This window comes from Diadema antillarum, unplaced genomic scaffold, assembly GCF_040938485.1.
Source record: "Diadema antillarum isolate AM-2024a unplaced genomic scaffold, OU_Dant_1.0 seq00000490_RagTag, whole genome shotgun sequence".
Lineage (NCBI taxonomy): Eukaryota > Metazoa > Echinodermata > Echinoidea > Diadematoida > Diadematidae > Diadema > Diadema antillarum.
In genome coordinates this window covers 43,294-104,241 of record NW_027271451.1, presented here as the reverse complement: position 1 = coordinate 104,241, position 60,948 = coordinate 43,294, and the positions used below count along the sequence as shown (strand labels likewise).

The window sequence follows — 60,948 nt, the reverse complement described above, 5'->3', positions numbered from 1 at the left end:
AAAAATCAAACATCCATCAAATTTATCAAAATGAAAGACTACAATGCATCATGGATACTACAACACACATAAATCACTGAATAACCAACTGCTGGCACGTGAGCAATAGAAGGGGTGATACCTAAAATTCAGAAATTGCTGTCTTTTGATGTTTTTTGTGTCCTGTGTTTTTGTTGTTCTGTACCACCTCTGCTTGCTTGTGCTAAAGTGACAGAGATGTTTAACACTAAGGTGACCAACAGAGAGCACAAGTGCTTGCACCTGTGAACTCTAAATACAAGTTTAAGGGTGGTTCAACCCTCCTTGTGGCTCAACTCTCCTCCATCTCCACTAATATAAGAATAATTTTATTGCTCGAACAATGTGATTGCTCTTTATCTTTTAATGAATACATTTCAGACGAATGGCAAAGTGAGAGTGGCTCGTTCGCTCTGCCTGTACTAATATAGTGAAATGAAGTTTGCATAAGTTTAGACAGAAAGATCCGTCTTTTATTTTTTTGACGTTATCGCTCTCCTCCGTAGACAGGGGATCCGTGAAGCCAGACGCAGTCTCCGCGGTAGTCTGAGAGCTGGCTGCTGGTCAATTTACCCCATCAAGCCCAAAAGGTTTGACCCCTCAGAGTTGCTGGGGCCACCCTTCTCATTAAAAAAATGCCCGTCAGCCTGGTCCCTGAGGGCGGGTTCGGCCCCCAGGGACCCCCCGAAAAGGCCCTCCGGCGGGTGTAATTTACCCCATGGAGCCCATGGACCAAACTTGGCCTATATGAATGTCCTATGGGTGTACATAATCAAAATATAAAAACTGACAAAATATCTGGTCGGGAAAGGGGTTGCCAGACCGCTTGTTTGCAGGCATAAAACCTTGTTTTTGGTCAAGGTGTCTGCGCCAAGACTACACTGTCCCATAGGCCCTGTACTGTAGCGTCTCCCTACAGGCTGACGGACAGTGCCGGTTAGTGCATGTAGTAGTCTTGGCGCAGACTCCTTTACGCGCAACAAGGGTTTGTGCCTGCAAACTACCCGTTATACAATGGGACCCAGGGTAGTTTGCATGAATAAATTGACCACACACACACATCCACACACCCCCCCCCCCCGACACACAGACATACACACACACACACACACACACACATTATGTTGACACCTGACTCTATGTACAACTGTATAGGCCTATACCATAACACTAAACATGTTACAATTAATAGATTTCTCATTAATGCAGCCATAATACATTGCATATAATGAATGTCAAACCTATAAGATGTTCATACCTTTTGAACGTTTTTCATGGATACTACCAATATGCCTTTAAGGAACACTGAAGAAATTTGAAATTTGTGTGAATTGTATTAGGTTTTATTGGCCACACAGCCTACTCTTTCTGTATGATGTATTCACCTTATGAGACTCAAATAGAGCTTTTCAGAAAATGCTGAAATAAAACGTTTGTTGTGAGTAAACTTCAGTTTAAGACCAACCTTACAGCCCTAAAGGCTAGTTGTATAACACATTTAAGTAAACATTTTCATCAACCGTGCATTAAACATAACTTTAATATAGTTTATGTCAACAAGTGATATGCAGCTCACTTCTTTTTCTCCTGCTTGATATCCTCTTTTATATACAAATACTATTAACAAGTCTCAATCCTAATATAAGATTCTTTTGAAAACCTCAAACTAATAACTTTTTGTGTTTTTGGCTGATAAAACCACTCTTTGATGTATAAAATAGGCAAGGATTACAGCATCCATGCCAACATTTCCTTTATTTCGCTCTAATAAATTCCAAATCATAATAAACTGCATAACATAAGGAAGGAGCTTAATGGTTTTTGAAATGATATTGATCCATTTTCATACTCAGTAGTGCATGTCACCTCATAGTTTTGGGCAAATATCTGCATATCTATAATACTAATGAACATGTTATTATGGTGTTCTATATATACATACATGTATTTCTTCCTTGGAACCTCAAATAACAAGCTTCACAATAGAATGCTAACTTTCTGTAATGAAAATACACAGGCCAAGAGCATTTACTTTGATCTTGTGTTCTCTTCATCTCTTCAGCGCTTTTTTTTTTTGTCATCTTCTTATTTCTGGAGATATATTTTATTTATAATACTCTGTAGTTCCCAGCCCCACACAAATGGTGTCACATACTGCAAACACTGCCAATGACCGTGACCAGTACACACCAAGTTGAAACATGATAGCTCTCTTTTTATATAGCATATAGGCTGAAAGTACTAACTTGGTCTTGTGGTCTCTTTATATCAGCAGTTTTGTCAACTCCTTATTTCTAGAGATACACTGTACTTCATCTTCAGTTCCCCAGCCCCACACAAACAAAACTCAACCTTGTATATGGTGTCACACACTGCAAAGAGCGTATCATGATTGCCGTTAACCCGGGACATATACACACAACGTGAAACATAAAATTACCAGCTGAATGAAATGTTAGCTTATTTTTTTTTAGATAAAAAAAATATGGCATGCACGTTGAGAGCATTTACATGTTGTGTTCTCTTTTGTATCAGAATTTTTGTCAACTCCTCATTGAGATACTTTGTCTACCCCCCCCCCCCCAAAAAAAAGATAATACTTCCAGGGTGTCACATACAGTTACAATGCAGGTCCTAGTTCATATTTATAATTTAGTTGCCATTCAAAACCATGGCAATTACACATCAAACCATGCATCATACTCTATGGAAGACTAAAGCTTACATAAATTATGTATAATGTAGGCCCATAATAAGCATTGCACATGTTTCAGTTGCAGTCTTATGATTCCTGAACTGACCAGTATTTGGCATGAATTTATTTCATATAATATCAAACATAATTTCACATTTTAGTCTATCATACAGTATAATGCATGATTTGAGAAACTGAAGTCTACTCACAACAAAGGGTTTATTTCAGCATATTCCAAAAATATGTGTATATATATAATATATACATGTTTGTCTTGTATGGTGGATACATAATAAAGGGTAAGCAGGTTGTGTGGCCATTAAAACACAATACAATTTCACACAAATTTCAAAATCTCTTCAGTGTTCCTGCTTGAAGGTTCACTGATAGTATCGATGTAAAACATTCAAAAGTTATGAACATAATAATTATAGGTCTGACATTTAATATGTGCAAGGTATCATTGCTGTATGGAGAAACCACTGAACATGTTTTGTGTTACGGTATACTTAGTATACATAGAGTCATGTGTGAATGTGTGTGTGTGTGCGTGTGTGTGTGTGTGTGTGTGTGTGTGTGTGTGTGTGTGTGTGTGGTTAATTTGTGCATGCAAACAACCCTGGGTCCAAGGGTATAACGGGTAGTTTGCAGGCACAAACCCTTGTTCGCGTAAAGGAGTCTGCGCCAAGACTACTACATGCACTAACTGGCACTGTCCGTCAGCCTGTAGGGAGACGCTACAGTGCAGGGCCTATGGGACAGTGTAGTCTTGGCACAGACTCCTTGACCAAAATCAAAGTTTTATGCCTGCAAACAAGCGGTCTGGCAACCCCTTTCCCGACCAGATATTTTGTCAGTTTTTATATTTTGATTATGTACACCCATAGGACATTCATATAGGCCAAGTTTGGTCCATGGGCTCCATGGGGTAAATTACACCCGCCGGAGTGCCTTTTCGGGGGGTCCCTGGGGGCCGAACCCGCCCTCAGGGACCAGGCTGACGGGCATTTTTTCAATGAGGAAGGTGGCCCCAGCAACTCTGAGGGGTCAAACCTTTTGGGCTTGATGGGGTAAATTGACCAGCAGCCAGCTCTCAGACGACGGAACATTTCCCCGACGACCCAGATACAGACCGATCTTTCGGTCAAGCATAATAGTTAAAGTTATGATCATAGTCCTTCGCAGTGATTTTTGTTTTACTATGTTTAATTCAAGTACGCTTTTTTTTTCTTGTTTGTTTTTTTGCTTGTCAGCTGAAGTAACCCTGAAGTGGAATAAGAAAGTTCGCACTAAAACCTTTTTTTTTTTTTTTGTCTTCTTGTTAGGTAATGACACCCAGAAGTTATGCAGGAAAAGTCGACAGTCGACGAGATGATCGTGGTACGACAATCGTAGACTAGACTATACTAGTACAGTAATCATCTGTAAATAGACCGATGACGCAATGGAGCTACCATTGACTCGCTGGTACGGTCTGCTGCTGCTCGCCTGAGACGCTCCGAGGGAAGTTCCAGTCAAAGTCGTCTTTAACAATGTAACTTATCTGATTTTTCTCAGAAGCAGTGCCGTGAAATGTACAGCGTAAACCGTTTGGCCGCACAATTTAACAGACGTCACTCACTTTAGGATACGATTATTAATAGCGGTCTGTGATTGATGACCGACACTAAGTGACAGGAAGAAATTTATACAGTCCCATATATTCAATTTTCAGTGTGGTAGCCTTCGCCTAGAAAGAAGTTTTTTGTTTTGATCAGCGCATATTCTATATAGGCCTACTTTAGGCTGATAGCAGATAGGTAACCCCGTACATGTACATGTACGTGTTAGGGTCGCTGGTGCGATTAATTTTGAGAAGACTAAGGGCTCGAGACTAATGTGAGTTTAAAGGGATAGTACAGTATTGGTAGAGATGAGAATTGGGCTTTTAACTTTTTCTGAGATACCAAGAAAACACTTATGAAATAGTACAGAGCTTACCATTTTAAGAGGAATTCAAAGTTTATTTGATGAAAATTGGGTTTGGAATGACTGAAACATCCATAAACAAAGTAAAACAAAGCGATCGTAATGAGATGTGGGTCCCACACTTTATTGAATCGCTCTGTTTTGGATATTTCAGCCATTTTAAAACCAATTTTCATCAAATAAACATTGAATTCCTCATGGACTTACACGCTTTTTCATATTTCATAAGAGGTTTCTCATTATCTCACCAAAAAATGTTAGAAACCTGAAATTAGGTCTCAACCAAAACTATACGATCCCTTTAAACTGTAAGCTGCTGAGGGTATTTTTGGCATTTTTACTATATTTTAGTTGTGGAACCGCACAAAAAAATGTTTGGGAAATTAAATTAAAACGTTAAATATTGTGGAAATTACAGAATACTGGTTTGCAAATCTAGTAGGCCTACTAGTTTACGTAGAAATGGCTCTTCTCTATGTGAGTAGAGTCTACTAGGAATTTTGTCTTAGTTGTTGATGATGGAACTGTAAATTAACCAATTATGGAGTTAAGATTGATTCTTACGACACTTCTCAGCCAGTGCCCATGCCCTTGTTTGCCCAGTACCAAAAAATCTGATTATGACTCTGTCTACTCTTGTCTAGAGTATTTTACTCCAGCAAAAGCTTAGTAACAAGGCTTGGTAAGACAAAATAAGACAAACGAGTGAACGACAAAATGATTCATGATTAGATCACTGTACTCTCTGTAGTTTAAAATGTAAAAGTGACATTTTTTGCACTCGGTGAGATGGATTTCATGTGTTTTTAACTCTGCAGAATCAGGACATTAACTTTGTAACTGGAACATCCTGGCATGCAAAAAAAAAATTTGTGTGCTTTCATTTTTGTGCTAGCATCTGGTTGCCCGAAATGTGCGAAAAATTTCCACTTTTTCACTGTATTAGTAATAATCTGCCATGATCAAGTAGATCTAGCATCTAAACAAAGGGTGTATACATATTCCAGCTTAAAAGATAGTTTGTCTTCTGCACTTTACTCGGTAGGAAACATGAATTTGACAATCATGCAAGTGAGAATAATGTGAATGTTTTATACATTGTATATTATATAGGGCCTAATGCCTGAAGAGATCCTTGTCATTTGATCGGTTATTTGACATTGATCATTCGGCCCATTTCACTATATGACGTCATCATCCGTGCAATTGGGCTCCATTTACCATGCAATTTTGGATCCATACCATTTGCTCCATTGCACGCTTGCTGAGAGCCTGGCACACTGCGCCTGTTAAACGTGCTTGAGTTTGCAGTGTGTGTATGCGCCAGCGCGCTAGTATAAAGCGCTCAGTGAGCACTCTTGGGAACCAAGATTCTCTCTTGTTTCAAAATTAACATTAAATAAAACATCAAATGACAAGGATTTATTTTAGGCGTTATATAAAACAAATAATAAATGTTTTCCATTTTTGCAATGGACTGAATATTTCATTCGGTGAAAGATGAAATGTTTGATCCATTCAACGAGGCAGCGCCTCGTTGAATGGATCTTTTCATCTTGCACCTCATGAAATATTCTGTCCATTGCACTCAAAAACATTAATTATTTGTATACCATTGCATTGTCTTTTAGCTGTAGCAAACTCAACCTTCCTTCTGTTTTGTTTTAACTGCAAACACAGTAATCTACAAGACACGATAATGGCTGCCCAGAACCAGAGACTTCCTCTAGTGTTTGACAATGGCAGTGCACTGTTCAAGGCAGGCTTCGCTGGTGAGGAGGAGCCAAAGGTCATCTTTCCATCCATCGTGGGAAAACCCCGCCACGCCAATTTAAAAGAGTTTCAGGTGAAAAATTGCTGCAACCAAATTTCTACCTTGTTAGCCTCTGTCAAAAGCCTTCACTCATTGTACTGACAGTCCTGAACAAAGAGATCAGAGGCTGAGCACAATAGTACAAGGGCATTGCAAAATCTGCAAAGGTTGCTAGGATTTGTGTGGTAGTGAAGAAAAGCCTAGCCTGTTCACTTCTCCTTCTGAATAATCAGCACAGAATACAGTCTTCTTCTTCTTCTCCTCCTTCTCCTCCTCCTCCTTCTCCTTCTTCTTCTTCTTCACCTTGTCCTTCTCCTTCTTCTTCTTCTCCTTCTTCTTCTAGTTCAGTCTGCCTCTTTCAAACTTGAAAATTCCTGCAGTTAGCTCTGTGTGAGTTGATCTTGATTTGAATGAGGAAAACGCATTGACTTTGATGATCAAACTTGTGCATGTACAGTGTACAGAAGAATAACTCTCATGAGTCTATGAATGTCTAAATGGGACTTTTTATTTTCAAGCACTTGGCCGATGATATGACTTTCATGCGAAATCGACTAACACCAATTAGTATGTAGTTTTTGTAGTCACTTTGACCAATGAAATTGCTAGATTCTCCATTGAGCAGTATAATCGTAAGATAGGTATGTATTCAAGCTACTTTGGACAGAGCTTGACTGCTTGGTTGTGATTAATTTTTGCTACCAAATGGCAATGTTGGTGAAAAAAAGAAAATCAAACAAATGAACAAAGACCTGAGATGAGAGAGAAAAAATAGAAGAAGTGCAGAAATGTATTATATTCTACAAATCTCTTCAATTCTAGAAAATTGATTGATGTGGTTACAAATCAATCAATGACACCAATGAATTTTCATTCATTTTCAGTAGGTTTGGAACATTAGAAAGATTAGTTTCATATCTTGTTATCTTGTTTGACATCTTGTTTTCCACACATGCCCATCATAAATTTGTGAATTTCCCCTGCATTTATAAGGTCAGCTATGGTGATAAGAATTGCATGAATTGATTGATGGCTAATCTGACAGGTACATTAAGACAAATGGCTGCTAGTTATCATCCACAATGGTTTATTCAGAATTCACATTACCCAGCATGTGTTATGTATGGCTTTTTAGGAGGCACTTGCCAAAATGAAGAAGCACTATGTTGGCCATGAAGCAGTGCAGAAGAGGGGAATTCTCTGTCTGAGGTACCCCATAGAGGGCGGTGTTATCAATAAGTGGGAAGATATGGAGGCACTGTGGCAGCATGCCTTTGACAATGAGCTGCAAGTCAAGCCTGAGGAACACCCCATCCTGCTCACAGAGTCTCCAATGAACACCAAGGAAAATAGGACCAAGATCTTAGAGGTACAATTTATCCTTCCATTATTTCTAGCATTGACTCATTATGTTTGATTGTCATGAATTTCTTCATGCCTGGTCGAGGTGGTTATCATCATTTTGTTTCATTTCCATCCAAGAAGATGGCTTGAAAGTCCATACTCAGCTGCACCAGCTGGTTTTCCAATTGATGCAGTTAGATGTGAGGTAGCCTTCCAACAATTTAAATGTCTTTGTTAATTTAGTTTGGACTATTGAGACACTGTTATGTAGTTTCTGCCTTTTCCAAGAATTCTGAATGTAAAGTTTTTGATTGAGAATAAATAGTAATGTTTGTGAATGCTCGGCAGGTTGCATTTTTCTTTTTTATCAACATCATGCATCAAATGCATGAGTAGCAGCAAAATTAATGATTAGGGTCTATATTTTATCTTCTTGCAGAGTTCTCCTGCTACCATAAACAGGATTACAGCAAAATTCTAACACAACGAAATAAAGATTCAAGTCCAAAAATTATTTTCATTATATTCTATGATGCAAATTCCCTTCATTTTTCATGGAATTTCGATAAAAGGAGAGAAAACTGCTCGTCCAGAAAAACTTCTCTATAATTGGTCACGGGTGCATAACAGATAGCCTCAATAATTTAAAACAGAGATATTTTACTTACCTTGGTACATGCTATTTGTTATTCTCTCTTTATCCAGATCATGTTTGAAAAGTTTAACATACCATCAGTCTTCATGGCAAATCCTGCCGTCATGTCCCTTTATGCCTCCGGCCAAACCAATGGTCTCGTTGTTGATATCGGCGCGGGTGCAGCTCACATCGTACCTGTCCATAAAGGATATGCAGTCTCAGACGCTACTCAGCACTTTGATGTGTGTGGCAGGGAGCTCACAGACTACATGATGAAAATACTTATAGAGAGGGACATTGAATTTTGCAATGCAGGTGAGCTTCAGTTCTTAATGTACAAACTAAGTATGTTTTGCCAACTTATACATGTGTTGTATTGTTTGACTGAAGTTTTCCTATTTATCTGGAGCTATTTATGTTGAGATATTCTCATATAAATGCACATATTGGCTGAAAGAATATTGTAGATATGGAAATTGGGGATTTTGTGGCCGTCTTACTGTCTTGCCCTCTCTCAATTATTCACATCATCACCCTGAACCCATGATAGTCACCAGGTAAGGTTTTGAATTCAGTTGAGATTTAGAAAGGGCAGTTTCACAGTCTGAAATTTTCATATAAGCTGTCAAGAGTGGCTGTATCTATTCAACAGCAACAACAACAAAAATGAGATGGATAATTCTGCATAGAGGAACATTACCTTTGAGAGAGCAAAAAAATATATGTTAATCGTCTCTAAAAGCATCCTGACTTACATGTTCTCCCTATTCTTTGTCACTGTATGGAATACATGGGAATTTAAAACCCTTAGTTAATGCTTTGAAGGTATTGTAAGGTGCAGCCAGAAACTGGATATGCTCTGTGTGCACATTGTAATTGTGATCATTTGAAGGAATTAATGATAATGTTTTGTGTTTCTGTACTGTATTTTTCTTTCTCTGTTTATGTACAATGTTGTAGGTTTTTTCCTCACACGCTTACCTGCCTCATTAAGGGAAAATAGAGAAACCAACGTTGAATAAAGAAATATGGTGTACATGTATAACAACAGAGCCAAAATGCTGAAGCACTTTCTCTACTTAGCTTTTGATTTCCAGTTCTTAGATAATTGCCTCTTGCAGATCATAACAAAACCACAACCAACCTTCTTCACCCAAAATTTCCAGGCCAGCTTAACTAGATCTTAACCCTGGGAACTCTTTGCGGAGATATGTGATTTGCGATGCATGGTTATAAAAGTCAACGAAATGCACCAGCTGATGAGCCAGTTGGTAAATTATTTATGACGACTGTTAGGAACATCTTTTTTCCTAACTTCATAGGTGACTGGAGAACTGCTCGTGCAATCAAGGAGCAGCTAGGCTATGTCGCTTTGGACTATGACAGAGAACTGCAGTCTGATGAGGCTGAGATCAAGAAGACCTACGAGCTTCTCAATGAGGAAACAGTCACTGTTGGCAAGGAGCGATTCCGTGCTGCCGAGCCACTCTTCCAGCCATCCCTGCTGGAGAAGGGGCATCCAGGACTCCACCAGGCGATCTGGGACACTGTTCAGAGGTGCGATGAGAGCATCCGGAGTGCTGTTTTCTCTAACGTTGTGCTTGCAGGAGGATCCACGCTCTTCCCGGGGATCAAAGAGAGACTGGAGAAGGAAATCAAGCAGATAACTTCAGCAATGTTTAAGATAAGAGCCCCTGAGCACAGAGCCACCTCGGCCTGGATTGGGGGATCAATCTTCGCCTGCAACGATGCCTTCCTAGGTATGAGCATCACCAGGGAGAAGTATGAAGAGACAGGCTCATCCTAAAAACAACTCTACCACTCCATCACTTCCTCATTTTTTAATTTTTATATTATATGACTGAAATAACTAGAAAAGCACTCAGAGAGCACAGATCTCTTCCAAAGCAACTCAGTTTTACCCATACACACATGCTGAAATTTGTCCTGCATATTTCCCAGTGACAAAGAAGCCTTTTTAGTGTCTCAGGGCCTACCTCAGCTTCCTGCTGCTGTGCCTATCAAACTTTTAATAATTAGTCTCTTGTGTCATTATCAACTTTTCCTGTAAGATTCAACCAACTTTATTCACAACTTTTTTGAGTTACAGTATTTGCAAACCAGGAGACAGACAGACAAACAAACCAATGCCAGCAAAAAACATAACCTTCTGGAAAGAGGTAATAATACCACATAAGAGAGGATCAGCAGATAAAACTGTATTTTTTTATACCTTACCATGCTTCATTTGCTGATTGGCACATCCACACCAGTGTTTTCTTCACAGAGTAACACAGATGTCTGCAAACTGTATTTTACCAGTGAATAGAGACTCAAAAAAAAAAAAAAAAAGCCTTATCCCTCTTGTGTCACCATGATTTCCTGTTGGACTGACATATCGCTGTGATGAGCAGACTGTTTGACCTTTTGTAAGGTCAAGCTTAGAAGATCAATAAAAAGAAACACTGCTTTGGAAATATAGAAAAGAAAAAGAATGGCTAGCTGTAGGTCTGCACCTTTTCATATCAGAGTTAAGAAAACTTATGTAGACTTTCCTGCCTTTATCTTGCAATGTCAAAGTGCTTGTAGATCTAGAGTTCTTGCCATGTGGATTTATTTTTATATTTATCATGTATGTAATGTATACAAATACTTTCTTTCTTGGTATATGAATTGTAATGATAAATGTATGCTAAAATGCTTAGACAATTTATTATAAAGTTGCTGAAATTAAATATGTATATAAGTATAAACTCTGTATAGATGCATGCAAATTATGTAATCACAATATAATGGAGAGAGGGAGATAGACAGAGACAGAGAGAAAAAAAGAGTGATAAAGAGAAGCACACTGATAAAATGGTTTTATGGAAAATATGAAATACTGCAGTAATTCATTATCATTAAAGACACAAACAAATGGGATGAATTATATAATCGAGTTCAAAGTCGTGACTATTTTTTTTTTTTGGGGGGGGGGGGTCCTCAGTAAATCAATCATGTAAGACTATCAGTCGTGCATATGATGATTAGAACTGTTTTTAAAATGAACTGATGGAATTCAATGTAATGCCCATAGGTTGACATTTTTGCCAATGTTTGGGACAATTGTTTACAACAAGGAAGGAGGAAATCTTGAGATTGAGTGAAACTCGACCTATCAACGAAATGAGTTGCATTTATTTTGCGTGTGAAATTTGATGTGGCCAGATATATGACTTGGGCACTGCTGTCATAATTCTACCCAGACAGCCTCTATGCCATTTAACTCTTCTGTGATAGAAATATTAGACCCTCTGGCTGAAAGTAATACTCGTTTATCTCATGTTTTGTATACATGTATTAGTTCATCATGGGGTGCCTACTGGTATTGTGCTCATGATCACATTACTCCACCCTACCCCCCCCCCCCCCCCTTTGTGACACTTTCTGTGACTTGTAGGTATTACTTCATTACTTCAATGACAATAGTAATACTCTTCATGGTGCCTGTAGTTTTCAAGTAGTTTTCAGTTTTCAGTATATTCATGTAAAAGTGTATACCAGGGCATTACAAAATATATTTATTAATACATTTTTGTCAGAATGGGAATTAAGGCAAGAGCCCAGAACTTTTGGCAGCCAAGTGCCTATACATTTTAATTTTCCGACAATGAGTTTTATAAGCCCTGGGCAATAAAGAAGGCATGCTCGTGATAATAAATCTGTCACACCTTAATATCAGTCTGTATGCATTGTACTGTACCCTCCTTATCATTTACACCACAGCACATAAAGAGGTAAAGACCCAGTAGGTAGTATGAGGATTCATGGGAGTGGGGAGGCTGGCGCTGTTTGGATATATTTGGGAATCCCCGTAATGAATCATGTAGAGCTTTATCACTATTCTCTATGTAAGCATGGAGCTGCAATAGCTCCATGATGTAAGTACACACACAGAGCTACCAAGTCTCACGCATTGTGAGTGAGACTCAAGCATTTAGGGTCTGTCTCACAATCTCACGCATGACACCCATTTCTCTCACGCATTGGCAAAATTGGGAGCATAACTTAAAGGATTAAAGTAAGAGTTGCAATTGAGGGCATATTTCCCTTTTGTCTTTCAAAATATGTAAAAAATAGTCACTTAAGTATGCACTGCAGCTTGCACCATTAAGAGCTAAAAATCGAAAAAGCTCCAAACCATGGGAGGGGGGACACCCCCCTCCCACACCCATCCCCTCGCTCAGTCGCTTCGCTCCCTCGCTCATGCGCATGCGCGCGCGCCAAGATGCCAAGTCATGAAAATCTCACTCATAAGAATTGTTTGAACTTGGCATCTATGACACACACAACTGGAGAATCTCAACTAGAGTCAACTTTTACCATCATACAGTGGACTCCCGTTATAACGAAGTCCTCCACCGGCACTTTCCTTTCATTTCCTTTCAAAATTTTGTTTTATCTGAAAAAATAAACAATAAAAAGATATTGAGCTGGTAATGTTACTGTCTTGATTTTTACTTCGTTCTGACCAATATTTCATTATAACCGTGTTTGTTAATAACGGGAGTGCACTGTATTCACTGACAGGTGTTATTCAGGGTTTCCAAATGTACTCTGGTGGGCAGTAAATGAATTGGGTCACCCATGGGTCCCCATGCTTTCTGGTCTTAAAAATACATTTTTTAACTTGTATTCTTCTGTTGGATCTGTACTATGCATGAAATAATTGTTGACCATTTCATCCCTTGTGTGACAAGTATCATCAGTCGCCATCTATTAAAATAAACCCTCATAATTCAGTTTTGAATATCAGAACAAAAGATGATTCTGAGTTGTAAAACAAAACAGTAGTATGGTATGTAAGCGAAAACATTGTTTCTGCATTATTCACAGTTTGTTGGTAAGAATGTATAATGTAGTGTGTGTATAAATACAAAAGGTATATTAAAGTGCTTTTGAACAGAGTTTACTGAAATATTTTGTAGCAATTATTGTATATTTAATGTTATACTAAGTATAGTGTGCTCTTCATATCTTACAAAGTTGACACTACCAGTACATTGATAAGGGTGTAAATTGTAGATGTATGTGTTATGTCAGGGTGTACTGCATGTGTAGACACAAAGTTTACACTATGGTACCTGCTATTTAGTCTTTCAGTTGTGCATGTTTCTAGAATGAAATATTTTTCTGCCATTATTTTGATTGTAAGAGTGGAAAAGGTTATGATAAAGTCTGTATATCTTGCATGTTACAGAATATTTTCAAATGAGCATGTTGTTTTAAAATCATCAGATAATGTAGAATAAATTCTATTTTATATACTCTATAAATATTTTGTTCTTGGGTTATCTAAAAAGGAAGAATGACATTATTATTGGTTACAATTTGAACATTGTGGTGGATGTTTGTGTATTCACAGAGGTTTGTGAAAACTGGGCGTGTGCAGGGGGACGGGTATGTGGCTTTATGTACAGTATGTTCGTGTTTGTTTATGTTCATGTATGCTTGTATGCATGAATGAATGAAACTGTTTATGTGTGATCATATATATACAAAAATGTAATGTATGCTTGGGCTACATTTAGCATATACTGTTAGCATGTTTTTATTATGTTTTGATTTGAGGTTTTTAATTTTCGTTTTTGTTTTTGTTTTTGCCTAAACCTTTTTCTGAAATCTTTTGATGTGAATTGAATGTGTGCAGCCATGTTAAATGAAGTGTGTCTGTGTGTGTAATTATATGGCACAAGCATATATGTGCTTTAAATAAAAGAAAAAAAAACCTTACTTTATCAATCAGCCTAAATAACATTTTTGGATGAATATGAGACGTTACAACTGTAATTGAAATTTGATACATGAATTAGTTGAGTTTCACACTAAGACTAAGGATGGAAGGTACACAGCAATTGATAATTTAGACACAACTCAAGAAAGAATTTAACAAAGAAATTAAAGAGACCTTGCTCAATTCTTTGACATATCCCAGTGCAGTGCATTATATGGTGAAATTGCAAAGAGACAGATGTGATTGATTACTGTGTTGACAATATTTTTATAACGTGTATATCCAGCCTTGTACTATTGTATCATCCGAACCATCCAAACCATGTCTCTGTGGAGGCGTTTTTTGATACTAGTAGAAAGTACTAGTACAAGTAGTTGAGTTGCAATAGATAACAAATATCTACGTTTTAACCTTTTTTATAACAAATCTTTTGAGTGATTGATAGCTCAATTGCAACATGCAACCTATTGCAATCATTTTGTAAGTTTTTGTGGCAGTTATATGCCTGCAATCAATTTTTTATTGTGAAATAACTTTACACTATTATTGTTGGATCGCAGTTGATAGCATCTTTCTTGTAACAGAATAGATGGTAATTTGCAAAATTGAGGGATTTTCAATTGATAAAACAGCCACAAAGACAGGCTTAATGAAAGGTACTCTGATTGCAATTTTCTATAATATACACCAGAGATAATTTTAGCCGAGTCCAGCTGACGATTGTGCAGGGGACCATCAATTATAATGTATATAAGGCTATCATGTTGGTCTTAATAAATTGTTTAAAGACATGGAAAACAAAATGATTTATTTGCATGGAATCAACAAAATGATTTATTTGCATGGAATCAATAAAAATTTCTGAATAAGGAGTTATCGGAAATATTACTTCTTCCTTTTTTTTTGGGGGGGGGGAGGATGATATACATCAAAAACAGCAGCTGCAACAAAAACTACAATAACGGGGACGACGACGACGAGGACGACGACGACGGCGACGGGGTTTGATTGATTCGGAGACCGGCCCGTACCCGGGCGCGTTACCCGGGCCCCTGGCTGGCTCTGGCTGGGCGTGGCTTCTTGTAAGCCCTTCTTCGTCACCCCGCGTCATTACGCAATTAGTCTGGTTTCCAGACCCTTTGCCAACTGGACTCCGCGGCGACGAAGTCGCCGCCCCGCGACGAAGTCGCCGCCTTTGCCGAAGGCAAAGGGTCTGGGCACATTCGCTTCAAGTGGGAGGAGCCTAAATTTACCCCCAGTGAGCGAGGGCGATCATTCTGTCATTACGTAATAAGGAAGAGGTCACGTTAGTGACCCCTGCATCCTCACCCAGAGGTCCCAAGGACACTCTCCATATACATTACATGCATGCATCCACTGTCCGTGGAGTATTTCCATGCACTGTTTACTGCATGGAAAGGTTTTCTGGTGCGATAATCCTGTTTCTGATAGGGCCTATTTAGTCACTATATCCACACTATGCACGGAGCTATACACCATGCCCAAGACACATGGCATCCAAAGAGCGAAAAATGAAGTCGAAAAAAGAAAGTGCAGCGGAGTATTGTGCAAAATTTTTTGTAAAAACTTTGTATGTGGAGATGAGTTGTGGGTGGGCGGCCCATGTGATATATAATGTATTATTCTATGTACATGTATTTTTTATGTTCGTGTTTGCTGATGAATACGTTCAGTTGCATGAGACCCTTCTTTCTATAACTTGATGGCAGCTAGTGAATAAAAAAGAAACAGATGATTAGCAACGTGCTCTTCCGATCAGTTCTTGTCTTCATAATATCGTGTCCCTCTCGTGGAAACATTGCGGCAACTGACTTAACTTAAAAATATTCTACGATATTGTTTATTTCTTCATCTCACACATATGATAATCACCAAAATAATAACATCGGGATATGTATGAACCCACACAAGAAAAATGAAGTACACTTGCATGTATAGGTGAGCTGGGGTATTGTGGCCCCTCAACATAAGATGTCTTCATACACCATCTTCTATCCCTTGAAATAGCCCGCTTGATAGCCGTACAAGGTCACTTCTTACCACTATATGCTCCAACATCCATTCATTTAGCAATTATAGCATCTATAGGGGGACCAGTTTTTAAAAGAACGCGCGATAAGAGCCACATCTATTCATTTTCAATTTATTTTTCATAAAGTCACTTGATGATAAAAACCTTGTCTGAAGTGGTTATATATAATGAAACAAATAATTAAAAAGATATTTCTTTGACAGAAGGCCATTGTTTGAAGCATGATGCGCTTCGGGGCAATTATGCCCCCCCCCCCCTTAAAAAGCCTTGTTTTGCTAAGAACATCCATGGGTATATATGCAAGAAAGAATACTAATTATTTAGTTTAAGTCGCAATTAACATGGTTCATTGCTGGCATATATCAAGTGGACGTATACAGTGCAATCATAATGAATTATCATTGCAGCTTTGTTTTGGATATTTTCAGCTGAAAGACTTCATTTCCCAAGGTCATCATGCAAAAACAATTAACGGCCAAACGTTACAAACAATAATAGACTCTGACTTACAGTTTTTGTATTCACATAATTAAGATATGACAAGCTCTAGCATTCGATATAGCTTTGTCCATGTAACTCATATATTTTTTCAGCTTATTGCAGATTTTCACGTGTATATAGGAAAGTATCAGTTTTGTGGAATATTTTGCCTCAATTCAAATTCTCAAAAGATGCTCATGTACTTTTTTTTATTGTTTTTCATATGCTCAGAGACCCGTCCATATTAGTTAATCATAATAAACTGTCTATAAAAGAAACAGGTGCCAAGTTTATGACAAATGATATGTTTAGAGACAATTATCACCCCATCGTAAGACTATTAATTGTTTTTTTTATTTCTATATATAAGAAGCAACGCAAGTTGGCTGCTTTTATTACCTCATTCAATGCAAAATGAAAATTGAGTGTAGATAAGTAGAGAACAGAAATAAGTTCGATACTATATGGCACACCACAACCAATTATTAATTTTGGTCTCCATCCTGTAATTTTTGCTTTTTGATCCCTCGACGACAAACTTCTCCATTTCACCATATGCATGTCTTTAGTTGATATGCTCCTTGGACCTTATAGGATGTAAGCATGTAGGCCATATAGGTGGTATAACCAGGGAGGTGGGAAAACCGAGCACTTGTGTGTGACCTTTTGTAAATATTGATGTTGTTACATTCCTGATTCCGATTTATTGAATGGTGAATGTGGTAAAGAATGGTTCATCCCGATGACGATGTTGGCTATAGAGTATATGGGAAAGGTGGGATACGGAGGAAGAAGAGGAAATATTCGTTTTCTATCAATAATGCAATCCAAAATTCCAATTGTATTCCAGCGCTCTTCCCTTAAATTTCATTACGTAATATTCTATATCTTACCAATAACAACACCGCATTTCGCTGAAAAATAAAACATATTTTATTTTCGGAATTACGAATCCTATTTCATCACCAGATTGACGCGCCTTTGGAATAACGACCCTTCATTCATTTTGGGATAAACGAAACTTTGGAATAAAGAACCCAATTAAGTTTTTCGGAATAAGGAACATTATTCAATATCATCTGATGATATTGAATAATGTTCGTCATTCCGAAAAACATGATCTGATCAACAAACCTTCTGAAGAATTACGACTCTGCATTCATTTTGGGATTAATCATAAATTTTTGATTCACGAAACTTATTACATTTTAGCACTGACAAACTTTCGGAATAATGAACTTAATCATTCGCATTAGCGAACTTTGTTCGGAACGTAACGAATTATAACAATGAGAATTATACGTATGAAAGCATTGACAAAAATTTAAAGAATATTATGTCCAATTCAGATACTTTTAGCTTGAATAATTTTTTTAAATATTTTTCCCGTGCACAGGTCATATTGAATCATAGCTCTTCTCCGAATATTAGCCTGCCTTATGCAATAGCTTGTCATCAACATATTTTACAGAGCATGTGGAAGCACTATGCTTTTCAGATGGAGAAATTGTGAGTGTTTTTGTAATGTATCTCATCGTTCTGACTCTTAAGTATGAGTTTAACGTTATACGAAGAAATACAGCGGAAGGCGTTGTGCATCAATCAATATCGCCACAATCAAGTCTATTATACTTGCAAGGTTTTGTTGTTGTTGTTGTTGTTGTTGCTGTTTTGCTTTTTTAGAGGGCCTAGTCAATTTTTTCATCCACAAAGATGCCTGATTTTGAAACTCACAATTCCGGATACCTGATTTGGGAAACCTCTTTAGAGTTTTCATTATTCGTCGAAAATGATCATTGATATCATGAGAACAATAATTATATCTCTCTAAGATTTATAATGTTTGTTTTTTGTTAAGTGCTGTCTGGGGCAAATTATTTGTATAGGGCCCCATTTTCTCTCTCTCTTCTTTCGTTCTTTAAAACAACAACAACAACAACAATAATGTCTACATGAATTGTTAACTTGTTTCTCTCTGAAAAAACCCAAACCATCCCCCTTCCCCCCCCCAAAAAAAGCAACAAATTAAAATACTTCACTGTTGATGCTGTTCATTTGGATATTTGAGCACCAATTCGCACATTGATGAATGTCGGGAAGATTTGGGACCTCAGATAATGTTCATTTACATTGAGCTGATGATTGCATTCCACGTCTATAGCACCTATAAAGGGACTGTACTGTACTGGTTGAGGTGGGCATTCATCTTTTGAACATTCCTAAGCGAGATAATGAAAAGCCTCTTATGAAATATGAAAGAGCATGTAATTTTAAGAAGGATTCAATGTTTATTTGATGAAAATTGGTTTTCAAATGGCTGAGATATCCAAAAAAAAAAAAGTGCTAATAATAAAAGGCGACATGCCACAACTTTATTAGGATCTCTTTGTTTCACCTTGTTTTTGGTTATCTCGGCCATTTCAAAACCGATTTTCATCGAATAAACTTTTGATACCCATTATAGAACTTAGAAGGTTTCTGAATATCTCGCAAAACGTTCAGAGCTATATCCTCACCACGACCTGAACTGTACACACCCTTTAAGATTAAATCATTGAAGTGAACTCAATATCACATATAGAAAAAAAAATGTGTATCTGAAATTGCCAGTTTCTATCAAAATATGCATCCATTTTGTGTTTTTTCATTGGTCAAAGATCCGTGAATTTTGCTTTATTAGTAGGATTCAGTATACTAGTAGTCAAATTAGACCGGTTTTTACATTCATACTCATAAGGCCTACTAAAAAAAAAAAGGTAAAAAAAAAATGTTGCTGGTTTTCCCCAAGTCGAGCCTACAAAAGAAATCCATTAGACAACATAGTTAGTGGAAACGAGAAAACGACCCAGATGGTTATGCATTAAAATACTGTGATTGAGATACTTTGCAAAGGAAGGAAGGGAAATGTGGTTCGCATTTACTGATTGTATTGCACTATAGGCCCTACATTAGTTGAAAAAAAAACCCAGCACAAATGAAGAAACAAAAAAAAAAACTTCCTTGGACACCTATTCCTTATTGAGCTTATAACATAAGTAACAAGGATATGTGATTTTTGATTTCGTCGATAGACACAATGACACAAAATGGTCTGCTTTAATTTTATTGGAAACATAGTTCACTTGACCATTGTGCGCATCTATAGTAGTAAACAGGAAAAAACGTGAGTAACAATCAAAAACATAGCAAACTTTTAGGAATACACATCATGGAGTACACACTGTCTACGATTGCCGATTCTTCCATCCGACCTTACTTTAGATCTTAGAAAAGTCCGAATGTTCGTGTGCAGGGAGGTAGAATATACGCCTCCCTGAATGTACCTGTATACCATCACCCTCATCCTGCATACTACAGTATACAGCATCCACACCATTGGTACACACACGCCGCAATGCCAACACACAGGTAGTAGGGAGAGTCCTCCCACCACCCGGCTCTGATAACACGCTGAGCAGGATAATTCGAATTTCGCGCTTCAGAGGACGGGAGCGCTGACAGATTTATGGATTCCGCCCAAAATCGGGCGGAATCCATTAACTCCAAGACGAATGCTTCCAGACCCTCTGCGCGAGAAAATCAACTTAAACTATACTAGTTTTCGACGTTGAGGGCGTCAATATCATGGATAGCGAAATAGTATGGGCAGAGGGTCTGGAAGCCAGACTATTACGCAATCGATTCTTTGCCTGTAAGTTGTGCAGGGGTCGCCGCGGCGCTTTGTGTTCGATCTTCGCTCGCCTACTTATAGCAAGCGTTTGTCTTTGCGTAGTCGATCGAGTGCCTGAGCTGAGTGGTGTGTCTGCTGCTCCACAGAGGACAGAGGAAAATATAAAATGTACGTACACCTGTACCTGTGAATATTTTGTCGTCGGATTGGATAGTATGCTGTATGTGTGCATGTGTTTCATAGATGGTCGGTATCATGTCGAAATGTGTGGGTGAGGAGAAACTGTGCCCGAAAAACGAGACCTCTATCGTGTCCTCATTGTCGGCCAAATAACATTTGTATATGTAGTCCGACGTATTGATATTCGCGTTTCTCTCACGGCCGTCGGCAATTGCATTGATTCGTGTAGGCCTAACCTCAGTTCGGGAAACCCACTCACAAGGGGGGCCTCTCCTTATAAGTAACCCGTCCCCCTTATAAGTAACCCCGTCCCCCTTATAAGTAACCCCGGGGGCACCCCTTATAAGGAGTCTCCACGCTTTTTTGCAATGCAACGCGAAAATGAAAGGACTGCGGCAATTCGCTTGATTATGTCCATAAAGCTTCACAAGTTTCCTAGTTACTCACGAAATTTGAGCAAAATCGGTTTGAGGCATCATATCTAAAATCATGGATTTAAATGCGATGTCAAACGACCCATGCGAATGCTGAAATGCGAGCGATTACTGGCGTGAGTGTCGCCAGGCGCGGCGGCGCGGCAATGCTTGAGTGCAGACGTGGCGACTGAGTACGAACAGCCACGTCTGCACTCAAGCTGACTTTAAACCTGTCCTGGTTCTTTTTGAGAATGGGGACAAGTATAGAAAAACTCCATTGTTTAGGGATTTTACAGTTTCTCCAGATTCTATTCAATAGTTTTAACAGTATCCTCTTGGCTGATGAGGAAAGGTTGGAGATCATAGACAGGCTAATTCCATCATTTCCCGGGGTAGAGTCTTTTGACTTTTTAATTGCTGTTTGTAGTTCACTGAACTCAAAGTTTTTATCAATGTCATTTTCTTTCATAAGAAGTTCTTGCGAACACTTTGTTACTAACTTATTCTTAATTTTGTTCCTTTCTTTTACTGCATTCTTGCATGCTTGATTCCACCAGGGTACTGGATTTTTTCCCGTATGTGCGTGCGGGCCTTGCCTAGCTTTGGGTAGGCATAATTTGACTGTCTCGTATATTTTCGCTGTGAGTTTGTCATACGAGCCCTGGATATCCGTCTCTAGGATATTTTCAGTGATATACTTTGTCGAATATGCTTCATATTCTCTTTTATTCGCTTTATTAAAAAGTAGATGTATTCTGCTTGTGCCCTCATCTGCTTTGGCCTGTTTCATATAATTTCCTACTTGGATGTTTATCATAAGATGATCACTTCCAAAGTTATTTTTTGTTACCTCCCATGTGCACTTTAACGCCAGATGGGGGGTGGCTAGGGTTAAATCGAGACAAGAAAACTTTCCCGAAGAGGGGTCAATTCTTGTAAATTCTCCATTGTTAAGAAGAACTAAATTTGCCTTGTCAAGAAATTCTTCTATTAATCTCCCATTTTTATCTGTTTTAGCACTACCCCATAAAACATTGTGGCTATTAAAATCTCCGCAGATTATTGTATTCTCCTCAATGTTGGCAGCAATATATTCCATTGTTTTTTTTGTGAATATTTTACAGGGGTTGTACAGATTAATATTAACACATATCTTTACTCCATTAATAATACATTTAATTTTTTGAATATCAGTTTCTATACCATCATAGGTTATTGTTTCATAGGTTGTTACTAAGATATTTTCTTCAACGTAAATTGCAATTCCCCCCCTTTGTCCCTTTTCCCTGTTCTTAGGGTAGCATTTAAAACTCATAATGTTCATCTCTTTGTCGTTTGAGAACCAGCTTTCTTGAACACATATAATTGAGGGCTTTTGTCTTAAATCAAATAGCATTTTTTCAAATTCATTTCCGTGACTTTTTAATCCTTGTGCATTCCATTGTAGGATATTGAAACCTACATGTGGTTTTGAGCCATTATGTTATGGGGTTGGCCCCTTTATCCAGTAGCTCTATCAACTGACTTTTGTTCAGTTGGCAATTCAGGAATAGTTTACTGGCCTGGATTATCACATCAAGTATCATGTCATTTTTTCCAGAGATGATAGTTTGTAATGTTTTGACGAGAAATGCTACAAAATTGGCCAGTCCATCGTTCGTGCTTGGGGGGAAGGTATTTGTGTTTGCGGCTTCAGCACTTTTGTCTTGTAATTCCTTCGTGGTTTCGGCCGTCTTTTTACTTTCTGTTGCTTTGATTTCTTGTTTCTGCTCTTTGATTTCTTTTCCTGTCTCGTTTTCGCAGCTTTTTGGGGGAATGTGTCGAGCGTTTGCCGTTTGTTTAGTTTGCACGTGCTTGACTGCGTCTGCGAAAGAGATTTTCTTCTCGCTTTGAACTTTCAGTATTTCTTTTCTTTCTGAGTACTTTGGGCAACCTTTATATGCCGCTGAGTGGGACCCTCCACAGTTTGCACATTTTGGCATTTCGTTTTTCTTGTTGCATTCTTGGAATGTATGTTCCTCACTGCAGCGGGGGCATCGAACTTTCGTCGATTTGCAGTATTTGGCAACATGGCCAAAAATTTGACACTTGAAGCAGCGTACTACCTGTTCGTTGTATGGCCTGACTTGTATCTGGTCATATCCAAGTTTTATCGATTCTGGCATTGTTTTTGTCCTAAAGATGAGCAATACTGCCCTTGTAGGTACTAAGTTTCCGTCTTTATCTCTTCTCTTCAATCTCTTACAGAGAGTTACTCCTTGCCTTCTCGTACTCTCTTGTATTTCTTCTAACATCTTTTCATCATTTTCTGCATCTACTGGTATGCCGCTTATGACCCCTTTGTGTTCGGGGTCTGGCGTGTTTCTGACTGTTACTGTTTTCTTACAGAACTCTGTGATGCCGAGGAATGCCTTTGCCTGTCTGAAAGTGTAGCAGTTTACGATTAGCTCTGTGCCTTCTCGGCCTAGGGATCTTATGGTAGAGGAACCAGTGATCTTTCCTATTTCTTTTGCTATTTCTAGCGGGCCTAGTTTGGTTATGTTGAAACCAACTCCTCTTATTCTAACAGTAAGTGGGTTATGGGACGAGTCGTTGCTGGTGCTAGGTTGGTCTGTTTGTTCTGATGTGCTACTTGAACTCTGTTTCTTTCTTTTGGCTGCTCGACTAGTAACTGCGGTGAAGTCCATAGGACTGCTAAAGACCTCTTCTGTTTCGTTTTCGTGACCTTCCATATTCCCTAAGCTTTCAGCCATAGGGCTGGCCGGTGTGGCTTACCTGTATCCGAAATCTGTCTAAGGTATCCCGGTTTATTTCCAGTGGTATATTCCTGAGGTTAATAAAATGTAGTAGAAGAAAATTCGCGCGCAAAAGAGCGAGACGTAACTATGGTCGGGCGTCCGCCCGGGCGTCCCCGCCCCTGTCCTGTCAATCACGTCCTACGTCCTGTCAATCACGTCGCCAGTCGCACGTCCTGTCAATCAATCACGTCCTGTCAAACACGTCCGTCCGTCAGCGCAACCCAAAAAAAAATTGACTAACTGACTAAAATTTACGAAGTGGCCTGTTATATAGTCTAGTTTACTTTAAAATGAAAGAAGAAGAAACAGGACCGAATCTGAGAGAGACTTCTGACTTTCAGGTAGAATAAATAGATCTAGGCCTAGATCTCTTTCTATGGACGTAACTCGGACCGTACCTGAACACGAAGCTGACACTAGTAATCATGTTAAAGGGACTGGGGAGGAGTGTTCGGTTGTGCAAAACATGCGAAAGAGAAGGTGTTTTGCGTATCAAATGAAAGGTAGATATGTAACTTAACATGTGTCAAAATATCTTGGAAATCGGAATCTTCTCAAATGTTTTAAAAAGCGAAAAACAAAACATACTTTTCTGGAAAAAGATCCTTCGATACGATGGCGATACGTATTTGAATTGCGGAATACTGCTTGTTGACTGCGAACATCAAGCCAACTTACAGCGAAATCAAGCCAACATGCCGAGTGCAGTGAGCTGCGGAACTACTAGTACTAACAATAGTAACATACACGTTACGTTAGTTAGAGCAAGCTAGCTCTGACGGCTGGCTGTGCCTATGGGCGCGGCGGCGAGCGCTGGCCGCACTTCACTTGCCATAACTCGCATCATACACAGTGTGCAGTGCTTCTAAGCTCGAGCTGTACGATCTTGCATGCTGTGTACGATCTTATGAGTGTATGATAAGTTCGCGTTGTGTTTTCATTCGATGAGAGCGCTAACCTAAAATCAAAGGACTCCTAGATCCTCCGATTCTGATTCACATGTCCTTCTTCCAAGATACTATGAGAGATAGTTCTATCGTCGGAAGACTCGGTAGGCTACGTATCCTAAAAGCCATCAAACTCCATTACAAGATTCTTCATTGAGAAGTAACGAAAGCGGGATAGGTGAACGCGGTACAGTACTACGTAGCCCGACCAGACGCCGGGCTATTTATACCGCGACTGGGCTGTGCCTGTAGCTGTACGTAGAAACTTTTCCGGGTAAGGACACAGCCCAGTACGCAGTAGCTGCCGTGCTTTGCACGGCGTCTGGTCAGGCTACGTAGAAAAAAAAACATCAACGAAATCTCAATTATTGATTACAATTACATGAAACACAAACGGGTTGTGTTATTACAACATGTACATGTAATTCAATACATATCTTAAACTTTTCATGCACATTGTCAAGAAATGCAATCTTCATGGCAAACATATATTTTTTTTCTAGTTCTTCAAAGATTTGAAACACAAGTAGGCTAGAGAAGTACCAGGGCCCTGTTTCATAAAGCTATTCATAAAGTTACAAACAACTTACGAGCGACTGGTGATCAGTTCTTGTGCTGACTTATGGAAATTCTGATAAGTATAGCACATAAAAACTGATCACCAGTCGCTCGTAACTTGTTCGTAAAGTTACGAACAGCTTTATGAACACCCCCCAGGTACCATGTTATAAATCTAAGCTTGCATTGGATCTAACCAATAGTTCATTTTTATTACCGGTACAACTTGTCATGTATTCGTAATTTCAAATGTGACTTAGTTGTAACATTTATTGTGGATGATTTTCTTCACAACTGACACATGCACTGAATAGGTTAGAAAATTGGTCATTGGTATGGCTTAGGCCTACCTTTTTTCTGTACGAATAGGGTTAATTGGAATTATTTCACAGATACACACAAAAATGTTGGGAATCAGATCATTTTCAGTCTTCTAGACTGAATAATGTGACACCTGTAATAGTCTAATAACTAATCCAACGATTTCTGAGGCTATCTTACACATTTTCTTATTCATCATGCAATGCAACCATGATGCAATATGTCTTGTTCACCTACAAGGAGAAAAGACACAAGAAATAATCTGTTCAAGTCAATTATTTCCACATCGATAGGCCAACAACATTCACTCAGTTTTATCTAGAACCCTGATTAGGTTTTTATCATCAGAACACATTTTTTTCTCAGGGGTAAATTGATGCTTAACAATTAGGCCTACACAGGTATAAATATCTTGTTCTGATATTTCAGTGAATAAAAATCTAACACATAGTAGGGCTCGGGTTCGCTTAGCTCTCTAGCACTCATCACACTTAAAGCAAACTAGGGCAGCACACATGTGTTACTTGGAAGGAGTCCCCCGGCTAAATAACTTGTAGCCAGTTTATTCTACACATAATTTGGCATGGGTTTACATGTAAATGTGGGTTGTAACAAATATTCATACACAAAATCAACATAACAAAACATGCAAATAAGGAAACAAAGGTTAAAACTAAACATTCATAATATGTAAATGGTGTGTAGGCGTGGGTGATTTAGGCATGATTTCAGTATTACAGGGAACAATGGGTGAGAAGTGAAAGTGTGGAAAATGTCATGTGATATGTGGTGTGTCTGTGATAGGTGGGATGCGTGGATGAATGTGGATGTGAATACTACTGTATGTGTGGGTTGACGTATTTATGTGTAGAGGGGTGGTACCTGTTATAACAGAAGGGGGGATACACTTATGGTTCAAAGTAAATCCCTACACTTACGTTATACTACCATGCATACATATACAAATTTCATGTGTACATATAAATTGCGTGTACATGGGACCTACATTAGAAGTTGTGTGTACCAGGGTACACTGACCTTACATTTTCTTTTACTTTTGCATGTACCTTATATTTGCATTTGGTGTTGCATCATGAGCACAGGTTCTAATTGCAAATGTGCTACATGTATTTAGAAACTGCTCTCACAGTAATGTGATGTGATATACAATGTAGAGATAACAAATCTGTGCTGACGACTTGCATGTAGGCCTATATCTTTTAAATATGAAATGTCATAATAGAAATAGTTGTATAGCAAAGATTGCCAATTTACACAGGTAAGGTAGTCACTTGCAAAAAAAAAAAAAAAAAAAAAAAAAAAAAAAAACTGCTCAGCATTCTGTCATTAGTCAATTTTGGCATCTACACATTATACTCCTATCATATTGAACAATTATGATAACAATAATATAACATGTAAATTAAAAAAAACCTAACAAATGCAACCACTTTCAAATAACTTGCACATTTGCAGGGAAAAAAAAATTAAGTGAAAGTCCAAGAATCAATGTCACATGGTTTAATGACTTCAAGTACAAAGAACACTATACTATTTCAGTGTGGAGACCTTCTACATATTGCATTGTCAAAACACATTCAGTTTAGGGTTTTAGCGTATACAATTATATCAGTAGAACATCATGTAGGGACCTACCAAAATGTATATTACAATGTATTTTTATATCTATGTGAATGAAAACTGAACATCTCATTTGAAGTACTTCCAACACATTTGTTTATCAAAATTCATACCTTTTTTTTGGCTATAAAATATAGATGCAATGAATATTACAAGGGCACAAACTCCATTTACCACAAAAATATTGTCCTCATAATAATGTGATTTGATAGAGTTATCACAAAATTATGTGCTGAAAAAGTGTCTTCCAAAATGCTGATGGACAATGCTACTGTGTAGGACCTGCTGTGCCACTTGAATGTACTGTAACACATGGCATGATATCAGTGATCACATAAATGATGATGAGAATAATCATTATGAAGATGATGATAGTAACAAAAACATTAGCAACAACAACAATAATAGTAATAATAGTAATAATAATAATAATGATAATAATAATAACAATTAGAGCAATAATGAAATGTGTGAAAGGCCCTTTCAGTGATGTAGGCCTACATTGCTGTGCAAGACAGCCCTGCTTAAAGGGTGTGTACAGTTCTGGTCGAGGTGAAGATTTAGCGTGTAACATTTTGCGAGATATTCAGAAACCACTCTCGGGGGATGTCAAAGAGCATGCAATTCTAAAGGGTATGAAAAGTTTATTTGATGAAAATCGATTTTGAAATGGCTGAGATATCCAAAAACAAAGTGAAACAAAGAGATACTAGTAAAGTTGGGGCATGTCGCCTTTTATTATTAGCACTTTTTTGGATATCTCAGCCATTTGAAAACCAATTTTCATCAAATTAACGTTGAATCCTTCTTAAATTTACATGCTCTTGCATATTTCATAAGAGGCTTTTCATTATCTCACTTAGGAATGTTCAAAACATGAATCCCTACCTCAACCAGTACTGTACAGTCCCTTAAGTTCACTTTATAACATCGATGCAATATTTTATCATAACGGAGTAATTGTAGCTTTTCACCACTGAAACACCTGGGAAACAAAGGGGGGAAAAAGACCAAATGAGAAAAAAAAAAGGACAAAACACTTTGTGCCTGGATATTGCAGCCCTTTCAGTTTCCAGTAACAGTTTAAGCACATGCAGTTTAGGAGTTTCCAGGATTTATATTCCCTACTTGCCACATGGGGCAAGAACAAATTTTCTAGGCAATCAATTCACTGTTTCATTCTGATTCACACATTTGAGTACTAACATGTTTGTTGTTACCTCACAGAAAAGACAGAAATAGAGAGTTCAGAGATATAAATGTAGTGTCATATCAGTTATCATTGCCATCACATTAATGTAGTCTATGATTGGAATTGACGTTATTCATGTTCAATGTGCATTTATCAGAATCCCCAACAATCCTGGTACAAAGGTGCAGCTTTTTCATTACTAACATGTCTTTTGCTATTATACACAATGAAGGCATAAATTGACAGTAGGCCTACAGGAAGAGCTGGTGTCAGAGCTTTTATCATTGCCATCACTTGGATGCACTCAACATAATTATGATATCGAAGTCATCCAAGTTCAGTTTTCAAACATTTGCCAGCCACAAAGAAGAACATGAGAGGGATGTCACTGGCTTCATGGAGCTAAGTAGCTGGGAGGGCTGGTTCTGATTGATGAGAGGGGATGTCACTGGATTCACTGAGCTTGGTGGCAGAGAGGGCTGGTCTCCACTGGCGAGATGGATGTCACAGGTCTCACCGAGGTGCGTAGCCTAGAAGAGGCAGTCTTATTTGGCGAGAGGGGGTGTCACTGGCTTCAACAACCTGGATATCTGGGATCAGGGGTGTATCCAGGATTTTTTCTGGGGGGGTCGTAATCAAAATTTTTGGACCTTTGCCTTTGCGAGGGAGCGGAGCGACCGAGTGGGGGGAGGGTGTGGGAGGGGGGTGTCCCGCCCTCCCACGGTAGGGAGTTTTTGAATTTTGTATCTTAAAATGGGGCCATTTGGTGCATACAAAAGTGACTTTTTCGGCATGGCAGTGCGGCTTAGAAATAAGGTAAATTATGGCATATTAAAACTAAGTTACGAAATTTACGAGGTTTTTGACAATTTGCTGGAACACCGGTCACTTTTTTTTCCCTGTTGTAGGCCTATATAGAGTAAAAAGCCCTCAAAAAACAAAAATGTCTTTTACAAAAAGTGGACCTTTTGAAAATTTGGGGGGGTCGTACGACCCTCCCGACCCCCCCTTGCATACACCCATGGGGATTGCACTTGGATGTGATGCTAGCTGTTCCACTGCAATAGAGGCCAACAAGCACATTCTATTGCTCTCTCATCTAATGACTGAATGTTGGTAGTAACTACTACACACTTGCAATGAAAAATTATTTTACTACACCTTGAAATTTGTACTCATATAGACTCAATTAACTATTCAGTATTACACATAGTAAATATTCTCTTTAAAGACTATCATTCAAGCAATGACAAGTTTAGTACTGATGAAAGTAATTATGTTAGATGCTGAAAGTCCAATGAAAATAGCCCACTTTATTTATGATATTTACATAAAAATTCCCAAATATGCATGCCAAAAGGACATCTTCATCATCTAACCTGTTGTCTTCTAACATCTGCCCAGGCTCTGATAAAATCAATATCTGTCAGCACTCTCACCAGGTTTTGATCCACTTCAACTTGACCCAAGTCCTTTCCTCGGAGTAGCATTTTCCTCCACAACTAATTGGAGAAGGCAACAGCATTCACGAACATGTCCTTTTCCCATTTCACAGGGGCATCTGGACTGGAGTTCATCTGTATATCAGACACAACGAAAGGCATTAACACTGACTTACAATTAGGATAGTCCCATTAGTTCTTCACCAATCTGTAAATTTAGTCTCAGAACTTGCTATCCCATTTATATCAGTGTAGAGTCTACCAGGTAGCTATATCTTGTAGTGCTCACATATATGCAACAGCGAAAACTCCATGAAATATGTTAGAAATAGACTGTCTACTGTAGAAGTTAAATAGCAAAAAGGAAAATAAGACCTACAGACCCTAGCCAAATTTTTGATGAGTTGACACTGCACATGACGTCGGGATGACCTCAGCCTCTCATTGTGCATCTACAAAGTAGGCCCTATTTATTTATGTGTTGTGTATACATACAACCTCACATAGGGCCTATGTCTTTAAATCCAGCCACATGCATCGGATTTGGGGGTCTGTAATTCCATATACAATCATATAGTAGGCCTACATGTGGCTGCAATGTACAAACTATGTAACTTGTAACCCTAAAAGTAATGATCAAGACAACCATAATCTTATTAACCACTACCACAGCTATGGGTTCCAAAAAAAAAAAATTGTTACCAGTTATTACAGCAAGAATAATAACAGCATCGTTTGAGAACACAGAGTTAAATCGAACAATTTATTGATGTTTTGTTTACTAAATATCAACATTAATTTTCATTTGCAGGTTCAAAACAGTTGTTGGATCTAGGTGTATTAAAACAAATATAGTACCAGGTAATAAAAGTTAGTTTGTACAAACCTTTTGTACCAGTGCAAGGGCTGGTCTCAATGGGCAAGAGGGGATGTCACTGGCGTCACCAAGCTGGGTAGCTGGGAGGGCTGGTCTCGACTGATGAGAGGGGAAGTTATCACTGGCTTCACCAAGCTGGGTATAGCTGGTCGAAACTGACGAGAGGGAATGTCACTGGCTTCATCAAGCTGGTTAGCTAGGAGGGCTGGTCTCAATTGATGAGAGGGGATGTCACTGGCATCACCGAGCTGGGTAGCTGGTCGAAACTGACGAGAGGGAATTTCACTGGCTTCATCAAGCTGGGTGGCTGGGAGGGCTGGTCTCAACTAACGAGAGGGGATGTCACTGGCTTCACTGAGCTGCCTAGTCAGGATGGTCCTTGAATGCGATGCTGGCTGTTGCCCTACAAAAGATACCCACAATAATATAGACAATGCATAATACGCCATTAGCCATATGTATCTTGGGCTTGCTTTTCGCCGAGGAGAAGGCAATACATCAACGCTGTGCCAAAATCGGACAAAAGAGGGAGGCAAAAACAACACTTGAAAGGAGAGCCTCTAAGCCGACCCCCTGTGATTTTGACAAGCGTTACATGTAACGCTCTTCACAAAATCATAGATATCTTCATAATGCCGTATTTTTCATCGATTCTTTTTCATTGCTTAGTCCTTTCATAGGCATTGGCCCTTGTTTTTGCCTGTTTCACTTCATGAAATAGTACTTTTGCATTTTGGGTTCCAACACTCCTCCCCAGTCCCTTTAATTAAAGATGGGCGATGGGCTGGCTGTATTGCCAAATGATACACACGCATGACAATGATACAATATAGACAGATATCTAGGCTGCTTCTCCCTTATCTCATGGCACTGAAAAATCTTTATAAATTCTAGAGCTAAGCCTCACCTATCCTGCATTGTCCTTTTTAGCTCACCTGAGCCAAAGGCTCAAGTGAGCTATTGCGATCGCCCTTCGTCCGGCGTCCGTCGTGCGTCGTGCGTCGTGCGTCGTGCGTCGTCCGTCGTCCGTCGTCCGTCGTCCGTCGTGCGTCGTCCGTCGTGCGTCGTGCGTAAACTTTTTACATTTTCATCTTCTTCTTGAAAACCCCAAGACCGATTTTCATCAAACTTGGCAGGTAGCATCCCTAGGGGGTTAGGAACTCAATTTGTTAAAATGGGCACCATGCCCCACCCAGGGGGCCCCCAGGGGGGCCCAAACCCCCCAAAATTAAGGAATCTGTAAAAATCTTCTTCTCTAGAACCAGAAGTGATAGAGCTAAGTTAATACTATGAGTTAGTACATTGATGACTGTAGTTTCAAGTTTGTTCATGGCAGAATCAGGGGTGCCCCCCTTGGGACCCAGGGGAGGGGGGTGGGGAAGGGTTCTAATGGGGCCTAAATTGTACATTTTCATCTTCTTCTTGAGAACCCCATGACCCATTTTCACCAAACTTGGCAGGTAGCATCCCTAGGGGGTTAGGAACTCAATTTGTTAAAATGGGCACCATGCCCCTCCTAGGGGGCCCCCAGGGGGCCCAAACCCCCCAAAATTAAGGAATCCGCAAAAATCTTCTTCTCTAGAACCAGAAGTGATAGAGCTAAGTTAATACTATGAGTTAGTACATTGATGACTGTAGTTTCAAGTTTGTTCATGGCAGAATCAGGGGTGCCCCCCTTGGGACCCAGGGGAGGGGGTGAGGAGGGGTCCTAATGGGGCCTAAATTGTACATTTTTATCTTCTTCTTGAAAACCCCATGACCCATTTTCACCAAACTTGGCAGGTAGCATCCTTAGGGGGTTAGGATCTCAATTTGTTAAAATGGGCACCATGCCCAACCCAGGGGGCCCCCAGGGGTCCCAAACCCCCCAAATGAAGGAATCTTTATAAATCTCTAGAATCAGAAGTTATAGAGCTGAGATAATATCATGAGTGAGTACATTAATGACTGTAGTTTCAAGTTTGTTCATAGGAGATCCAGGGGTGCCCCTCTTGGGTAGGGGGGGGGGGGGTGGTTGGAAGGGTCCAAATGGGGGCCTGAATTGTACATTTTCATCTTCTTCCTGAAAACCTCATGATGGATTTTTGTCAAACTTGGCAGGTAGCATCCCTAGGGGGTCAGGATCTCAATTTATCAAAATGGGCACCATGCCCCACCCAGAGGGCCCCAGGGGGCCCCAATCCCCCCAAATTAAGGAATCTTAAAAAAATTGGGCCCTTATTGTACATTTTCATCTTCTACTTGAGAATGCCTGGTCAAATTTTAATTTAGATTAGTGACTTCGTGAAAGGTGAACTTGCGATACTCAGGTGAGCGCTAGACCCGCGGGTCTCTTGTTTTCTTTTCTTTTTTGTCTGCACACTTAATTTTCTTTTTTAATCTCTACATACACTGTACCTATATGAACAGATTGCATACGATTGGTGTTTTTTACTAAGGGTCAAATCAGCCATGTACAGTCCACTGTCGAGTGTATAGTAGTCGAGCTCTTTGGCAGACCTGTTTTGGTGCACATTATGTATGTATGTGTTAATATAATTTTGTATGTAGGGCCTATGCAGTTACTTTTTATGCCTCCGCCATGAAGTGGTGCCAGAGGCATTATGTTTTTGGGTTGTCCTTCCGTCCATCCGTCCATCCGTAATGAATTTTGTGGACAGCGTAACTAAAAAACCTTTTTAGGTATCCTAATGAAACTTGGCATGTATGTGTATTAGGGGGTGAAGTTGTGCCCATCAACTTTTGGGTGCACATGCTCAAGGTTAAAGGTCAAGGTCAAATGCTTAAAATTTCACTATTTCTCCCATATCTATGCAATGCCTAAAGATATTTTCTTGAAACTTACTGTATACATGTATTACCCAATTAAGATTCTCTGGTGAAAGTTTGGGGTCATGAGGTCAAAAGGTCAAAGGTCAAAAGCTCAAGTAAAATGTTAAAATTTCACTTTTTTCTCTGTATCTTGGAAATTGTTCAAGGTATCTTCATGGAACATAGTTTATCCCAGTTCATGCATGTACTGACTGGCAGTGGTTATCTAGGGAATTTTGGGTTCGTGGGGTCAAAGGTCAGGGGTCAAAGGTCAAGGGCAATACTTCAAAATTTTACTTTTTTCCTTATATTTATGCAATGCCAGCAGGAAGCAGGATTATTTTTTTTAGCTTGATGTATGCATGTATAACCCAGTAGAGATTCTCTGGGATTTTTTTTTTTTTTGCCAAGAAGGTCAAAGATCAAGTGAAAGTGCTGAAATTACTTCTTTCTCCATATCTCGGAAGTGGCTCAAGTTACACTGTATCTTGAAACTTAGTACACATCTATAATAAAATCTGCCTGACAGTGATTCTCTTAAATCAAAGGCCAGATGAAAATGATAACAATTTACTGTTCAATACAGAAATTGCACTTTTTCTCCATACCTTGAAAATTACTCGGTGCATAAACTTATGAAAGGGTCAAAGTCAAGTTAAAGTTCTTGAATCCCCAAATACATGCTGTCCTATTCATCCAATTAAACATTGGTCAAGGAAGGTGAACATTCAATACATTTGTGCAAACATGTCATTTTAATATTTTGCAAATTTTTTGAAAATGTAATCACACATTGTCCACATGTACTATAGACCTATAAGGAGAATCATGCATTATGGCGGAGGCATTCCAGTCGCCATAGCGACATTTCTAGTTTTGTTATACCCCCGCCAAACGAAGTGTGAAGGGGGTATATAGGAATCAGCGGACGGGCGGTCGGTCGGGCGGTCGGTTGGGCGGTCGGTCGGGCGGTCGGTCCGTTGCAAATCTTGCGTCGCAAACTACTTCCTCAGTTTTCAACCGATTCCCATAAAACTTGGCACAGATGTGTGCCTTGAGTTGTAAATGTGCAAGACGTATTTTTTGACAGTACCCAAAAGTACGTTGCCATGGTAACGGCATATTATGGGCAAAAATGGGTACAAATCTTGCGTCGCGAACTACTTCCTCAGTTTTCAACCGATTCCCATAAAACTTGGCACAGATGTGTGCCTTGGGTTGTAGATGTGCAAGACGTATTTTTTGACAGTACCCAAAAGTACGTTGCCATGGTAACGGCATATTATGGGCAAAAATGGGTACAAATCTTGCGTCGCGAACTCCTCCCACAGTTTTTGATCATTTTTTATGAAATTAGGTACAGATGTTCATCTGAATATGTTAATGTGCAAGACACATATTTCCGCAGTGGCAAAAAGTGCGTTGCCATGGTAACGGCATGTTATTGGTAAAATATAGGGCAAAATGCTTCATGGCAAAACTGCTTCATCAGTGTTCTTCCAATTCTCATGGAATTCATATTGAATGTTTGTCTTAGGATATAGGTCAGCATGACACATTTCTTGACAGTGACAAAAAGTATGTTGTCATGGTAACAGCTCACATATTATGAGCCAAAATGATGGAAAATTTTGTGTTGCAAACTACTTCCTCAGTTTTTGCCCAATTTCCATGAAACTTGGTACAGATGTGTGCCTTTGGTTGTAGATGTGCAAGACGCATTTTTTGACAGTACCCGAAAGTACGTTGCCATGGTAACGGCATATTAATGGCAGAAGATCAAGGAAAGATCTTGCGGATTTAACTACTTCCTCAGTTTTTTGACCAAAGCTTATGAAATGTTGATTGCCGGGGGTATAACCAGTCGCTATAGCGACATTTCTAGTTTTTTTTTTTGTATCTATAGAACACAGTGACTCTCAACATGACAAGTCAAGCTTTCATTAAGAAGACTGCAATCTGATACTCTGAGCTCTTATCAAGAAGGCTAGCCTATATAATAATTAGACTAATATTGTAGAATGAATATTTTCATGTGAGTGATTTTGCATGCTCACTCAGATATTCAGATGAATTTCGTACACATTTTTAATTCCACAGAATCAAGACGATAATTTGCCTTGATTTGTAGTGGAGCATCTGGCAAAGTAAGCATTTTTTTTTTATTTTGTGCTAGTTTTGTGGTTGCAGGAAATGCATGAACATTTCCACCTTTACAGTAACTATGAAATATGATACATAATTTATAATTTACTGTTTGATGGTGGTAGCTAACAGGAAGAGGAAGAAGGAGCCAAAGCCTTTATAGATAGATCAAGTGACAGATCAGACCTAGACTGTTTCTATGTGAAATTACACTCTGTAATAGTTACCAATAAATAATTTAATTAAATGGAATTTTACATTGTCAGATTTTTCTTCCAATCAGAGAGATTCTGTTCACTGCAATAATCTAAAGAAAGAGTGAAGACTCAGAAAAACACAATTACTCTGTCAGTACCTATCATTCAATAGCCTATAATATATCGGTATGATTAGCTTTTTTTTGACATCATTTTGTAATCTATTTTCTTATGATATTGTTTCAGCTACATATAATATAGAAAAATATGTTAATTTTTCTCAGAATGTTGAAAAGTGGTCTTAAGATCTGATAAAAAGGAGACAAATAATAAATGTAATATATGTTTGCATCTTCTCCTTGTTCTCATGGTGTAGTAGAATAGAATGCTCCAACTGAGAAGGCAGTGGAGGAAAGTACCCAGTCTATGCTGTCCATGAAGGGGAGAAGCTGCAGACAAGGGAAGGCATGGAGGTGCAGGAAGTGCAGATTAAAAGAGAGATGGATGCAGAGGAAGGATGGATGGAGATGGGAATTCAAGTAAAGCAGGAGGATGAGGGGGAAGAGGAGCTGAGAATGAGAAATATGTTGATAGGACAGGAAGAACATGCAGGGAGGGAGATGGAGAGTGATAACACAGAGGAGCAGATAAGAGTGAAGATGGAGGAGGATGAGGATGATGAAATCCAGAGACACCAGCAGGAGTCAAGGTCAGTCTATTGGGAGTGTCCCACTGTAGTTGCCATGGAGAAACTATGACACCTTTATTGCACTCATCAATGTACCATGATGAGGAGGAGTAGGGTCATGATAGTAAAATTGTGTCCTTTGATTTTGCATTTCCACAAGCCTGCATTCATCTAGATAAGTGACTGTATAGCACGATATATTCGTGGCATGAAAATTTGGCGAATTGGAGCTGACAGGCTTTCTTGGAGCTGACGGGCTTTCTTGCAGCATACAATTTTTGCAAATTGCCAAAGACATCCAATGCATATTGTGTAGGCAAGAACTTTCTCTTGCATTTCAATTTAGCGAATGTTGGCACTCGCGAAATTCACGAAATTAAAATGCACGCGAACATTCCTTGTTTTACAGTATAGGTGTTTAAAGGGGATGGCTAGTAACTGATCAGTGGGAATCAGTGGGAATGCTTCGGGATGATTGTTCCAATCGTCTAACGATCCCCCAGACATTGTACAGGCATGCTAACCTGGAAACATTGAGAACTGCACATTACTTGAATATGAGACCATTCTGAAGCAAATGATTTTCACACAAAAATATGTAATGTACTCTTAAATTGGAACAAGGATTGGAACAATCATCCCCAGCATTCCTACTGATTCCCACTGATCAGTTGGTACTACTAGCCATCCCCTTTAAAATGCCTGTTAATCAAGTAGACCAACTAAAATATTATGTCACTCTTGTCTTTTACAGTGCACAATATGACAGACAGATAAACCAAGACTTGTTGTTTGCCAAATTTTTCACATGGTGTGTCAAGGGGATGATACTTTGAAAGTGTTCCCAACATACAGTGTATGTGGTGTTTTATTCTACACTTCTTTATCATGCGTGCAATGTGGAAGGTAGGCATCACTTTTTCAAAGCTCAAAACTGTGATGAACTGTCCCTGATATTGTATTGGACCATACATGTACCAGAACAAAGTATGAAAGTACTAAGTACTATGCTTTCATGCAATTGCTGCAAGCACAAGCACAAGCTTGTAAAGCGAAAAGTCAAGTTCAAGTAAATGCATGCAGCTGATTGTGTGCTCTCAATGGATTGTGTGCATAAAAAGTAGCAATCGCTTGTGCTAGCATTTTATCTTGAATCTGCATGCATAAAAACAATCAATCGTGAACAAAATCTTTTGCAAGCTTGCTTTTTGCATGCAATTGCTTCGAGACCAAGCATTTGCTTTTAAAGTCCTGAGCATATAATACATAAAACAGACCTCTTGCTCATTCTTACTTGCAGCTGCTTGCGTTTTTTCAAGCTCTGTAAAATGAGCTGGGAGGTTTTGCTTATGTGGGATGCTCACTTTAAAGCATCACGTTCGTGCTCATAAAATTTTTTGAAAGATTAGAATAAATCGACGCAGCAAGAATTTTCTCCAGGGATGTATCAGAAACTGTTTTGTTTCAACATTTAATGATATTCATGGGTAGCACCCAAAACATAATGAGAAACGGGTAGGATGTCTGACATGTATGGACAGCATGGAGACCTCTCTCTGCCATTTGGCAGATCCGAGTTATCAAGCAGCAGCTGGGGATGTGATTTGAATCAGCAAGTATATGTCAAGTGTGTGTGTGTTTATGTGTTTATGAGTGTGCTTTTATAGTTCTGCTGCTATTTCAAGAAATGTTTCCACACACACACACACATGTCTGTTCAAATACATCTAACCTGCCTTTGTTTTTAGTGTTCGAACCTGTAGGCAAGACATACCTTCTGTTGAAATCACGAGCTATTGCTTGTTCAGGGCAAGCAAAAGGTTATTGCTTGAGCTTGATCTTTTGCATGACAAGCTTGTTCTTGTGCTTGAAGGAATTGCAACTTATCATGCATGGACAAACAAAACAAAACAAAACAAAAACAAAAACTTTTTGCAGGTTTGAGCTATAGCCACAAAAGTTAAGTCAGATAAGGTCAAAGGTCAATTGATGTACAGTGAAAAACACTATTGTAAAACATTGTTTGGAGTTTTCTTTCTTTTACACAAAATAAATGTTTATGGTCAGGTTTTCTGCAAGGACTTGACATCAGTGATATCCTGGAGGTAAACAGAAAACAGTGTTTTACCTGAGTACATGTGCAAACCTCCTCTGTAAGTTTACTTAAATTCTACTTTGTTACATTTTTTCTGTGTTTTGGCAGAGTACGGTGGAACAACATTTATTGCTTTGTTTCTGTTCTTGATGTGTGACATTTTGCAGGCAGCTAGTTCAACAAGGGCATGAATTACTCGCAAGTTTGCAGACTCTACAACAAGGACTACGGGATCTGCAACAGCAACAACCTTGTGTAAGCTGCATGTTGATGACTTAAAGGGGACCTCCGGATGATTTTCAGATTTTTACACTTGAGCAACTATAAATTAGTTAAACTGAGTACAGAGTTTCAGAATTTATAGTGCTTGGGATGAGGAATGAGAATGTTTTCAAAATCTATAACGAATTGCAATGAACAAGGATGATGACATCGCAGCCTCACCATAAGAATGTGCGAGTTGGTGCTCAAGGAAGCAGAACAAAAGAAGAAGACATGCATAGATTTTTCACAGAACTTGTTGAGCAAGCGGTATTGTAATGGAATTACAATTCTACATTTCTGAAATATATGAGGCTCTGAAGTCAACACTGTTCAGTGTAATTTGTTTAAGATTTCCAGTTTATTGGTTTCTCTGCTCAAGGACCACAATAAATTCCACAAATCTATACTTGGATCTGTCGATTTATGTACTACATAATGTGAAATTATGAAAATCGTCCGGAATGCCCCTTTAACCCTACAATGCATTCCTTTGTGTGAGAATAATTTGACATACTTTGTTGACGTACACAATGAATAAGAGTCTAGTCAGCTTTCAGTTATCATGAGTGCCTGTGATAATAGTTACAAATTAAAAAGTAAATCACAATATTTCCAAGCAATCTGTATAATTGCATACTGTAGTGATGCTAAACATATGAAACCAAACAAATACTCAGTGTTTGACAAGACAGTTTTATTTCTTGTGACCATGCATCACAAAGCCACCAAACACAATCACACAATCTGGATTTACGTGAGGACTTTTTAAAGTATTAAAGTGAAATGAGTCAACCTTGTCAATTGTTAGTATTTTATATTTTCTGAAAGAGCAAGTCTTCTACATAATTTAAAAGTCTTGGATCATAATGAATGCTAAATTGCATTGTGTGCAGTTTTTTTTCGAGAACATATATATATATATATATATATATATATATATTTTTTTTTTTTTTTTTGTAGAGAGAGAGAATAGTGTGAATAGGTATGTGTACTGTTACAGGCCCCATTTCTTATCTTAATCCTTTGAAGACTAGTCCCGAGTATACTCGGGCAGGTGTCTGTAGGAAATGCATGTTATCAGTTCATCCTTAATGGTTTAAACACCCCTTTACACACCCTTCACTTTCAACTTTGATATCTTCTGAAAGGATGGTACTGCATTAAAACTCTTAGTCATGATTAGAATGTGCTATAATAGATTGTCAGTATGAAGCGCCATGTAAATGCAATTATTATTATTATTATCATTATTGTGAACCCTTCCTTGTGGTTGCTGTGGGGTTTTGCATCCTGTTTTTTGTTTTTCTTTTGGCCCCATTCATTTTACAGAGCACAGCTTGAAGAGATTAAGCACTTGAATGTATCACGAATTTCAAAGCCTCTTTTCTCAGTAAACGAGTTTTATGATTGTGTACCTTCTTTCTGCTTTTTAGATACTGTAAAAGTGGAAATTTTCTAGGCATTGATTTTTTTTTTTTTTTTTTGCATTTCGCGCAGCCAGAAACCAAATGGGAAAATAAAAGCATGTGAATGTTTTTCCTTGCCATATGTTCCAGCACTTGATGTCTTGAGTCCGCAGAATTAAGAACAGTATGCAAAACTCTTTTTGTCCAGCCAAGAGCAAAAAATTAGTTGAGCGAAAATATCCGCTTATACAGTAGGATAGGATTCAAGTCCATTTGTACTGAGTTTATACATAATTTTAAAGCTTTATAGAGTCTGCTCTGCCAGAATCTGCCCTTGAATAAAAATCGATGTAAGGCAACTTTTTGTTGGTTTTGTGATGCATTGTGACTTTTGATATGCACTATTGCAATTTGTGTCTCACCACAGACTTCATCAGGGGGGTCTAATGAAACACTTTTGACTGGTTTGAAAGTTACCCATCCTCCCTCCGTGGCAACGAAGAGTGATGATCTCCCTAGGCAGAACTCATCTCAGACATCAGGGCATATGGCTGCAAGCTCTCCAACTTCATATGCATCTAGTGGTAGAACCACTCGCATGATAACCAGGTCAGTGTCGAACAGAATCAAGAACCTCAAAAGTTTGAGGATAATTCCCAAATCATAAACTATGTTTGGCTTGATATTGTAACAAAATGAAAGTCACGATGGTGTGTGTATGCACGTTCGAGTATATGGATACGGACGGGGCGTGCGTGTTGTCGCGCACGTTACGGATAAAAGTCTGTATGTGTACTGAGTAAGGGGCAGTTGCATGCTAGCCACGTCTGGGGAAGGACGGGTGTGTAGGGAGCTAGTACGAGCCCCGGTTAAGGGTAGTCGGTTACAGAGTAAAAGGCTGCTGGCAACGGTGACTTCGTGGTATACTTCCCTCCATTAATTCATCAAGCTGTCAAGAGTATGTAAAGGCAAGTGAAGCACTTGTGTCATTGCTTTTCAATTACCTTTGCTATACCGGTGTAATTATTTGTACTTTCTTGTTCCATACGAATGTGGTGATGAGAGAGAATGATTCCCATGTATGCAAAGACGTGAAAGCCCTGGCATCAACACACTACGACCCAGTTGTGTTACATTTGGTGGCAGCGGTGGGATCTGTCATGCATATGAAGGATTTTGATTAAATTGGTTTCATATCATTTGCAAGACTTTCCAATCTCATTCGGACTTCATATCTCGCTTCATTTACACGACTTATTTAGATTTCATACTTACTTCATTTACACGACGCCTAAATGCGCCGTCACCGAGGTAACAATCTATTGCGTTGAGTTCAAGTCGCCGTTAAGCCCTTTCACGTACGCAGTACGCAAAGGTGTCTTAACCTCTACTGTACATTGTATTCGTCAGACGTATTTCCTTGAGGCTCGCCTAGAGTCACTTCACCTACACATCACCTGCTGGCGTCACTTCACCTACACGTCACCTGCAGGCGTCACTTCACCTACACGTTACCTGCAGGCACCACTTCATCTACACGTCACCTGCAGGTGCTACAGCTTTACCTACACATCACCTTCAGGCGCTATAGCCTCACTCATAGACCTCCTGGGCAGGAGTTAACCCTACCTACAGGGCATCCTCAGGCTCAAGGTGCCTTCGATTCAGGTGCCATCATCTCGTCGCTTGTATGCATTCCAGTTTCATTCCAGTTTCGTCAGGTTGCTTCATTCCATTTTCTGCAGGAGTTTGTACTTCTACAGTACCAAAAACAAAGCTTTTTACAATAGCGGAAAATTCAGCTCTAGACCCTAAAGAAGAACTTGACATGCTGACAGCAGAGGTGCAGCGATGTGATGAAGAACTGGAACACTCTCGAGATAAGAATCAGCTGCTACTTGACATACTTCTGTGAAGGAAGTCCAAATTCTTTTTTGCACTTGCTTCATATTACCACGGATTCATCGCAGGATTCTTGTACATGGCTCGCCCGCTACACAGATTGATGGATAAGGGTCAACCGTTTTAATACATGGTCTGAAGTTTGGGATGCTTGCTTTCACAGAGTTGAAAGAACGATTACAAGAGGCACCAATTTTGGGGTATCCTATTCCTGACTGTGAATACATCTTAGACACAGATGCTAGTAATGAAAGCATAGGAACTTTGCTATAATAGGTGATCGATGGGAAGGAAAGAGTCATTTCCTATGCTAGGGGGGCCTTTAACAAAGCCAAGAAGAACTACTGTACAACCCGTAAGGAATTACTGGCTGTCGTTGTATTCCTGTCATTTTATTCCTCAAACAGTTCCGGCCATATCTGTATGGGCAACGGACAACAGTCAGGACAGACCATGGAGCTCTCTGCTGGCTTCTGAACTTCCGAGATGTCCATGGCTAGATGGCTCCAAGTCATCTCAGAGTATGACCTTGAAATCATGCATCGTGCGGGAAGGTCACATGCGAACGCTTACGGTCTTTCCAGATGACCGTGTAGGGATTGTACTCAGTGCGATAATGTCAAAGGGGATTGTCCACAGCCAAACACAAGACATAAGGCGGACCTGATATGGAACTCGGATTTCCACCCGCAGGTAAAGGCAGTCTACATTTAACCCTCCATCACCATCTCTGATTTTAGAGTGGCACAACTTGCGGATGACACCATCAGATCGATAATTGAATGTAAAGAAAAGGATGGTATCCAACCAGACTGGTCCAATGTGGAGTCGCCAGTGAACAATGCAAAGTCGTACTGGCCTATGTGGAACCAATTGTGAATGATACGACGCGTCCTTCATCGACGTTGGGAATCTGATAGTGGAGATGTCTTAGGGCCTACAGTGGAAGATTATTCTCCCAGAGAAGTACCGGAAGCAAGAAGTGGCGGAACTGCATGCTGGTCATACAGGAGGTCATTTTGGGACTAAGAAAACAATTGCAAAAGTTCGCCTGAGGTATCACTGGCCAAAATGGATGCAGACGTAAGATCAGTCATTCGTATGTGTGATACATGTGTCGGCAAGAAGTCTCGTGGTAGAACAAGACGCGCACCTCTACAGCAACGATCAGTCGGGATGCCCATGGAACGTGTTGCCTTGATATCGTTGGCCTCTTCCCAGAGACAGAGAGAGGCAACAAATATCTGTTGGTTATAGGGGATTACTTCACAAAATGGGTAGAGGTGTATCCCATCCCTGATCAAACGGCTAAGACAGTGGCTGAGAAATTTGTCCATGAATTTGTGTGCAGATTCGGAGTGCCTCACGTATTGCACTCGGACCAAGGACGAAATTTCGAATCCCAAGTGTTTGCAGAGATGTGCTCCATCCTTGGAATCGACAAAACATGCACAATGCCATATAGCCCAAAATTTGACAGGTTCATAGAAAGGTTCAACCGCACGCTCGTATCCATGGTGTCTATGATGATCGACCCGACCAGAAGGCAACGTGACTGGGACGGGCAAGTTCCCCTGGCCTTAGTTGGCTATCGATCGTCACCCCAAGAGTCCACAGGAGAGTCACGGAATATGTTGATGTTAGGTCATGAGGTATGTCTTCCCAGTGATCTTACTATGGAAACGACTAACGAAGACGAGAAAATTGCCCCTGAAATGAAGTGTGACTATGCGTACGAGCTGAGGGAGGAGATGAGGACAGCACATCAAAGAGCTAGAGGGAATTTAGCTAGAGCAGCTAGACACCAGAAATGGACATGACAAGAGAGCAGAAAAGGATGGTGTACAAGTCGCGAAATTTGTGTGGTATTTCAACCCCGCAAAGACGAAGGGCTTGTCTCCAAAACTACAGTGAAGATGGAAAGGACCGGATCTCATGACACATAAGCTCTCAGACATTGTCAACAGATTTCAAATGAAACCTAATGGCAAAATGGTAGTTATTCACTCAGACCGTTTGAAGCCTTATCATGGGGAACCGATGGAATCTTGGATGGAAGAGCCGGAAGTAGAATCAAGCTACTGTCCTGGTGAGAAGGATGAGACAGAGCAGGAGATCAGGGAGGAGATTCGGACATCATCAGACACCGAATCGGAAGTGACACCCCCTGACGAAGAATCCGAACTGGATGTCCCCATCCCAGCACCTAGGCGAATGTCTATCCCTGCATCACGTTGAAACCCTCCAAGGCAGAGAATGGCCCCAAAGCAATTGGTTCTTGAAATGTGGTGAATAAATGAGATATTTGTGTTCGTTTTGGTTTACAAGCATAATACTTGGGTTGGGTGTATTAACTGAAGGAACCAGCGTTGTTCCTTTCTTTCTGTTTTCTGATGCAGGGTCCCACGTTTCAATATGGGCGGAAACTTCAGGTGTTACAAGTGTCTAAAGTATTTTGTACACCACCGGAGTCTACAGAGGCACATCGAAAGTCAACATAGGCATCCAAGACGTTTTGAGTGCCATAAATGCAACCGCAGTTATGGCAGGATCGACAACCTTCGGGCCCATGAGAAGGCACACCATGACATGCAAGCGGGAGAGAGTCCAGTGGGCAGAGGGAGGAGCCCCCATAGGAGAAGTCCTCATAGGAGGACCCCCAGAAGCAGGAGCCCACAGCGGAGGACAAGCCCACTGCGGAAGAGTCATGAGACTGGGAAACCGGGGAGAATGGGTCGGTCTGTAGCTACCCCAAAGGAAACACAGGAGGAGACAGAGGTGCGGAAGCAGCCCTCGAATGTCACCCCAACTGGAGATGCCAGAAGAGATGATGAAGGTGGAGATGAGCTAGTAATGGGAGTATCACCCATTACCTGTCAGTACGTCGAGGAGGGGAGTAAAACACCTCTGTCAGGAAAAGCAAGAGGGATGCGGGCCCTACAGGAGGCAGAACATCGGGCAGCGGACAATACATCCGAGGATGTGACTAAGTCAGATGGCCCTGGCGATGGATCTGGCGATGTGCTTCCAACGGATATCAGACGTGTCCAGCTAGGAAAGGAAATTGGAAGCCTGGATGTGCACCGTACGTTGGTGGGACTGCCTGTCAAAGTTAAGGAGCACAGTACCGCTACATGGTACGGTGCGCAAGGCACGAAGGTCTTCCAGGAAGGAAAAGAGAGGGAATATCGAATGGTGATGCAACATCCCGCTGACAAAAATCGGCAAACCAGTGGCATCACCAAACTGCACAAAGTCAACCGGGTGGAAGTAGACGTGCCACTCACTACAAACGACCTAGAAGAAGAGTGCGTAGGGAGAGTGAAGAACATCAGGCAAACAGTGAAGAGGAAAACCTTTCGGGAGGGAGTCCTCGTCTGTCAGGAGGAAACCGTCACAGACTTTGAAGTCGACTTGGAAGCAAGATTCCTGACCAAGGATTGCCATTGAGTTCAGCGAGCTATGAATTTAAAAAGGCGTATTTATTTAATTTACCCAACCTTACGATCTGTAATTAGAGAACACAAGGGCATTTTCAAAGTAGTGGAATCCAGAAATAAAGTATGTTTTAATTTGTGTATCATCTTTGTCAAAGTGAGACTATAATATAACACGTTCTATAATGACATCATAGCAATGATGAGTATTGTTTAACCCTAAAAAGACTGGGGGGGCCTTTTAGGCCCCCCCCCCTCAACATTTCGCACGATTACTCTGCAACACGCAATGCTCTCGCCGCGATGCTCGATGACTTTTTTCTTTCGAGTTTCACGCACATTTTGACACCAAATTTGTGATGCCCGGGGGGTACGGTTCTGAAGTTACATAACTTTTTGTACATGCATGTGAGGCCGAAAATGGCTCAAAAATGTGATTTTGTGTACAAAGTCAATGCAAATTGAGTTTTTTCACATGGTTCATATAAATATGCTTATTTTTACTCTCAATGGCTAAAATTAATTTGTTTTAGGAGTATTACGCTTCAAAAAGTGTCTGCCACAAATTTTGCTTAAAAAAACAATGAAAACAAAAGGTCGAAAAAACAAAGAAATACATAAGAAATTCATAAAACAATAAAATGAATAAGAAATTAATTTTGATACCGAATTTTTTTTCAAGTGCCTTTGCCAAGAATGCCACAAAGAATAATTAGACCAAAAATGAGCACTTTTGGAGCTTTATTTACTGATTTAGATCAAAGAGTCTGATTTCTCGCATAAATTAGCATAATTAATCAAAATAAAATAAAAGAAGACTACTTTGGAAAAATTTAAATGTGACTCTGCACCTCAAAACAAACAAAAAGTCGCCAGACATGAATTTTTAGTTAAGACCATATTCTGAAAGAGCAGACTTTAAGCTTTAAAATGATGTATAACTCAAATCAAATGGACTCTCCTAACCTATCTAAATATTGGAAAGAAAGCACAAACTCAGGAAAAGTGTGAACTGAGAAAGGAGGCTCTGAAGTACAATGTCTATTCAAGCGCTTAATCTTTACCAAACCGTGCTGGCTGTGCGATGAATGGGACAAAAAACAGGAAGTAAACCACCAGAGTAACAACAATGAAGGGATTATCAGATTAAACTGAAATTAAGCATGCCTCATTGACACATTCTGTCCATAATCAATGCCAACTTTCAAAACAGTAGCACTATCCTTTCAAAAGTTATTAGAGTTGAAAGTGAAGAGTGTGGACAAGGTTTTTCAGAAATGAAAAAGGGATTCTAAAGACACACCTAATCACACTATTCTACCAAAAATGTTCGAGATAAACTGCTAAAAAAAAACACTTTCCTGCCCGTTTTATGATACCAAATTTTGCATAATTTAAAAGAACACCCGCTCTTTCAGAAAATATGAAAAAGTCAAGTTCGGCTAGGTTGACCCATTTCACTTATTTTCAGTCCTCACGCGAAATCAGTGTGTGCGACTTTATGTTCGTTTTGAGGTGCACTGTCACAAATATACGATCTTGTAGATTACATCGCACACTACCATTGTGCAAATTTCCGCGGCGATTGCGCGATCCACGGCCGAGATCTTAAGGGGGGGCCCTTTAGGGCCCCCCCCTTCTTTCAAGCTACCAAAATAGCTCAGTCTTTTAGGGTTAAGTCATGAGTTCAGATACACATAAGGTTTGAAAACGTTTATTATGTGCAAAAGCAGATGTTTATGCTACTTGAAGTTAAGCATTGGAGGTCAGACAGTTACTGGTATGTCTTAACTAACCAGGTTGTGCTTTTGGGGGTGTTCTGTGGCCAAGGGGGGGGGGATGATTCAAACCCCCCCGATCTCGGCCGTTGATCGCGATGAAAATTGGCACATGCATTACCTGTGGCGTAATCTACCACATTATACAAAAAGAAATGGAAATTTTCATTATACAGTATTACTTAATTATGCTAAAATCATACTTGTTGCTCTAAATCAGAAAGTAAAGCTCCTAGAATCCTAATTTTTGGTGATGACATTCTTTGTAGCATTCCTAATAATGTACTTGAAAAAAAAAGTTCAGTATCAAACTTAATTTCTTATGTATTTTATTGTTTTATGAATTTTGTTTCCTTGTTTTTCGACCTTTTGCGTTATCATTTTTTTTTTCATAAAATTTATGACAGAACCTTTTCCAAGCATAATTATGCTAAAATTAATTGATTTCAGTCTATGAAAGTGAAAATAATCATATCTTTATGAATAAGGTGAGAAATCTCCATTTGCATAGACTTTACACACAAAATCACGTTTTTGAGCCATTTTTGGTCTGACAGGCATGTATAAAAGGTCATGCAGCATTGTAATGGTATGCGCGATTTTCGCAAAAATGGTGACAAAAGATGCGCGAGACTTGAAAGTAAGAAGTCAGCGAACGGCGCAGTCAAAAAATTTTGCGTGGCGGAATAGTCACGAAAAATGTCGAGGGGGGGTTGATTCAACCCCCCCCCCCTGGCCTTTTTAGGGTCAATATACCCTCTATCACAGAACACTACAGGTCTGAAGGAAAAAGTTGTAACTGAGTAGTGTTTTTTTTTCTTTTTTTTTTCTTTTGAGTTAGGATACTAATTGCAATGGATATGAAAAATGGATAAGTAATGTTCTTTGTTAATGAGTATGCATTCCATATAATATGACTCTCAAGGAAAAAAGTATATTCCTACGTAGAAGATGATGCCTGTCCGGTGATCAGGAGGTCGTAGGTTCGAATCCTGCTCGAGTATGTACGCCCATGATTTTTTATCATGGCTACTACTAAAAACACTGATCAATTCAGTGCTTATTTTACGTCGATGTAGGGCAATTTGTCAATCAGTTGCAATGAAAACATCTCGACGGAAGAAATTCATGAATTTGAATAACAAAGCAGTACCCGCTGCATGCTATAAGGATTAGAACCAACACTTGCTTTCGGGCGAAAGCTCGGTGGTCTAGTGGAGATGACGCCTGTCCGGTGATCAGGAGGTCGTAAGTTCGAATCCTGCTCGAGTATGTACGCCCATGATTTTTTATCATGGCTACTACTAAAAACACTGATCAATTCAGTGCTTATTTTACGTCGATGTAGGGCAATTTGTCAATCAGTTGTAGAATAAAGCTTATCTATCTAGAGGAAGTTATAACTTCAATTATTTATAGTAATGGAAAGAAACCAGATCTGTGAAGACTGTCCGATAAAAGTTGTTTCACTATTAAACAGGAAAGCAGTTTTACACCATCGTTTTTGTTATTGTTGCTATTTCACTCTCAAAGGACTGACTCCTTTTGGAGGGGGGTAGTGTAACAAAAGTGACAGTCACGATAGTGCTTGTATGCAAGTTCGAGTATATGGGCAATTCCGTGGTTAGTAATGTTACATTTAAACAAATTTAGATACTTATTTTTACTACTAAATCCCCATTTATTCATTTCAAGTCAAAATCATGTTAAAAACATGTTTATCCTTCCCATATTTATGATATAGAAAAGAATGAATAAAATCCAATAAATATTAGAATTGCTATGGCAGCTAAAAGGGCAGGTTAGTAACGTTACGAAAAAATGAAAATTGATACAAAAAAATCAATGTCTTGTAACAAAAAGTGGGCAAAAATCCAAGGTACTTCAAACAAAGTGTTCCAATGATTTCAATTATTGCATCATGACAAATGTTCACGCAATTATTTTTAGCAGTTTGATGATTTATTAGCTAATCTCCCAAAAGCATGGTTAGAAACGTTACGGTTAGTAACGTTACATTAATTGTCCGAAGTAATTCTGCAGGTCATTTCACCCTTTTGTAATTGACGAAATGTCATATGACTTCTGGAGTATTTGAATGTATTCATCTTTTACCCTTTAGCAAAACTTTGAGGAAAAACTTTCAAAGGAACCCACTGTAATTTACATTTAAGTGAATTTCAGCATCCACTGTCCCAGATGTACATTTTAAATGATGGTTTCAGATCTCGCAAAATGCATAGATACGAAAAATTAAATCTACTGAATTTGAAAGCCCTTTATGATTGGTGAACATCCATGGCATTAGCTGTTACCTAAAGAGTAAGATAAAGAGGCACATTTCTTTTATCCATGTCATGTCCACCTAACTGCGGAATTGCCCATGATATGGAAACGGATGGGGCGTGCGTTTCGTCGCGCGCGTTATGGATAAAAGTGTGTATGTGTACTGAGTAAGGGACAGTTGCGTTCTAGCCACGTCTGGGGTAGGATGGCGTGTAGGGAGCCGGTAAGAGCCCTGGTTGAGGGCAGTCGGTTACAGAGTGAAAAAGGCTGCGGGCAACGGTGACTTTGAATTTGTGGTATGCTTCCCTCCATTTACCATGAATATCGAGCGGTCAAGAGTAAAGGCAAGTGAAGCATTTGTGTCATTGGACTATTCAATTACCTTTGCTATACCGGTGTAATTATTTGTACTTTCTTGTTCCATACGAATGTGGTGATGAGAGAGAATGATTCCTATGTATGCAAAGACATGACAGCCCCAGCATCAACACACTACGACCCAGTTATGTTACAATTAATTTTATACAGTGCACTCCCATTATAACGTGCATACTAGTATATAGCTGCAAGCTTGGTAACCAGGTCAGTGTCAAACACAATGAAGAACCTCAAAATTTTGAGAATAATTCTCAAATCACAAACTTCGTTTAGCTAATATACATTGTATGATATTATACAATGCACTCCCATTAAACATGCGTATGGCTGCAAGCTCTCCAACTTCATGCATTTAGTGGTAGAACCACTCGTATGGTAACCAGGTCAGTGTCAAACAGAATCAAGAACCTCAAAAGTTTGAGGATACATTGTAGTTCCCAAATCACAAACTATGTTTGGCTAATATATACAGTGCCCTCCCTTTATAACATACATGGTTGTAACAAAGTAAAAATTCAGACCGCAACATCTGCTCCATGTTTTTTAATGTTTATTATTTGTTCAGTTATAACAAAATTTCAATACAACGAAAGAAAATTGCCGGTCCAGAGGACTTCGTTATAATGGGAGTCCACTGTCTACAACACCTGAAAAGAATTTACGGATAACTATCCAATTTGTTAATTGTCCATCATGTGGCATTCAGTTAAAAGTACCATCGCACGCTGTGGCTGTCAGCTGTGCAATTTTGTTTGAGCAAAAATGGATAGCGCATGGCTGATGTCGTCAAGTTCCTTTGATTTCTTTTGTTTGATAGCACGGCTCTAATGTCACAATAAACAAACATTGCCGGGCACACTCAACAATTGGAAGCTGCTAATCACTTGCCCCTTAACAGAAAATGGTTGCCATTTCTGAGCTAAATTCAAGAATCTGTTTGAACTACATCTGTTGACGTTGAGGTGTTGTATGAAAACAAATAGTGTATCATCGCTGGGGTGACAAGACCTTGTATCTGCAATTTTGGTGAAAATGACTTTTTAATTAATGGTCAAATAATGGGATAAGTGATGTCCTGTCCAAATCCCAAGTGTCTTACTTCAAAAATGAAGCCACCACAGCATGTCAAAGGAAAGGCTTTCCCATTCGCTATAGTGCTTTGGCCGCCATGTTTTTTGGCTCTCCTGAACCATTTGACATTTTGTATAGATATGAGGTTTATCGCCCCAGCGACGGTATGGTCCTTACTTGTGCAATGGAACAAGATTTCACACTCAGTGAAAGATGATGTACGCTATTCAACTCACCTTTGCCTTGTTGAATATAGAGCACCTCTACACGTATCTTTTACCTCATGCAAAATCTTGTACCATTATACTTTAATATGACCATTCACTATTTGTATAGTGATATTATACTCCTTGGTGAGGAGTTTATTTATAAATCTGTTTTGAGTGGGAGAGAGGTGTTTCATACATAACCCTAGATATATGTGTTTTCTATGCTTGCGCATAAAACTTGGCGACTGCATTTTTGGTGTTTGTTTGTTTTTTTTTGGGGGGGGGGATGGACTCCGCGCGGCCCCCAGAATTTCTTATATATTTCTTTGTTTTTCTACATTTGTTTTTTTCTTTGTTTTTCATTGTAAATTGTCACTGACCACTTTTCTACCATAATTACCACAAAACTAATCAATGAAAGTGATTATTAGTAATTAAAAATTCAGGTTTTCGTGACTTTCATGACAGAGCACTGTTTTCCATAGCAAATGTAGACAAAATCACAAAATTGTGCCCGTTTTGGGGCGACATTCTGTAACAAAAGTGGGTGTGGCTTCGCAAAAGTATGCGCGGACATAGCAAATTTGGTCTCAAAAGTTGCGTGAGACTTGAACAAACAAGGTCAAGAAGCCTCGCGACGACGCCTTGTAGCGCTACAGAATTATAGCGCAAAACGTTGAGAGGGGCAGATATTCCATTCTAAGGTAAAGGTGTCAAAATAATTGTCCTCTTCAAAATAATGGACTTCTGTGAATATACATTGTAGATCTATATCAGTACAGACTCTGGTATACATATAATGTGTGATGAGCATCATAAAATGCGTAAAGTACTAAGATTTAAAAAAAAATACTAAATGTTCCTCACTCCTTTATTAAAATGTTTTCATTTCAACAATTGGACTTGAAGATAAACTTATAATTCAAAGAGACATTTTTTTCTAAGCCTTTGTATCATAAACAAGGGGGAAGGCCTGAAAATGATTGTAACAAACTACACATATTACTCACTCTGCAGTGGCTAGTTATGTAAGTTTTCTACCTCCCATTCTCATGTTCATGGATGTGAGTATACATTGTATTTATGTTTGTTTGACATGTGTATTAAAACTAAATGAAGAAGATCATATGAATAAGTCTTGATATATGTACATTGTAGGCAACTTTTTCTACTGCTAGTAGCTACCTAGGATTTAAAACATGTACCTAGTGTAAATTTCTATGGAGCACTGAACAACATGGCAATTTTTGGAGAGGACACTTTTGGATGAAATTGTCTATTAAGTGTGTAGATGTGCACTTCCTTGAAAATTATGCATGTTTGTTGAAAAAAAAATACTTCAAAAAAAATACTGTTTAGAATAAGAGTATGGTATTGATGAGTGTATTTTGCAAACGGCCATTTTTACAATCAGTGGTGTAAAACAAGGTTTTGGCACTAATTGGTGTATAACTTTCTTATACACTGACAGATATGCATTATTTTTTCTCATAAACTTACCACCCACAGTGTCTACCTTGGGTACCTTAATGAACTTTCCTCTCTTTTTCTTTCAGATGTGGCATGCACTTACATGCTTGAAATCCAACACTTTTGGTGTATGCACTCTGACATGGTTTTTTTTGTCAGACCTAGCATATTAAATTGTTTATTCCTTTTCATTATTTTTGTTGTTGTGGTGATAGACAGGTATCCAACATTAAGAACTATTATGTTTACCAGGTTCTGCTTTGTCTTCTTTAAAGACTGAAATTGTCCAAACTTTATGTTTCGGAGGTGACATTTTCCGTTAACAATTAACCCCTCTTTTGAGTTAGCTCTTGCTCACAATCATAAAATTCAACTTTGCTAATTTCCATCAAAACAGAATAGTAATCAATCTGACTTAACTTTGATCCAAAGATTATTTGATTCAAATAGCTTATTATTTTTTGGTGAGTGTTTATAAATTTATGCAACTTTTCCGTTAACTTTTCTGTCACCTCCGACACAACAGATTTATGTATTTGATTTTTTTATTCTTGACATCAGTTATACATTACATTTACAAAAATGTAACATATCCCCTCACATTATCTCTGAAGGAAGGTAGTAGAAATATAGCCTGTTGTTTTCATTTCGGAGCAATTTACAATTTTCCGTTAACACTTGTCACCTCCGAAACAATCGTCACCTCCGAAACAACAAGCGTATTATATTTGATAATTTCTCGAAGACAAAGCAATTTTGTTTGATTCTGTCCAATTGACAGGAATCTCTTTTGGATGAAAATAGTAATATGGCAACAGGGAGTGAGAATTTTCTAGAGATTAATAAAAGATCTAATAAAAACTAAGAATTACTGTTTCGGAGGTGACAAAACACTGTTAACAAGAGTTTTTGCTCATTTCTATTGAAAAGAAACCATATCATGTACACCAATGGTTTCATTTATTTTAGTAACATAAGTCTCAAAGTGGAGAAATCAACTAACACACTCTCACTCTTATATTTATTACTATACTGTACGTTTTAGGGCAAATTTACATTTTTTCACTTTTTTAACAAAGAGAATGCACAAAATACACCCATCTGTTGTATATATAATATTGTAATCGAGATCAATTCTCCTGCTTTAGTTAAGTAAACATATAGATGCTTTCATCTTAGAAGCTTGATTTCCAATTTAAGCAATTTAGTTGTGAAGATTTACCAATCACAGCTTTCCATGTAGGTTGCTTTTTCTTATGTTTCGGAGGTGACATTGTTTGTTAACACCATATTGTTATGTGATAGTGAAAGGCAAGACTTCAGTTCCTTTTCACTATCTATTAACATTTTCAAATACATTTAATATCTACAAAATCATCACAATAGAAGTGACTTTTGTAGATATACCTAGCTCACCAGAATTCCCTTGATACCAAAGTGATACATGTGGCAGTTCATGCATGCCCTAGTCCACAATCTTAAAAAAAATCATAAAATAATCAAACTCCACAAACAGGCCACATGCCTATAGCCGGTGCACAACTTGTTCTTGAATTCTTAGTTGTTGTTTTTCCATGTACAACGTGGTAATCATAAACAAAATGATGTGATTTTTTTTTTTGTTGATATGACAATAATTATTACATTTTCCAAGTTGAACCAACTGTTTATGACATTGTATTTTTTAAGATTATTGAAGTTATCTGACAACTAAAGTGAACAGAGGAACAAGTCCCCAGGACTGGAAAGGGAAAGATCCAAAAAAAAAAAAGATTTGTAGTTCTATCTCAATATAATTTTGATGACGTGTTTACCTTGTTTTGTTATTATGTTTTATCTTAGAATTTGGCTTTAAGTACTGGAATTTCAAGGAAAAGAAAATGGTTTCTTAAAGGACAAGTCCACCTTCATATACATGTGCATTGAGTGAATGCAACAACATAAGTTGAACACATCATTGAAAGTTTGGGAAATTGGACAATCCATTCAAAACTTACGGGTTTTTTTTAGTATCTATGCAATCACTGCTGGATGAGACGACTACGACAGTGTATGATGTCACATGCATACAACGATATAAAGAAAATATAAGTGAATTTCACAAGACTTTACTTTTTGAAAAAAGTGCACATTTCTTCAACTTGCTGCTGATGTATGTTAGGGCAATATTATTCACCCTGCCTTCCAAAAGAGAGAAGTCAAGTGTTCTTTTGTTATGCAAGAAAAGTGAAAATATGTTGAATTTTCTTGATACTTTCTCTATATCCTTGTACACGTGTGACATCACAAGCTATAGAAGTCTTCTCATTCAGCTTTGACTGAGCAGAAACTTAAAAAATTCATAACTCTGGAACAGATTGCCTTATTTTCCTCAAACTCTCACTGATGTGTTTTACTAATATTGCTGTATTTACTCAACCCTCGTGTCTATTGAGGTGAACTTGTCCTTTTTCGGTCCCTTATAGGGTTATTTGAGACCAGTTTGTGTCCGGGACCTTCTAAGAAGTTGATGGGTAAAATTACTTAACAAAAAAAAAAAAAAAAAAATTCCCCATAAGTTCACACAAAAGCATTATGCCGCTCTCTTCAGCTGGGAAACACAAACTGTTGTCTTAACCAAACTGTAAAAACTTGCTAAAGATTAGTATGAATTACAATCTAAAGCAAAATATGAGCTGGTATCCACTATCATGAAAGAGAATAACTAAACAAAATAACAAGTAAGAACTGAAAGAAAGAGCTTATATTTGAAAATTAAAGCCATGAGGAAAGGCATGAATGTTCACAATATATTAGTTAACACCTGAGAAGTTGGGTTGTCTCTGTGTTGTGTCACCTCCAAAACAATAAAATGATTTTTTCTTATCTTATACTTTTTACTCTCAAAAGTGACTAATATATATGATTTGCTGGTAATTTTCAAGCAATTCAGAAAGATACATAAAATACATTTTAGTAATGTCAATAGTTTAAATGCATCTGGTATTATAGAAAATTTATCCCAGATGAACCAAACACCTTTCACCAGTATTATAACATTTGTATGGTGGCTATCAAGAATGATGAAGAATTCATGAACATCCTTGAATTAATCTATTTATAATACTATGTGCAAACAAAAACATAATACAAGTCAAATAAGAATTTTTGCTGTTGGCATTCATAACCTATGTCCCCACCAAAAAATTACAATGGTACCCTCCGCAACGATAACTTTAAAGATAGTGAATCAATCTAAAATACAATTTGAGGGATTGAAAATATAACTCATTGCCCACACCTTACAGAAAACCCCATTCAATTTGCTTCAGAGGTCAAAGAGAAATGAGAATTTTTGTAGAGCATGTCAGGAATCCCTTCCCTCCAAGTTCTGTATATTGTGTTTACACATTAAAGGACAAGTTCACCTTCATAGACATGTGGGTTGAGTGAATGCAGCAATATTAGTAGAACACATCCTTGAGAGTTTGAGCAAAATCGGACAATCCGTTCAAAAGTTATGAATTTTTGAAGTTTCTGCTCAGTCACGGCTGGATGAAAAGACTACTATAGCTTGTGATGTCACATGAGTACAACGATATAAAGAAAGAATAAAGAAAATTCAACATATTTCCATTTTTCTCGCATAACAAAAGAACACTCGACTTCTCTCTTTCAGAAGGCAGGGGGAATAATATTACCCTTAACATACGTCAGTAGCAAATCGAAGAACTGTACACTTTATTCAAAAAGTAAAGTTTTGTGAAATTCTCTTTTTATTTTCCTTATATAGTTGTACGCATGTGACATCATACACTGTAGTAGTCTTCTCTTCCAGCAGTGACTGCGCAGATACTTAAAATATTCGTAACTTTTGAACGGATTGTCCAATTTTCCTCAAACTTTCACTGATGTGTTCTACTAATATTGCTGCATTCTCTCAATCCTTATGTATATGAAGGTGGACTTGTCCTTTAATATGCAGTTCCAAGAGCATCCAAGTGCTAAACTTGGAAGAATCAGACTCCTGACATCCTTTATAACAATCCACATTTCTTTGAGACCACTTAACCAAATTGACTGGGGCTTTCTGCAAAATAGAGCTAAGATGTTATAATTTAAGACCCCAAAGTAGATTTTAGCTGATTTAATCATGTTGGGTGCTATCAATGCCAAAGTCTAATTGTAAATTTGGGGGGGGGGGGGGGGGGGGACATACACTGTATGAATACTTGAACACAATGTTAACATTGAATGTCACCTCCGAAACAAAGTTATTCTTCCCTGGTGTTGTGGAATAAAATGTTCTGAGAGCAAAGAAACATTACTAAAATGATCTTACACCCTCATTTCAATTTAAGGTAGAAAATGGAATGCCATGTTCCTTCAGGTTACAATATCTAGCTTATGTCCGTCATATTCTTACTGTAAATGAATATTTCAACACAATGTTAACATTGAATGTCACCTCCGAAACGAAGTGATTCTTCCCTGGTGTTGTGGAATAAAACGTTCTGAGAGCAAAGAAACATTACTAAAATGATCTCACACCCTCATCTCAATTTAAGGTAGAAAATGGAATGCCATGTTTCTTCAGATTACAATATTTAGATTAAAACCTTCGTCCAAATGGAAGGCAAACTACCGGTACCCATGCCAATTAATGAAGTGTAAAAAAACACTTGTTCTGTGTGGTTTATCTGCTTAAAACAGGAGTTAATTTCTTGTTTTCGAGTTATAATTATTAAAAACATTGATAAAAAGAAGAAGTTTTGTGTTATTGTCACTTATTCTCAAAAAAACTGAGTGTTAATATTAATGTCACCTCCGAAACATTCTATTATGTTAACTGTCACCTCCGAAACATCCATGTGTGAAAAATCCAAGATTTAAAGAAATGATTGGAATTTCATTTAACCTACATAGGAAGGTAGCCCTTCTTAAAGACTTGTTATAGTATAGAGTTTGACCTGGCTTGCCCTCCAATAAATAGTTAAAATCTTAAAAATTGCATGTCAATTGGTATTTTTACCAAAAATTTATAAATCTCATGTATTTTTTTAAAAATCACTTTATATTCAACCCCCAAATAGTTTTGATTCACAAACTATATATTGTTGTTAATCATATAAACTTTGCATGGTGAAGTTTGACTACAGAGTTTTGTCATTATGGTGCAATTCATGAAAACAAAATTTTGCTTAAATTTACTTCAGGTGTCAGGGTTTTCCTTAAATTACACCAATAACTCTTCAGCTTTAAGGTCTGAAATGTTATTTTTTCAAAAATTTGAATACTTTCCAATAGGAATCAAACAGAATAATGAAAAAATATTTTGTTTGAAATTTTGACCCTCTGAGTACAAAAGTTACACCACTGATTGTAAAAAAGGCCTGTGCAGGTTCTTAAATCTTCAAAAACTTTATTGAACTGTTTTTGGAGAGGACATTTTTAGACGAAATATGCATTTTATTTATGCTCCCTGCCAGATTTGAACATATGCTGGAAACATTATAAATCATACAATATAATTTCAGGTGTTCATTCTGATGTGCATGATATCATTGTATTATGGTGATTGATATCATACAGTAATGCACTTTCACAAGCTTTGAAACAAAATTAGATGAGACTTCAAAATGACCCAAAATAATGCATTTTGACATGTTTTCAAAAGTTGGATATCTTTGCCTAAAATTCTTTCACTGTTTATTAAAAGGTCAAAGTAACTGGACCTAATGATATGCCACAGCAGATTTTGTATTCGAATGTACCCATACATATATATATATATATATATATATATATATGAGTTGGTGTTTTTTTTTAAAGATTCTGATAATGCGCTGATTTGTCAGGTATACCTTGATTATAACATACACTGTATATCAAATATTAAACATGGTGGAAAGAAGACAGAAGACACAAATTCCAGAAGTGTTCGGTTAGTTTTAGCCACACATGGGGAGTGGAGCTCATAGTTGTTGTTTTTTATATGTTTGTAAGCTTTACTCTGGACATTTAACCATCTTCTACTTTTAAACACTGTACAAAATCTCTATTGAAGTTATGATTTTCTAAATAATAATGATAATGATAATAATAATGATTATGATAATAATGAAAATAATAAATCACATTTATATTGAGCAGCTACTATAATGATATACTCTACTGTGCGTTACAAAGTAATAATCACAACAGGATACATGATTCAAACATATAATGCATTACCTCAGAAGATGACTAAACCTGATCTCATTAATTAGATTTTGTTGGTGGTGTATTTGCTTTGCATTGCTCATATTTTTAGGAGGCAGAAACAATTAAGACAAGAGAGGGAAGCAGCGACTGAGATGCAGTCACAAGGAGAAGAGGAGGAAGAGGAGGAGACAGACAATGACGATGAGGATGAAGATTGGGAGGTGGAAGTTTATGAAGAGGAGGATGAAGAGGAGGAGGAGGAATGGGGTGGGAGGAAACGGCAGAAGAGACGTTTCAAAAAGCGGCAAGAACAGGTGCATTTGCACTCATTCCACAGTGAGCTCTTGATAAAATAAATAACTTGATTCTTCGGGTCACAGCCTCGAAGAAAATTGAGCTATAAATTGATGTCACCAAAGGCACGTAGTTTAACCCTAAAAGGACCAGGCTTTTTTGGCTATGCTAAGACCGGAGGGGGGCAGATTCCACCCCTTCTCGCATTATAGCACGAAACGGCGAGGGGGGAGGATTCCACCCCCCCCCCTCCGGCCCTTTTAGGGTTAATTGGTGCCTCAAACAATGGCTTGGTATTTTGTTTTACATCCTCTCAATGAATTTTAAGAGTAACAGCAAAGTAATATACATGGTTGATGCGGGTCTCCAAAGTAATTTTTCCCCCCCCCCAAAAAAAAAAAAAAAAAAAAAATATCACATAAAAAAAGTATGTATCAACAGTCCGATACGCTGTACTGTCTTCTAGAAAATGGTTTGCATTTGGCAGAAAACCTTTATAGGTGATGTGATGTTGTCTCATGCACTACAATATGCCCCTGTTGTGTGAGTGGTGCAGTGCAAGTTAGCAAATATTGCAATGGCTGTAGGATATATTTTTGTGCTATTTCTGCAGGGGGAAAAAATGGAAATAGATTTTCTTATGAAACTAAGATTAGGCACGTGTAATGCTCTTAACCAATCAATGAACTACAAATAGATAGTGAGGGATGTAATTTACAAATATACCAGGCCTGAGAGGTTCAGGTTGACACTATATGCATAAGGTGACTTCAATAGTAGTCTGTTATTGATGTCACTGAAGGCATGTAGTTAATAACCAGAACCTTGATACACATGTATAATAAATAATGTTTCTAGCAGTTTTTGTAGAACACTTTTCTGTAGAATGGTGTGATTACGCAGTGGGTATGTCTTAGAGGCCCCTTTTCATTTCTTTAAACCCCAAACCAGTCAGTCCGCAGCGCGTGCGATAATGAGGCACGAACGACAGTTTTATTCAGAATCACGTTTGCGCAGTTTGTGCCCTTGAGACTGACGAGATTTCACGATACTTTGCGAGAGTTTTTGCAGAGGTCGCAACAGCAGCTTTCATAGCTTTCGCAGTGCATTGTTTGACCCAAGATGGTTGGGTAGGTTATAGAGCTGATTATGCTCTTTAATTTGATACCTAATTTCCCTATTTTTGATCTCAATATAGTAGTCCATTTTAGCGTCAAAGTAAACGATTATTTTGCCAGTGTTCAAGAAGCTTTTAGATCATAGTTTGATGTTTTGCTAGTTCCTGACTGGTATTGAAAATAGATCTCCGTAATTTCTTCGATTTCACAATCGTGAAACTTGAGCGAGTATGATCAATTAAAAAATGAAGAGGGGCACCATTTTTAAGGTTGTGAATTTTCCTGTTGAAAACAAGGCAAATTATGTTTTCTTACCGGAAGTGGGGTAGTGAATGAACACGCGTGGAGTGTGTTGTTGATACCCAGACAATGGTCGTGGACAATGACCAG

General features: G+C 38.6%; 2 protein-coding genes across 2 annotated transcripts; both read left to right on the top strand.

Moving 5' to 3' along the window:
* Positions 1 to 4,178: 4,178 nt before the first annotated feature.
* Positions 4,179 to 10,282, top strand: LOC139733763 (uncharacterized). Its single transcript, XM_071644568.1, has 5 exons — positions 4,179 to 4,247; positions 6,362 to 6,527; positions 7,630 to 7,863; positions 8,544 to 8,790; positions 9,798 to 10,282. The coding sequence occupies exons 2-5, from the start codon at positions 6,381 to 6,383 to the stop codon at positions 10,280 to 10,282; spliced, it is 1,113 nt and encodes a 370-aa protein (XP_071500669.1). The 5' UTR covers positions 4,179 to 4,247; positions 6,362 to 6,380.
* A 26,161-nt stretch (positions 10,283 to 36,443) lies between these two features.
* On the top strand, positions 36,444 to 59,502 carry LOC139733762 (uncharacterized). Its single transcript, XM_071644567.1, has 4 exons — positions 36,444 to 36,688; positions 38,930 to 39,017; positions 40,860 to 41,041; positions 59,256 to 59,502. The coding sequence occupies exons 1-4, from the start codon at positions 36,447 to 36,449 to the stop codon at positions 59,500 to 59,502; spliced, it is 759 nt and encodes a 252-aa protein (XP_071500668.1). The 5' UTR covers positions 36,444 to 36,446.
* Positions 59,503 to 60,948: the final 1,446 nt, after the last annotated feature.

Excerpts from the sequence above, each read along its gene's own strand:
- LOC139733763 (XM_071644568.1), top strand. The coding sequence starts at position 6,381 with ATGGCTGCCCAGAACCAGAGACTTCCTCTAGTGTTTGACAATGGCAGT. Across the intron at positions 7,864-8,543 it reads ATAGGACCAAGATCTTAGAG|ATCATGTTTGAAAAGTTTAA; the intron begins GTACAATTTATC and ends CTCTTTATCCAG. Across the intron at positions 8,791-9,797 it reads CATTGAATTTTGCAATGCAG|GTGACTGGAGAACTGCTCGT; the intron begins GTGAGCTTCAGT and ends CTAACTTCATAG.
- LOC139733762 (XM_071644567.1), top strand. The coding sequence starts at position 36,447 with ATGGAGGTGCAGGAAGTGCAGATTAAAAGAGAGATGGATGCAGAGGAA. Across the intron at positions 36,689-38,929 it reads AGACACCAGCAGGAGTCAAG|GCAGCTAGTTCAACAAGGGC; the intron begins GTCAGTCTATTG and ends GACATTTTGCAG. Across the intron at positions 39,018-40,859 it reads TGCAACAGCAACAACCTTGT|ACTTCATCAGGGGGGTCTAA; the intron begins GTAAGCTGCATG and ends GTCTCACCACAG.